The following is a 72,089-nucleotide window of genomic DNA, read 5'->3' as shown; positions in this document are numbered from 1 at the left end:
GATCATATAACTTAACCAAAATAAAACTCCGAAAATAAATAAATAAATAAATAAATAAATATATATATATATATATATATATATATATATATATATATATATAACTGTTTATGGTTTACACATAATGTTCTGTAACCAAGACAAAATTGGTCAAATGACCCAAAACTCAAAAGGCTAGGGGGCACCCTAGTCTAATGATGTTGGTGATAACAACTCACCGCCTGTGCAATCATGCGTAAAAGCCTGGTCCATTGACTTGGCACGCCAGTGGTATGTCGCTGCAACCTCAGAGGCAGCTCGTCAGTCCTCACATCTGGAATACCGAGAGTGAGGCCCTTGACCTGATCCTGTTGTTATCACTGAAAATTCCAATGCCAAAATTTCAAAACCGCTCACATTATTTTGATGCGCATAAAGCCTTTTTGTAGTTTCGCAGCGCAACATGTTTAGGTGGTTTCGTAGCGCATAATTCATATTTTGCACTGGCTACGCTACGAAATTGGGGAAATGAGTTCATTGCCTGATGTTGAGAGGCAAGCTATATTCAGGGAAGCAAAACAACACAACCATAGCCCACCCATATCACCTCTGTCTCCTATGGGTTCTGTGGGAATATCTGACTCGACATGTCACAGTGCTGGATCTTATCATCAATATACAAATAATACTGCTGTGTTTCATTCTCAAGGTTTTTCCTATAATCCCACTACATTGGCAAGATAATGTTCATACAGGGAGATCTTCCAAACAGCTGTTAATTCAATATGCAACTGCAATATCTGAAGGTGGATGCAGCATAGACAGATTCGCGGTTTTGTTTCAAAATAATTTCACCATCAGAACATCATAGGGACTGTGGAGGCAGAGCGTATTTCTGTTGATCATGTTGCACACTTAAAACCCTCAGATGAAGATATAAAGATGGCAGTATGACTTCTGGGAAGAACGGGCTTTTGTCACCTTTTCTTGTTTATAATTTGCAAAAAAGTCTTGAAGAACAGAAAGATATCCTAAGGAGCTTGTTCTTGCTGTTGACATAGAGAATTTAAATCTGTTTGCTAGCCTTGCTGATGGTGTTTAGTGTTTGATTCAAGTTTAATCAATATTATCAGAGGATGCTAAAATTGGGATATTACTTGAATATCTCGAGATTAGTTTTAATGAGATGCTGTAGGTGATGTTTGTTACAGGCATATTTCTCTGTTTTAAGCAGTCAACTTCCAGGAGGTATTTAGCGCAGCTGAAAGAATATTTTCAAAAATTGAAAGAGGTTTCTATTCCTAACATACTGAACTAGAACAACCTCTTTCAGTTTCTTCAAATTGATTATGAGCTGGGAGAAACGAGTGACTAAAGTTGCACTACGAAACTGCTGTAGATGCAGTTTTTAATTTCCTGTTTTACACATCGTTTTGAAGGATCGATTCTGGGCAGCTGGAGTAGTTTTTCAAAAAACCAAAAGAGGTTTTTGTTAAGAACAGATTGGTGCACAAAAACCTCCTTCAGTTTTTCCAAATACGTTTTCTGTGAGAAATTATGAGCTCTGTCCAAGACATATTTTTCAGCCAGAACAGCAGTTTCGTAGCAGCTGAAGCTAAACAATCCAATCTCAGTCACTAGTTTTGAACTACAAGCGGAAATGTTGAAAAGGGACTACATGCTGTAATCAAAGATCAGATTGAAGTTTAGCAAGGAGTGTCTATGGCCGCAAAGCTCATTTCATTCAAAGATAACTGTATGCAGGTCACTAATGAAGCAATAAGCAACATGAAGATTATTAAGTTACAGGCCTAGCATGAATGGGTTCATAGGAAAGTTGATGCTGCTCGTGGTAAAGAACGCATTTGAATAAGGGGGTTTAAAGAATCAAAGGTCCAATCAGAAAATTCCTCAAGGAAAATACACACTGTTTTAGCAAAAAACAGCAGTTTCGTAGCGCGCTACGAAACTGCTGTAGGTGTTGTTTTATGATGAAAATGAGCAGTTTAATGGTGAGGTCAGCAAATTTTTGAAGGAAACGCCTAAGGAACATAAGGGAGACCACTTAAGGCTATCCTAGCTATTCAGAGAATGAAAAGTGTGCCTTTTTGTAAAGGTGAATTTTTTTGTCTCAAGTTAAAACTTTTATAAATGTACTTTATGTCCAAGTTAGGGTTTAGCAGAAATGGCATACGAGGAGTATTGTTTTGGTTCATATACATGGCTATCAATGAAGCTTCCAACGCATCTGAAATATGGTGATGCTCATAAATTTTGGGGTATTAAAGAGCTGGGACATGTTTCTTAACTTTCGAAGGATGGTAGGAGACAGGGACCGGAAAAACAGGGGTTTTGATCCTAGTGATAAATGATCCATCAGCGCCTTCAGGTATCCAAAGTCAGCCTGTTCATTGCACCTTTAGCTCAGTCATCTCAGCCTAACCAAAAGAAGACAACTATCAAAGATCAAGAAAAGAATCATGTTACGAGGAGAATGAAGTTAGAGTTTTAGTTTGATTAGGACTCTTTGTAATTACAGCTCAACACTTAGTGTATTTAATGAGTCTGTTAAAAATAGATAGGGGTAGTTAATGACAGTCATCGAGCTCCCCTCATGCTGGAGGAAGAGGCTCAAAGTAGTTAAGATTGTTTTTCTATATATAGTGGAAACTCTGATGTAATGAGGGTTGGAGATTTATGAAAAAAAACAAAGTTTTTATATTGGCTAATGTAAAAGACTTTTGACAGTAATAGAAAGATTACTTTTTCTTCCCAAGATTCATCTTGTGTTCAAAGGCTCAGAATATATGTGGTTTTGTCTTTATCCTTTCTGTTTTACAGCTCAATAGACATACAATCACTCTGAATTCACCTAGTGCTCAGACTTCCTGTGTATGTTTATGAGTTGAGGTTCTTTTTGAGAAATGTTCTGAGTGTTTAAACATTATATGCCTTGGCTTCCATGATTGAGTAGTTAATAGTTTACTGCAGAGGTGTTTGACTCCATGAGCCCAATGGAAGAAGTGTTATTTTGTTGTTCCAACCAGCTTATTTTCGTGTACTATTTGAAGAGTTAGCCATCTTTTCTTGTTATCAATCCATATCAAAAATCTGTGAGAGAGCCCTCTCTGACTAAGGAGGCTAAGCCTTAGTCTAAAGCCTGGTTTGAAATAGTTGCATGAGATCTTGCTAAGTAGCAGCCCTTAGTACACAATTTTGTGATAACATTTTGGTGCGTCTGCCGGGAGCCTGAAGATTAATCATTCCTGAAATTATGAAGCTGAACTTCTGAAGGTAGCAGGAGCTCAGAAGGTTTTTGAGGCTGCAAATCTACCTTGGTGACTCCATTGTTGAAGAATTCAAAATTCATACATTCATGGTGATTCCACTAGAGTTATGAAGGACCCAGATGCTACCATTCTTATCTCAAGAACGCAAGGAGAGAATGCTGGTTCCTTTCTCTTTCACAATTGAGGAGCTGAACACTGTTGTTGAAGATCAGTTTGCACAACCAGAAAGTTACAAGAATCATCAAACTGATCATGTATTCTGGGATCCTATAGCTGAATACATGGAAGAGTTTTACTCTCCACTGTTTCAGCTTTTCTATGAAGATCAGAGGCAATTTCAATGGCAGTGGTCATCAAAATATCATTGTGACTCTGAACTCCGATGCAGTCAAAGAAATCAAACATCAGATAAGACAAATGATTGGCTACATTGGAAATTTCACATTGATTGAGCTGAAAGAAATTTGAATTGTTAGGGTAGGTAGGTAGGAAATTGCAAATAAGATCAAGGTTCACTGAGCATTTCTTTTTTCAATAAATGTAGATTTCTTTCTCCTACAGTGATCATCAAGCTTAAGCCCGAGGTGAAGGCCCAAGAAGCTTGAAGGGGATGTTTGTCAAGCAAATCCATGTTTGTTATAAAAAGGACAAAGCACTGGACCTACGAGTTCTTAGTGTACCACAAGGGCACACTATCCCAAGTGGAGCCACTGTTATCACTGAAAATTCCAATGCCAAAATTTCAAAACCGCTCACATTATTTTGATGCGCATAAAGCCTTTTTGTAGTTTCGCAGCGCAACATGTTTAGGTGGTTTCGTAGCGCATAATTCATATTTTGCACTGGCTGCGCTACGAAATTGGGGAAATGAGTTCATTGCCTGATGTTGAGAGGCAAGCTATATTCAGGGAAGCAAAACAACACAACCATAGCCCACCCATATCACCTCTGTCTCCTATGGGTTCTGTGGGAATATCTGACTCGACATGTCACAGTGCTGGATCTTATCATCAATATACAAATAATACTACTGTGTTTCATTCTCAAGGTTTTTCCTATAATCCCGCTACATTGGCAAGATAATGTTCATATAGGGAGCTCTTCCAAACAACTGTTAATTCAATATGCAACTGCAATATCTGAAGGTGGATGCAGCATAGACAGATTCACGGTTTTGTTTCAAAATAATTTCACCATCAGAACATCATAGGGACTGTGGAGGTAGAGCGTATTTCTATTGATCATGTTGCACACTTAAAACCCTCAGATGAAAATATAAAGATGGCAGTATGACTTCTGGGAAGAACGGGCTTTTGTCACCTTTTCTTGTTTATAATTTGCAAAAAAGTCTTGAAGAACAGAAAGATATCCTAAGGAGCTTGTTCTTGCTGTTGACATAGAGCATTTAAATCTGTTTACTGGCCTTGCTGATGGTGTTTAGTGTTTGGTTCAAGTTTAATCAATATTATCAGAGGATGCTAAAATTGGGATATTACTTGAATATCTCTAGATTAGTTTTAATGAGATGCTGTAGGTGATGTTTGTTACAGGCATATTTCTCTGTTTTAAGCAGCCAACTTCCAGGAGGTATTTAGCGCAGATGAAAGAATATTTTCGAAAATTGAAAGAGGTTTTTATTCCTAACATACTGAACTAGAAAAACCTCTTTCAGTTTCTTCAAATTGATTATGACCTGGAAGAAACGAGTGACTAAAGTTGCGCTACGAAACTGCTGTAGATGCAGTTTTTAATTTCCTGTTTTACACATCTTTTTCAAGGATCGATTCTGGGCAGCTGGAGTAGTTTTTCAAAAAACCAAAAGAGTTTTTTTTTAAAAACGGATTGGTTCACAAAAACCTCCTTCAGTTTTTCCAAATACGTTTTCTGTGAGAAATTATGAGCTCTGTCCCAAGACATATTTTTCAGCCAGAACAGCAGTTTCGTAGTAGCTGAAGCTAAACAATCCAATCTCAGTCACTAGTTTTGAACTACAAGTGGAAATGTTGAAAAGGGAATACATGCTGTAATCAAAGATCAGATTGAAGTTTAGCAAGGAGTGTCTATGGCCGAAAAGCTCATTTCATTCAAAGATAACTGTATGCAGGTCACTAATGAAGCAATAAGCAACATGAAGATTATTAAGTTACAGGCCTAGCTTGAATGGGTTCATAGGAAAGTTGATGCTGCTCGTGGTAAAGAACGCATTTGAATAAGGGGGTTTAAAGAATCAAAGGTCCAATCAGAAAATTCCTCAAGGAAAATACACATTGTTTTAGCAAAAAACAGCAGTTTCGTAGCGCGCTACGAAACTGCTGTAGGTGCTGTTTTATGATGAAAATGAGCAATTTAATGGTGAGGTCAACAAATTTTTGAAGGAAACGCGTAAGGAACGTAAGGGAGACCACTTAAGGCTATCCTAGCTATTCAGAGAATGACAAGTGTGCCTTTTTGTAAAGGTGAATTTTTTTGTCTCAAGTTAAAACTTTTATAAAGGTACTTTATGTCCAAGTTAGGGTTTAGCAGAAATGGCATACGAGGAGTATTGTTTTGGTTCATACACATGGCTATCAACGAAGCTTCCAACGCATCTGAAATATGGTGATGCTCATAAATTTTGGGGTATTAAAGAGCTGGGACATGTTTCTTAACTTTCGAAGGATGGTAGGAGACAGGGACCGGAAAAACAGGGGTTTTGATCCTAGTGATAAATGATCCATCAGCGCCTTCAGGTATCCAAAGTTAGCCTGTTCATTGCACCTTTAGCTCAGTCATCTCAGCCTAACCAAAAGAAGACAGCTGTCAAAGATCAAGAAAAGAATCATGTTACGAGGAGAATGAAGTTAGAGTTTTAGTTTGATTAGGACTCTTTGTAATTACAGCTCAACACTTAGTGTATTTAATGAGTCTGTTAAAAATAGATAGGGGTAGTTAATGACAGTCATCGAGCTCCCCTCATGCTGGAGGAAGAGGCTCAAAGTAGTTAAGATTGTTTTTCTATATATAGTGGAAACTCTGATGTAATGAGGGTTGGAGATTTATGAAAAAAAACAGAGTTTTTATATTGGCTAATGTAAAAGACTTTTGACAGTAATAGAAAGATTACTTTTTCTTCCCAAGATTCATCTTGTGTTCAAAGGCTCAGAATATATGTGGTTTTGTCTTTATCCTTTCTATTTTACAGCTCAATAGACATGCAATCACTCTGAATTCACCTAGTGCTCAGACTTCCTATGTATGTTTATGAGTTGAGGTTCTTTTTGAGAAATGTTCTGAGTGTTTAAACATTATATGCCTTGGCTTCCATGATTGAGTAGTTAATAGTTTACTGCAGAGGTGTTTGACTCCATGAGCCCAATGGAAGAAGTGTTATTTTGTTGTTCCAACCAGCTTATTTTCGTGTACTATTTGAAGAGTTAGCCATCTTTTCTTGTTATCAATCCATATCAAAAATCTGTGAGAGAGCCCTCTCTGACTAAGGAGACTAAGCCTTAGTCTAAAGCCTGGTTTGAAATAGTTGCATGAGATCTTGCTAAGTAGCAGCCCTTAGTACATGATTTTGTGATAACACCTATAATGCTGAAAGAGTCTCGGCCACATCAAGGTCGCGAAGGATAGCCCTTCCCACAGCCTCTCCTGCTGGAGCGGCGACCGGCACTCTCAGGCGTACTACTGGCTGGACGGGACCAATATCTGCATGAGCACATGAGTTCTGATTAGTCGTGATAGAATAAAGCACAAGGACATTATAAAGAGAAATGATAAACAAAAAAAAATGGTCAAAGAATTTACCAATGGCACCCCACTACTCGCCAGCCAGCAGTACCAAATCTAGGTCACCCCGGAAGTCCATACCAGCATATGGATACTCGGAAAAAACCATCTCCTGACGATCGAACCACCCGAAGAAGGTATCAGAAAAAGAAATCTGAGACTGACCAGCATGTCTGGACATATGGTCGACCCATCTCTTCATCCGTGGTTCAGTCGATGGAGGCAAACCAAGTGAAATATACTGCGGCTGCATCAGTGGGATCTTTTCCAAGGCAAAGGCGGTCAAAATAGAACCATATCCAAAGTTCTTCAATCTTCCATTTTTCACCTTGGTCAACTGTTCTTTCATCACAAGGAGTACTGCATCACACCAGTTGAACACCTTCTGTTCGAGACATTGTAAGGCGTACTACATATAAGACCAGTTGGCCACATGGAGAGCTGCACCACCAACCATCCTACCAAAAGTGAACAGAATGGTCCTCAAAGACTTGTCAATGACATCGCGGATGATGATATTGCCGTCTTTACTCGGCTGAGATCCCTCTCTACAATACCTGCGAACATAATCTCTCACAAATTCACCTCCACGGGCTGAACCTGATAAAGAGATAGGGGCACCCCGCCTTGATAAGCCGTAAAAAATAGATGTCCACGACAGTCAAGGGGATGGATTTGCCCCTAATCAGGAATACCTAGCTGGTAGGGTCCCAAGCATCAACCTCAAGCATAAAATGTCCATAACCAAGGGCTCCTAAGTCCCTAAAGGTGTTGTTCCAGCCCCTAAAAGAACAAGGTCAACTGATTACAACATCTCCTAGAAGTTCTCCATGAAAAACTACTCAGAATTGGTCAAAACTGGACCATTTCACCTGCTCCATAAGCAAAGTGCGTTGCATCCCACCTAAATACACACAGTAGGTGCGTTGCATTTCAAAAAGCCCTTCTATGGGGTGCGATGGGTGAGAAAAGAAAAATGGCAGGGTCAATCCACAAGGTTGAGAAGCATGGAATCTTCCAGAAACTTCTCTTGTGACACTTGCCTATCTGAATTCGACCAGGGATGAGTAAGAGATCATCAATCTCCAAGTGGAATCAATAACTAGCAGAGGGAATACACTAATCAAATCACAAGCCGACTCATCTCCCTTGCAGACATCTATATATGGATTCCTCATCCTAGAGATCCAGAGGCTGGAATTTTGCATCTTGTAAGGAATTGTTGTTGGTTTCTTGAGGCAACATCATAGTGCTGGGTGATCTAAGCTTTTCATGAGGTGAAGAAGGGCTTACTTGCTGAGAGGATGATGCTGGGTCAGAGCAATTGGTTGTAATTCTCTTGGCTCTTTCTTGATTATCAATAAAATTATTCTAGTTTTCCTCCATAGACTTGTGTGATTGATGTTTTATGCATTTTTGTGGTTTATATGCATCTAATCCTCTATTTCTTATTATAATAGATCCATTTTCTCGTATAGTGCTATGCTGCTTTGATTCTACAGGTTCTGTGAAGCTGGGTACGAAAACAAGTAGCAAAGGACTATCAGAAGAGAGAGGAATCGAGCAAGGAACCAAGCGCAAGATAGAGGTTGGTCTCCTTTATTCTTCTCTCATCTATCTTTCATAAAGGAAAACGACAATAGTTTTAGTTTGTTTGTTTCTAAGTTATCTACCAGCCTTAGTGGGATTAGCAGTTCTGCATAGACACTATTCCCGGTAACAGTAATGTCTAGTCAAATTCTTAGGACAATGGTTGTTGTAATGCAGACCATTTGCAGCTTGAAGAAATTCCAACGAAAGTTTTGCAGAGGGTAAAATTCTTTGCTACACTAGATTGCTACTTTTTGCTCTCATGGAAAAGGGAATTGTTATATTATTTTCCAAAATCCTTTTTGAATGTTACATCTCCAATAGAAAAAAATTATATTTCTTAGATTGTAGTATAGTATGCTTTAATTTATAGTAGTTTAATGCTTACAGCAATTGAGAAAAAAGAGGAGGGAGAAAAGGTCAACAGAGTTGATCCAACAGGATGAAGAAAACCGAGTTGAACTTCAAAAATGCAGCAATTAAACTTTCCAAGGAGGTAGATTCTGTTGTCCTGGTAAAATACAACATTTGGAGGCAGGCAAATGAGAACAATAATTCTGACTCCACTGTTAGATTGATGCGAGACCAACTGATCATGGATAGGGTGTATTCAACCATTTACCAAGCTAGGAATAATCTTGATTTATACCATGAATTGATGCTTCGTATTAAAGAATGTCAGCATACATTGGATGAGGCTAATGCAGATTCTGATCTACCTCAAAGGTAATAGTTTTGACATTGGATGGTTCTAAATCAAGAGTAGTAAGTGCTTCCGTTTGCATTTGGTGTTCATATCCTTTGTTTCTTTTAAAGTTGCAGTCTGTGTGTCAATCTTTCTACTTTTCATTCTCTTTTTCATGGCAGATAATTGATACGAATGTTTCAGTGCACCTAAGGAGATCAAGGCTATGGGTGATGTCCTATCCAAGGCTAGAGAACAATTTTATAATAGTGCGACAGTAACAAAGAATTTGCAAGCCATGCTTCAGTTTGCAGATGAGCAAGTAATGACCTTGAAAAAGCAAAGTACATTTTTAAGTCAGCTTGCAGCAAAGACTGTTCCCAAGGGCCTGCACTGTCTGTCCATGCGATTGACCATGGATTGGCTATGGGTGATGTCCTAAACAACAATCCCATCCTCTATGTTAATATCCATAGAGGATGGGATTGTTCACTATTAGTGACATGATGGGATGGTTAGACACATACATTGGTTGGTCATGTGAACAAGATAGAAGACCATGTATCTAGTTTCATCCATAGAGGATGGGATGTCAAAAAGTGCCATGCTTGTTAGATTTTTTATCGTAAAACCAGATTACCACCTGCACCACTGCATCTACTCATTGTTGTTGGCCCATTCGCAAAATGGGGCATTGATTTCATGACATGTAACCCCACCTCGGTTGGGGTCATGGGTATATTATAGTTGTCATTGACTATTTTACTAAATGGCCTGAGGTGATGCCTACATTGAACAACGGTGGCGAAAAAATTGCTCTTTTTTTTTTTCAATCACGTGGTTTCTAGATTCGGTGTACCACAAGCTATAGTCACATATCATGGGTTGCATTTTCGCAATCACATGATGAATGAGTTAACTACCAAATTAGGATTGTCTCATGATAGTTCTACTCCATATTATTCGCAGGCTAACGTACAAGTTGAGGCAATCAATAAAGTCCTTAAATGCATGCTGCAAATAATGATTGGAGTCCATAAACGGAATTGGGGTTTAATCTTGTACTCTGCTTTATCGGCATATCGGACCTCGGTAAGAAATGTGATTGGATTTACACCTTTTTAGTTGTTATATGGTTTGGAAGCAGTCTTACTAATTCAATGTGAAATCTCATCCCTCAAGCTCACAATTGACCTGCTATCGATACTCATGAAGAAGAAGCTTGTTTCTTGGAATTAATCCATCTAGACGAAACCTGTCGTGATGCCGCATTGGCTAACAAAGCACATAAGAAACGCATCAAGGCACAATATGACAAAAATGTTAAGCCTCGTGTCAAGTATTACACTTTTAACTGGAATTTGGGCAAGGGTAACCACTAAATCCTTGATCAATCCTAAAAATACATAATCATATTATGTATCATATAAGAGTTTAGAGCCCATAGCTCTAAATACATTCGACATGCCCATAACATGTTACAAAAATCAAAATCAAAGGGACCCACATGTCCCCATATCTAGTCACTATCCGAAGGATCACGCACTAAATGCTCTACCTCACCTGCACGCAGATCACGTACTACATGACCAGCAATCACCATGCACCGCATGATACCTCACCACTCTAAGGGAAGGTCATTACACTCATATATGTATCGATCATCTAGCTCATGCCATCCATGCTCAGAAACTCTGGTCAAGAGTACCCCACATCTATGGTGTAGATAAATGAGTAGCACACTATCCTCCAAACCCTGACAAGATGACGATGTTCCCCAATCTGCAGCCACAAGTGCTGCAGCTCATCCTGCATTTCTTGCGATTTTTACTGGTGCTATGTCTGCATACCACATATTTTACACTTAGTACCATATACATGTGATAAAAATATGAAATGCACCATAAAAATAGTAACTTAACAATTACCATTTTGTCCCCATGCTTGCCTGAGCGAAAGTGGCAAGTCAGGATCTCCCTGATAGTTCATCCCACTATAAGGATAATCATCAATCTAAAGGGGCATCTGATCCCAATGTGCAAAAAGCGCGGGTTGGAATACTCGTCCGACTCTCTGTCCTCCTCTCTGTAGTAGCTGCCCCTAGTGGCAGATCCTGGGCTCCTGTGGGCCCCCATATCGGATCGATACATGAGGAAGGATGGTGGGTATCTTCTCAAAGACAAATGTTAACAGTATTGTACCAGAAACATAGTCATGGCTCACCTACATAGACTTAACTATCGTTTCATTGACGACAGCATCATCTCTGCCCACCCATAGTAGGTCCTACCCAAAACACTCTCAAACAGCATCATCTGCCCACCAGTGATGTGATGGAACGCATAGCTGCCGAAGGCCCGTAGCACAGCTATGGAAACAACCTATGTCTCTAGCTGGTCTAAATCACCAATCGGGATAGTCGTGCCCTTCACATGCACATCTCCACAAACTTTGTAATGTTCCTCCCAAAAGGAAACACCAGATATATATCCCACACCACTCCGAGGGGAGGGAGTCTGGTGAAGAAATAAATATCCTGTAATGTGAGCTCAATATTATGCACTTGCATGACAAATACCTCATGGTCTAGATCCCAATAGCTCACAATTCTCAATAGCAAGGGCTCACCTGCCCTCATCAATGGGTTCTCTACCAACTTGAGAACCCCATAGCAAGCCAATGCTCGTTGAACCCTATGATCCATCTGAATCTCGGATCGGAGGGTATCCAAGTCTCACTCACACCAGTTAATTTTTAGTTCTGCCATGCCTGCAAAACACCACATGTCTTGTTAGTTGAGAGAAGAAAACACTAGTCTACACTAAACAACCTACAACCCCCACCAAGAGAGCAAACCACCCCTCTTTTCAGCCCCAAATCACAGTTTTATGCCCAGAAAGTGTGAGCTCATATGTTTTCACCTGTTTCCTCTTATCCAAATTACACTTCTAGGCACCAAAAGTGTGATTAGACCATGAAGAGGAGCAAGGGTCTCCCAAGGAGCTGCCAAGAGCGAAAAATCTCGAAATAAATAACTGAAATTGAAGAGATGAGTAAGGCCACCTACCTGAAAGTCGCAGATCATGATTCTGATGGCCGGTTTGTCCACTATGATCTCCACAAGATTTAGGGCCTTTTCCTCCTCTCCAAATTTACCACAACTCACTTAAAAAATGAATTTCGACCGGAGGGAAAATTTCCTTTCATAGAAAAATCCACAATTTTTTTGTCACCTGATTTGACCAAACATTAGCTCAGCTTGATGAACCATCAACATCATTGGAAATCTCTCATCGAGTACTATAATGAGTCTTTCTCAGTTTTGGATGATTTGAAACTTTACTAAGAAGCCATTTTTCCAAGAAGGGTCATTTCGTCGCCTCTCAAAAACAGATTTCCTCATATGCGACACTTATAATTTTGGGACCACCTTCCCTTGGAACTTGTCATCTCACGTGTCAATTTTCATCATGTGTAACCATTATTTACTCATTTTTTCATGGTCCCCACCGGGCCTATTCTGTGTCGCAGCATCATCGCATTACCCTTGCATCCATGGAGTCTGTTTCGTATCCCATTATATCATATCACAGTATTCCATCCATATTTTGATATCATTCATCCCATCTTACCCATTTTGGCCTCCAGTCATACTGCCCGCATCCCATCTGGAGTTGAGTCAGTTACTACCAGGTCAACCATGCACTTTATGCTCTGACAACGGAAGTCGTCTATTTGTCCCTCAATCACTCATTTTCCATTATACCTAGTGTCAATCCACCAGTCACATAACTACTTTCCCTCATTCCTTAATTGAGGATCCTCATTGCCTCACCTATCGTGGGCCTTATTCTATCGACATCAGCTCATTTATTCCATAAGAATGACCTAGAGGGCGGTGTATCTTGGTTCCAAATTCCATTCTTGTTCAGTACTTTGGATCAAGTAGAGGGACTCATTATTGCCCTTTGACTTGGTTGTTTCATGTTCGTGATCCATACACTCGATGGTCCAGCGATGCAGCAAATTATACCAGTCGTTCCTAGGTGTGCGTGAGATGTTTGAGACCTCATGAGGGGGTGGCCCTTCATGTACCCCCCCACATGCTCGGATGCATTCCTATTATGCTACAACCTTAGATGCAGTTATGCAAATATAATGGGTTTGGTTCCTACCAATCACAGTGTTCATAGCATGCACATCTCCTTCAGATGATCCATTTAGTTTTGCAGATCCCTTCCTTGTTCAACAGGGCTTCTTCAGTTTTTCTACCCTCCCTCCAACCCATTTTTTGAGGAAAGGGCCATTATATCTCATGTAATCAGTTCATATTATATTCAATCCTAGCTCATATTTTTCCAGGTGCATTATATATATGGGACACATTGTATTATTTTCTGACTTAGTTATGCCAACATGTCATGTACCATTATGCATGTACTTCATTGCACAGTTTGATGTTTCTCAGCACACCATTATTTTTCTACTAAGTTATCTCAGCGGGTATATATATGCCTCCCCCACCTCATTGACGTCTCGTACCACAACATAAAAGGTGACTTGCATTGGTCTTGCCCCCTCTCTCCCTATCTTCCTGCTTCAGTTGTATTGGTCTCTCTCTCTCTCTCTGTCACTCCACTTTGTTGTGTAGTGATTATGTCTTTACAACACAGTTCGGTCATATGTTTTCCTCCGAACACTCGTACGTTAGGGGGAAATCTGTTATCACCAAAATATTGATCATCTAGCCTAATTTACTAGATGGATCAAACTACACCATGTAAAGCAAATTTTACAATAGTAAAATTTCTTTCAGTGTGAAAAATTACTTAATAAACCACCTTTGTTAAGTAATTTATAATTCTCATGCAGAATAATTAAATAAGTCACTATTTATTTGATTTTCTTCTAGGAATAATTAATTAAACAATTGTTCAATTATTATTCCTTGTCATATTTGACCCAATTATGAAAAATCAACAGATAAATTATTAATTATATTACTTTTCTCTATGAATAATTAATTATTATTCCTTATCAAATTTGAAAAATCCCTTGGGAATAATTAAATAAATCATCATTTCCTTGTTATTCCTTAACCAATTTGTTGAGATGATAAATAAATCATTTATTTATTTCTTATTTCTAAATAAAAGTTTAAATATTTTTTTCCCGCCTAACCAAATACAATAAAATATTCCAAGTGGTTATTCCAAGAATGGGGTTAATAATGTTTTATTATTGTTCATTATTCGAGGACTTTTGCATAGATTTGGACTTTCGCGGGTTTTGTTTCTATCATTTTTTGCAGATCTACAATTTTTAGAAGCCATTTATATTATTGATACCGTTTATCATCCATGGTCTTAAGTGGGTCCTTTTCGTACATCTTTGAGAAGAAAACACTACAAGAGAAAGAATTCTTGAAAATGCGTGGAGCAAGGACCCTTGAAACCCTTAGTCTTTGTAAGAGAAATGTGGCCTCCAAGTGATCAATCTCCAAGTTTGGCTATGGGGTCAACCTCAATCCTAGGATGAGCTTGATTAAACAATTTATAGTCTTCCTTGGGATCAAGTTTAGAAACTTGACCTTCCAACTTTTACAATTTGACCTCTTTTACCTCCAATGAAAGCAATCCACAATTATTTCAACGAGACACTTTAGATCTATGAGTAAGTTAAAAATTGTGTCGAAATCCTGGGTCTCCTCCTTGAAATATAGATTACAAAAATATATTCATACCATTGATCTTGAAATGAAACAGATATAATCCGATATGATACTTGTGCTTAGAATTTAGCCTTTGAACCCATGGTATTTGACCAACTAGAAGGAGATGAACTCTTCGGTTGGATTTCTATAGACCTGTAATCAAATTATAGTCAAGATGGTAGTACTTCCTACAATAAATCTCACAGCCTTGCAATACAATTGAAAAGAGACCCTCAAATCTGATAGGGGTTCGATCACCACCCCATAAACTTGAATGGATAAATATGGTAAAGCACACCCAGGTCCAATCTAAAAATTTGGCAAAGTAATGTTTTCTCTTTTGTTTGCAATAAAATAATATCTTTCAAAATAATGTAGAAAATTCTCCTTCCAATCAACCGAAAAATAGAACCAACTAGGATGATACGAAATACCATCGAAGATGGAAATGTTGGCTAGGGTGAGCATAAATTCCACCAAAGTTCCCTGCATGAAACCTCCAAGTAACCCTGCAAATAATTTAGAATTTTCCAATAAAACCCTCAGGCTGGCATGATGCACAGCTCTGATACCACTGTAATTTCCCAATCATCAAAATTTTAATGAGTTCTGGTACATTATAGGTGTTCTAATAAAATTCTTGGAGTAAAAAAACTGAACGCAATAAAGATCTGAGAATGCAGCATCTTATTTATGTAAATAAATATAAACAAAATTACATGCCCACAGAAGCACTACTAAAGCTCGTGCCTTGGCATGTATGGCTTCCCATCAACAGATAAATTAAAGATGTTGAAGCACAATCTTAGATCCTTGATGGATCCACCAGAGAAATTACTCCCATGGGGTTTTTTTCCTTGTGATCAACTAGAACTTGCCTTGACAAGCTCTCAACAAAAGAAAATAGATAAATTACTCTCGATGATTACATTGTTAGGCTCCTATCCCCTTTTATATTCTTCATTGAATCTCTAGAGACTTTATTTTATTGTTTTCACTCAAAAAATGAAGGCAAATACCATGGGTCAATGCCATGGGCAACTACCATGTTAAATACCATGGGTAGATTCCGTCCACTTTAACCATATCCACAAAAAAAAGAATATTACAAATCAATCACTTCTTATTTAGTCTAAGAAGTTTATGTTTAGGAATTCCCCAAGATCCATAAAAGCAGAAACTTAATATAAATTACTCATCAACACAACAAAGTATGTTATTTTTATTGAGAATATTGAGCACATGGAAAGATGCTTGTTAAAGTGGATGTTAGAGAAATCCCTAATGCATAGGTCTAACAATAACAAGAATTGTGTTACCTTTTGGGTAATTTTCTTAAGAATCCTAACTATGTCTTAAAAATGTAGCTTGAGGCATTAAATCTAAATAATATTCCTTATTGGTTTTGGGATTGGGATGAGAGAGAGATAGGAGATATTGTCTGTTTCAAAAATAAACATCTTTTCACTTGTATCTTTTCCATACGTAATGTCTCTTTTTCATAAATTAAATGGACAACCTTCTTTCCTTAATTCTTCATGAGAAACCATCCTTCTAGGAGGCATTAAGGCCATTTCTAGACAAGTAAGGTCACCTACTAAGTCATAGATTCGAAATCCAACGACTCTACTATGAGCTCACCAAGATTTAGTACCTCTTACTCTTCTCTATATTCTCCAACAAATCAATGTACAAATGAATTGGAACTGTGGGCAAGAATCCCTTTTATAGGAAAAATTCTAGTTTTTTTTTGCCAATAGGAGTAAATGGTAGCTCGGTTTGACAAACCGTTAGCACTGTTGGAATTCTCTCACCAATCTCTACAATGGGTCTCCATGTTTCTCGTATTTTGAAACATCACCACAAAGCCATTTTTTCCATGAGGTCTCACTTTGGCACCTTAAATCAAATATTTTAATATGAGTGACATGTACTCTCGTACCACTTTTCCTTTGAACTTTTAGAATTATGAGTCAAGTTCTGTCATGAGCAATCACTATTTACTCATTCTATTATGGCGCGCTGCGGGCCTTTCCCATGTGGAAGCATCATATAGTCACCTTTCCTCAAAGCATTAGAGATGAGTCACCCCTATATCTACGGAGTCTGTTCAAAGTCCCATTGAGTCCTGTTACAATAAATTACCCATCTATGTGTCGCATTCATCCCATTTTTCTTATATTTGACCTCCATCTATCCTCATGTGCCTTTGAAAATCCTCTGTCTAAGTAATTGACCATCCTTTATGGAATTGTGTCAAGTCACTACGAGGTCAACCTTGCATGTTATGCTCTGACAAGGTAAATCATAACTCCACGAGTCCACATATCTTCCAATTATCATCCCCAGTGTTAGCCATTATTATCCATAATACTATGATCCTTGTGCCTTTGTTGAGGATTCATAATTGCCTAAACTCTTGTGGGTCTGCTTTTGTTAACATCAACACATTTATTCCAAGAGAGTAGTCTAGACGATGATGTACCTTGGTTTAATCTTTCTTCCTTTCTTGGTGCCTCTAATCAAGCAAAGTGAATCATTATTTCCCTTTAACTTGGTTTTTTCTCGCATGCTAAAATTCATGTCATTATCGTACGATCAAGAAACATACCTAGATGTCAGAAAATTATGATCTAGCCTCAAAAGAAGTTACTTATGCTTGAATGGCTTTGTTTCTACCGATTGCATAACTCACAACATGAACCTCTACTTAAAATGGTCCATTGAGATATTAAATACCTCTCCTATTCATTGGGGCTTCTTTGGTTGTGATCTCCCCCCCCCCCCCTTCACCACACCAACGTGGGGGAATTATGTCTCATGTCCTCAAATCAACATACTTAATTGTATCAATCCTAGCTACTATATTCGAGGAAATTATGTATATGGGGATCATTATCTCATTGTATCATTTTTTGCCCCATTGATGTCAGCATATCATATATCATGTACTATGTACCTCAGACCTAGATTTTTAGGCACACCATTATCATTTGTACTTGGTTATCTCATAGGTATGGGTATATCTCCCCCGCCTTATTGAGATCTTGTACTCATCAATAAAGGAAACTTTTATCTCATAGGTAGGTTTCACCCCCTCCAACTTCACTCCTTCCTATTACTTTAGTGATCTCCTCTCTCCCTATGACTTCCCTTTGGTGTTTTGCGAAAGTAAAGCTACAACATATTTCCATCATACAATGTGCTCCTCAAACTCTTATGTTGGGCAACAATCTATTATCACCCAAAAAATGATCACCTAGTCATGTATTACTAGGTTGATCAAAATGCACCATTACTAGGATAGGTTTTTACATATTAAAACCTTCTTTTACCTTAGGCAATAATTTAGTGAACCAATTTCCTAAAGTATGTCATTGCATTGTAGACTACTACATGGACGAGAATTTTAAGACAATTTTTTAAGACAAAATAAATCTTTTGTCTTAAAATTTTCAATTTGATGCGCTAGTTAAAAAAGGTAGGGTTTGTCTTTACGCTATTGATGACTTCTTCGGGAAGTAGAGTGATGGAGGTTGACAACAACTAATGGGATTTAGGGTGATGGAGGCTAAAAACAGAGGTGTGCGTCATCAGAGGAGTGATGGAGACACTTTTGAAGAACGTTAATGGGTGGTAACATAGTTGGAGTACTTTTTAGGGTCTCCATTGATTGTGTTTTAATATGTGTTTTTTTGTTGTTTTTTTTAATTTTGAACACTACTTATATACATTGGTTGTTGTTATTAGCAAATTTTTGTGCTATATTGGCAACATGTATTAGATTCACTTGAAGGATTGTTGAAAAATGTGGCAAGAAATTCTCAATTTGATTTTGCCTTGATTAAATTGAGAAAATTTGAATTTTCACATCAACAGACAACTTGGATGCAATTAGTTTGTATGAGATGGTTTGTGTCACCCATTTTACTCAATCAATTCGAGTTGGAGGAGTTAGAGTTCAATTAAGCACATGTGATTTCTAATTTGTAGCAATGAAAGTCAGTTATCTCAAGTTGTTTTCAATTAAACTAGGTCTAACTGTTGCAGGAACTAGTGGAAGGCTAGTTGTGTAGTGAGACTTCAATCAAATGCAATGATCATCTAGTTAAGTGATCAATCATCCCAAAATTTCTAGTGCATGCAAACAATTCAAGTTCCCTAGCTAGGATGGAGATTCCAAGGTAGTTTAATATTAGTTGTAGACTAGTCTTGAGCGTATAGGTGTTGCATGCAGTCACATGATAAACCTTAGGAATTGTTTAATCCATTCTGGAAAAAACCTAAATAATAGGGGCCTAACTTCTCAAGGAATTGCACAAGGAAATAGGGGCTCAAGCAGAGGTAGGAATTGACAAAGTTTTGGTTTGAGCTTCTTAGTGAGTAGAGGGATAGGTTATTCACTTACAAGTTGTGCACAGTTGAGTAGATCAATTGTAATACATCTATATTCATAGGATTGATGAAAGAAGGCATTGGAGTTATCAGAAGATTGTTTTCCCCATGAAAAATATTGTGTGCATGTATTTTATTTCTTATTGTATGTCTGAATTTTTTGTTTTAAATTGTGAATTAACTTTCACAGAGTAGTAGAGTAGGTCTGTGTCTTATAATTTTGAAAAGACTTCATGATGAGTTGCAAATCTATACCATAATTTCTACATCGTATCATAGCAGGATTCACATTAGAGCATGAATTTCAAATTAGTTTCTCAGGAGGTTCGAATTTGTAGTTCAGTGTAGCAAGAGCTCTTAGGAACTGAAACTATGACCTTCAACGAGCTAAGGCTAGAGTATTCCCTGGAAGGCAACTCTAATTTCATTGACTACAAGGATCGCATGGAGGAGGTATTCGATGACAATGGATCATTAGAATACATCAAGAGAGATGTTACGAAACCAATAGAATCTGATGCCCAAAACCTTTCTCAGTCGAAGAAAGTTGTAGCCAAGATGTGGATAATAATATTGGAGGGAGTACGAGACCACATTGCCAGCAATATCCATGGGAAAGAAAATCCTTATGGAATGTGGTAGGCACTCACAAATCTATTCTAGAATAGTAGTGACCACAAAAAGTTGGTGCTTAAGGATAAACTTTGAAATATCAAGATGTAGAAGAATGAATTTACCCTGCAATATCTGAGGAGGTTCACCCATGTCCATGATGAGCTTGCAAGAGTTGGTGTTCATCTTTCAAAGGATGACTTGGTAAGAATATCCCTTTTGGGCCTTCCCAAGAGTTGGCATACCTATCAAGATTAAGTGAACAGGAGGGAGAAACTATCGAATTGGGAACATTTATGGTACAATTGGGTACAAGAGGAAATAAGGTAGAATAATAGAGATGGGACCTCATCCAAGGGCAAGGATGATGAAAAATTTGCATTCGTTGGAAAGGGAAAGAAGGGAAAAGGGGAATAAATCTCAAACCAAACCAGAATCCAACCAAGGGAGAAAGAAGAAAGATTTGTCAAAAATTAAATCTTTCCATTGTCACAAATATGAGCACTATGCCATGAAGTGCCCATAGAAAGAGGCAAGTGAGAAGACCTTAGGAAGAGCAGTGGGTGAAGCCTTGGATTCATAGAGCATGCATGATGAACATAGTGATGTGGAGCATGTGGTACTAGGACTCAGGTGCATTGTTCCACATGATAGGGTGTAGAGACTTTTCAGTGACTTGGAGGAGAAAGATCTATATATGTACATCAAGCTAGGGGATGACGGAATGTACAACATAAACTGTATTGGTACAGTCAACTTTCAGAGGGAGTCGGGCTCCCCTCTCAGGCTCAAGGATGTCATGTTTGTTGTAGGCCTAAAGAAAAATATCATCTCTGTTGCAGTTTTGGAAGACCGTGGTTATGATGTGATCTTCAACAAAGGAAAAACATTCTTGAGACACATAGCCACGAGATAGGTGAAGAAGATCGAGGTTTGTGTGAAGAATATATATAAGTTAGATGTGTAAGATTGTGTTGCATTAAAAACTAAGGAAGAGAAAGTGAAGGGCCATGATGTAGGTGAACTTTAGCACATAAGCCTTGGCCATTTGCATCATGGCACCTCGAAGAGTATACAACAAATATCCACTAGCCTCCCTAAAGGAGCACTTGAGCAGCAGGATGTATGCAAAGGATGTACCTTGCCGAGGTACATATAATCCGAATTTCATGATCGAGACAAAAAAGCGCATGCAGTCCAAGAAAGGATCCACTTTGATGTTTTTGGACCTTTCTTTATAGCCTCCACTACCCGACACAAATATTTTGTCCTTTTTATTGATGACTTCTCACATAAGTGCTAGATCTCTTTATGCGGAAGAAAGATGGGACATTCTCCAAGTTCATAGAATTCAAGGCACTGTTTGAGAAAGAAACCAACAAGAAGGTGAAGGCTCTCTAGAGAGATAATGGAGGTGAGTATGTGTTGAATGAATTTAAAAATTTATGTGCGAAAGAAGGCATTCGATGACAGTTGACAACACCCCACAACCCACATCAGACTGGGGTGGTTGAGATAAATATCCATAGCATTTTGGGAGCAACAAGGGTGATGTTGCATGACCAAGGCCTACCTCTGCATTTGTAGGTTGAGGCATGCAATACAACAATTTGTTTGCAGAAATGAAGTTCTCATCAGATTCTTGGCATGTTATTACACTGGAGGAGGCTTTCTTGGGAAGAAAGTCGGATGTGTCGCACTTCAAGATTTTTGGAGCCTCTGTTTACTACCATGTCTCCAATGAATCAAGGAAGAAGCTTTAGTCAACAACAAAATTTGTGGTATTTGTGGGTTACACAAAAATTCCCCACAACTAACATGTGTACTTGCCATCACTCATAATGATAGTTATGTGAAGGGATGTAAATTTTGAAGAGGATAAATATATGTGGTGCTCTCCTGAGAGGGAGCTTTAGATGCCACGAAAAGATGAGATTTTAGCTCAAAAAGAGGAACCTCAAGAAGTTATAGAGCAACCACAAATTGTGGAGCGAAGAGTGGAGACATTCACTAAAGCAAAACCTCCAGAGAAGGCAAAAAAAGAACTAAGGAAGTTGAAAGACTTGTGCAGGATGCGAGGGAGAATGTGGGATATCCTTCAAATTTGTGTAAGCAAAGGAGGTCACCTGAGAGGTACACTGGCAACATGGCTTTTATGACTGAGCTTATAGAGATTGAGCCATCCTATTTTGAGGAAGAAATAGAGAAACTTGTATGGGTTGATGCATTGGAAGAGGAATATGAATCCATTGCAAAGAACCATGTTTGGGAAAAGATCCCAAGAACAACATATAAATCAATATTGGGTTTGAGATGGATCTTCAAGGTGAAGCAAGCAACAAATGGAAGAATAGGGAAGTATAAGGCCGGATTTGTGGCCGAGGGGTACTCTCAAGTTGAGGGAATTGACTATGAGGAGACATTTTCTCTTGTAGTAAGGTACTCATCCATTAGATCAATTCTTCGTCTCGCTACATAGATGGGGTGGAATATCCACCATATGGGTGTAAAAACAACATTTCTAAATGGGGTTATTAAGGAGGAGGTGTACATAGAGTAACAAAAGGGTTTTGAGACATTTTATCAAGAGTCTCATGTGTGCAAACTCAAGTGAGCACTATATGATCTCAAGCAAGCACCTCATGCTTGGTACACCAAGATCAATAGTTATCTCACCAGTTTCGGCTTCACCATAAGTGAACCAAATGTAAACCTCATCACGTATGGATAGAAGGTAAATTTCTCATTATTGTATTATATGTTGATAATTTTATTTTAACTAGTGATGAGACGTTGATCATATATTGCGAGGACCTTGCAAGGGAATTTAAAATGAAGGACATGGGTCTCATGCACTACTTTATTGGGTTGGAAGTATGACAAGATGATGCATCATTATTTGTCTCTCAAGGCAAGTATGAAAATGAGATACTGCAGATATTTTTCATGGAGAGTTGTAAACCCATGGAACTCTAACGAACAACTAGAGGAAGGAGGATGCCAGTTCAGGTGAAGTGGATGCTACCATTTATCGACAGCTAGTGGGTCCACTCATGTATCTTATGAACACATGACCAGATATGTGATGTGCAGTCAACGAGCTAAGACATGCTATGGTTATGTCAACTAAACTATTTTCGAAGGAAACTAAGCATGTTTTATGGTACCTCACAGGCACTACCCAGTTTGGGCTATGGTATAGATGAGAAGAGGGAGTGAAGTTGTGTGGCTTCACAGATGCAGGTTGGGCATGAAGTCCATTAGAATGAAAGAGTACATCAAGTGTAACTTTTAGTGTTGTGTTTATAGTTGTTTCTTGGTATGATACGAAGCAAAGATCTGTGGTGCTCAGCTAGACAGAAGCATAATACATGGCTGCAAGTCAAGAAACATGTGAGTCGATATGGATGAGAAAGATACTTGTTGGACTATTTGGTCAGATGATGGATCCAATTGTGATAATCAGAGTTGCATCAATCTCTTTGAGAATCTTATATTTCATGATCAATCCAAGCATATAGATATCCAATATCACCATTTACGAGACTATGTCTAGAGGCAGATGGCGTTGCTACATTCCATTCTGATAGAGGAGTAAGATGTTGACATTTTGACAAAATCTTTGTCAAGAGGAAATTTTGAATTCCTTAGGTGCAGGATAGGGGTAGTTGATAATCCCTTTCTTGCAGAGAGGGAGTCTTAAAAAATGTAGCAAGAAATTCTCAATTTGATTTTTCCTTGATTAAATTGAGAAAAATTGAATTTCCACATCAACAGACAGCTTGGATGCAGTTAACTTGTGTGACATGGCTTGTGTCACCTAGTTTACATAGTAAATTCGCGTTGGAGGAGTTATAGTTCAGTTAAGCATGTATGATTGTTAATTTGTAGAAATCAAAGTCTTTATCTCAAGTTATTTTCAGTTAAACTAATTCCAACTGCCTAAGAAACTAGTGGAAGGCCAATTGTGCAGTGGGACTTCAGTCAAACTCAGTGATCATCCAGTTAACTAATAAATCAACCCAAAATAGCTAATGCATGGAGAATTTGAGTTCCCTAGTTGTGGTGGAGATTCCAAGGTAGTGTAACATCAAATATAGACTAGCCTTGAGTGTATAGGTGTTGCATACAGTGAGATGATCAACCTTGGGAATTTCGCAATCCATTTTGTAAAAATTCCTAAATAATAGGGGCCTAATTTCTCAAGGAATTGCGCAAGGAAATATGGTCTCAAGTAGAGGTAGAAATTTACTAAGTCTGGCTTAGAGCTTCTCAGTGAGCAGAGAGAGAGGTTATTCACTTGTAGGTTGTGCTCAATTGAGAAAATATATTAAAATACATTTCTATTGATCATATTAGTACAAACATACATTGGGGTTTTTAACATACTGTTTTCCTTAGGAAATATTTTGGGTGCATGTCTGTTATTTCTTATTGCACGTATGAAATTTTTGTTCTAAATTGTGAATTAACTTCTAGAGAGTAGTAGAGTAGGCTTGTGTCTTATGATTTTGATTAAAACTTCATGAGTAGTTGCAACTCTACACCATAATTTTTACAAGGATGGTGGAGGCAAATTACAGAATATTCCTTGGTAGACAATATGCCTACTTTAAAATATCTATGACAACTTTTGCGAGAAGAAGACGTTGAGGATAAAAGATTGGATTTTTGAAGAATTAGTCACAAAATTCAAAAGGGTGGTAATTTTGGTTGCAGGTGTGGAGGTAGATGAATTAAATGTAATTTTGGCGGCATGTGTGTAGGTAGACAAGTCACAGTTACTCCTCTGATTTTTGTCGATGATGTGTTACTATTTGGTAGATTGACCTCTTTTGATTGGTCTTTGGACTCCTTATGAATAATATTAAATCTCATATGATTTATTCTTACCCAGATGATGCATTGGTACTAGAGATTTATCATATTTGTGGTGTTATCTCCACTGCAATGGATGCAGATTTTAAATATCTTAGATTTATGCTCCAACCTAATTGTTATGGAATTAAGGGTTGGAGCTGAATTATAGAGAAAACCGATTGTATACTTTTATCGTGGGCACACAAGAGGCTCTCCCTAGGAGGCAAGTTGACTCTAGTTCGAGCAGTCCTTCAGAGCATCTCTATATATTGGCTTCATGTTTTCGCTCTACCTAAGAATATTAGTAAATGTATCTTTTCAGCTTCATCTTGGCATGGGAATATTTGTGTTGTAAAGGATAGAGTGGGCTTGGTTGTTGTTTACTTTGTATGGAGGCGAAGGATGAGTAGAATCCTCTATTTCTTTGATTCTCCATAGTAAAATCAATTTGGAATGGTGTATTTAATATGTTCCATTTACAGGCAGATTAGAACTACTCTTTTCTGTTTTATTGTATTTGGCACTAGATTATTGAATATAAAACATTTGGACCAATATACGTTGGGGGTTTGGCCCAAAGGATGCATTACTGTCCCAAGCTATTTTGTTGTGATACATCCACCTCTGTCCTTGTCAAAAAAGCTAAAGGCCTCCCTGAACTTAGACATAACCTCCATCCCATATTCCTTTAGTAGATAAAACCCTTCTCTCATTTTCTGACCATGCCAATCTACCCTCCATCCTATATTCTCCCATGAGCCCTATGTAAACCACCATTTCGTTCAAGGATGGGGATTTTGATGCCTACTCTAACCATATTTGTTAGATACTTTCCCCCTTTTCTTTCTTATGGTTTCTTGAGTTGGCCTCCTATAGATATTCCCTACTCTCCTTAAATTATTTGAAATGTATCCTTTGGCTACTAACCCCATTTCACCAGAGATCCTTGACATGTCCCTTGAAATTTTGATTCAGCCCCATGAACTATTTTATGCTAGTGAGTCAAAAGATTTAGATTTATTTTTCACATATTCATTCACGACCAAACACTATACCACTAGTTCTAAGAATCTTGTGGTTACTATCACCACAATAAATGTATATTGTATTTTATAGGAGATAAGAATTGTATATTGCCCTTTGGGGCACTCCAAAAATATTTTGAGGCACCCTTTTTGTCTCACACTCTAGTATACTTTATGACCTTAATTCCCATTCCATGTTCATCCATGTGGATGCACTTTATGATGTTCTAGGACAACCTAATGTCCTTGTCAACTCCCTCTCATATTCCTTCTCATGTTTTCTAGGACTTGTGTATCCAACAAGAACTTTGGGAAATGAATGACATCAAGGTAGAAAATCAAGGGTTTTTCAAGTCATTTATTTAAGGTTCCCACTAGCATAGTCCCACAATATGATTCACCCGATCCCTAAATTGGGGTTTAGTGCTATTTCAATTAATTATTAGATGATCATGGTGAGCCATAATTTGAGGTTAAATGTTATGACTCTTCATAGGATATTATTTGAGATACTTTAGGAGACACCTCTTTGGCTAAAGGGTCAAGGAATGATTTTGACTTGAATATCAAACCATCAACCATATCCTCAACATATCGAACCAACAATCAAGAAGACAACTAAGATGAAGCATGGGAATCCTCTCTCACCCACGTTGTTTAGGATATATATCAATCTACGAATGCCTCTAGACTCCCCCAACTATGCATCAATAAAAATTTTGTTTTCCCCTTTGTCCACCAAGATGGATACACATTGTCCCAACATTGTGCCTCTGATTGTCAAAATTGTAAAATTGGGATTTTCCATGTCAAAATTTTAATTCAAGACTGACCATGCATTGTAAGGCCATTAACACAATATTGGGACATAAAAATTGAATAATTGACACAATACCAAATATAATACATACATTTAGTTTTGTCTCACAAGGTATCTAGATGCTAATTGAGCAAGTTCACACAAAGAGAGAAAGGCAATGTCATGATACATTGTTCAATTTGTAATCAAGAGCATTATCTTGGATAAGGGAGAAGTAACATTTAGTTTCTTTCTCATATACAAAGGCAAAATTATGAATCAATGTCAAATGCCTTTTGTGAAGCAATGTTGTTGTAAAGGGTGTTAGAAAGCTTTCATTGTAGGCAAGGGCCTCACACCATACTAGATTGTGTTAACCAAAGCATGTTAACGATGTCCAATGATATCAAATTTCATGAGCATGTTCAATGAGTGACCATAAATGAGGGGTGTCAGAGTGGCTAATAATCATAGCTTATAGTGGATGATTGTCATCGTACATAACATCTGTGGTCCAAGTCATTTGTTTGGTGCCCAATATTGGTGAACCATTGTATTACATCACCGTAGCATATCTTGCCTTTTCTAAAGCAAAAATATAATGAAAATAAATTAAGTTATGTCTCATGCAAATGTTCAATATTGTTGTGTTGTGAGTGGTTTTCATATTATATGTATCATATATCTATAATCACTTATTTCAATCCGACCTTAAGAAATAAACAAAGAGGTGCAAAGCCTTTTCATAATAAGGACTCCCACCAACACCTCTCCTCATAGCAATCTTTCAAACGGTAGCCTATAAATCAAACACATGCCCTTGTTTCTCTAATTTGGAAACCCTTGGATGGATATGACAGTGAACTCCTCCCAACCACTTCCTTAACCATCTATTGAATTCCTTTGATTGGTATTTGTAAATAATTTTGATTGATTCCTGGAGAGGTGTGAAATCTAATTTTTCATTGACATAATACAAACAACAAACTTAACCCGTGGTAGCCAAAATTTCAGCCTTACAAGTCTCTCATCCAATATTAAATACTTCACTAATTAGTCAAGGGGTAATCTCCTTAACAATATATTAAATATTAGAAGCATTCATATTAATTGAAAAAATAAGAATATTATTTAATATTAAGTTATAATGCAGGTAGCTGCCAAGTTGACATATGAGACCCCCTTGTTTGTGAGACAAGGGATACCCTCCATTAAATGCTTTAACTATTTAATCTATGGATGTGTACATACCTTAATTTCCATTGGATCGAATCCTGTGACCTTTAAAGAGGAAACAATTTAACACAAATCGAACATGTAAATACAAAATTAATTTGTATATGTATCAAAGTTACTTTGTGAGTTGCATGGAATGCTTAATTTTGTATAGAAGAAAGGGAAAACTTGAAGAGTTGATCACAACAAACATGTATGGTCAATTATGATTATCATAGGTATATTAGTTTGGTTTTCCCAATCGAAAACTTGCACACTTTGTTACTACTGTTAAAGGCATGTCATGATGGTTTACTGGTGTAACATCATGTACATTTAGTTGTGTCTATTAAAGGCATGTTAGTTCAATGACAAAACCAATGGTTTGTCAAATTGGTCACCTTAGTGAGCTATGTGTTAATCATCTCAATGAACAACATATAAGGTCAATTAGCTTAGCCATTGACATGCACATTCCATCGTCACTATTAGTGTCATGTTAGGTTGGATATTAATATGTATTTTTGATTAACATTATCTAGGAGATTAACCGAATCAACATCCATGTTTGACTACAATTGTGGGAGATATGTTAGATAGGTCAACCCCATCAACAACGTTTATGTTCAATTGCACATGTTAGGGGCATGACACAATGGTCAATTGATTAGTAACATGTACATTTTGGTTATCACTATTAAAGTTGTGTTAGGTTGGTTAGCTTGTTCAATGACTTGTATGTTTGGTTACAATTATTAAAGCCTAAATTGATTGTTTAATGCAGTAAATGGAGTGTAATTATAGTTACCATTGTCGAAGGCATGTTTTGTTGGTTAAATGAGTTAACATCATATACATTCAACTATGATTGTTAGAGCCATCCAAGGGTATTAAACCCATTTAAAGTAGTGCATAACATCGATGGGGGCTTTCTTATTGCGTTGTGTGTGAGTATAGTGTTATTATTTTTTTTGTAAGTCGAAGATTTTTCATTAATCAAAAAGAATGTACAAGGGCATCAAAATGCATGGCTTACAATTATTTATATATTTAATGTAATATGTCTTTCATTAAGAAGAGAAAACAGACTTTGGGGGATAGGGGAAATGGCGTTGTCTAGGGGAAACATCGATCTCATCTATCTCATCTTCACTCTCCCTTCCCTATCATTAGCATCCCTCTCCTTTTTTTCTTTATCCACCAACACCAATAATAGACTTTTTGTGAAGAAGTAACATTGGATGACACAGGATGAGGGGTAGAGCTCATATGTTTATCTTGGTTTTATCCTTGGGAATTCTGAGCTTACGTATCTTGCTTTAAATTCTTCTTAAATATCCCAACATTATACTTTCCCATCTCTTGTTCATGAAACTTCAGCTTGCGAGCACAATATTCATCCTAAATTTCCTTTGAATATTCATGTAGCCATTTTGCACTGAGGCCTATTCCCGGGGGGAAGATTGGGAGGATCTACATTTTTCAACAGACCTTTTTATTGTTGCCCCATGCCGCCCCAAACTTTATAGCCAATGTTTATAGCCAAGATATACCCTCTTCCATATGTAAACTATTTATCAGATTGATAAAAAGAGAAGACTGAGCTCTTCCATGAGCTTTTATTTGAAGATGAGAATGACAGTGAAATGTTCATTTTTAAGTTTACACCTAAACAAGCTTAGAGACCCTTCCACCTCACTGGCTTAGAACTCAAACCATCGTAGAATGTGACATTTTGAAGTGTGTCACTCTAGTCCCTTTAACAAGGAGTGACATGACACCTTTTGTGAAAGAGCAACAAGAGACTGTCGCCTCTTGCCCCTTTGAAAGTGGTGAAACATTTTAGAAAAATGGTAAATGTCTAAAAACATCATGGAAAAAGGTTTCCAAAAATTTAAGAATGATTCCATTTTATTCAATCACTACTACAAGAGACTATCACCTCTTCCCCCTTTGAAAAAGGTGAAACTGTCTAGAAAAAAAATATATCTGAAAACATCGTGAAAAAAAGTTTCCAAAGCATTTAAAAATGATTCCATTCCATTGAATCACTACTACATGAATTCATCTTAAAATTTCATTTTATTTATTAAATTTATTATAATCAAAATTCCCGATGGAAGACATTGAGAGGCATTAAAAGATATATATATAGATATATATATATATCTATATATATATCTATATATATATATATATATATATATATATATATATATATATATATATATATATATATATATATATATATATATATATATATATATATATATATATATATATATATATATATATATATATATATATATATATATATATATATATATATATATATATATATATATATATATATATCTATATATATAGATAGATATATATATATATATATATATATATATATAGATATATATATATATATATATATATATATATATATTTCATAAGTGCTTGAGAAAACATACCATGGCAATTTAATAACTTTATTTAAGACATTTTGTCTCCTTTCTACCAGTCACCAAATAGAATTTTGAGGTGGGTGATGCCACTTTTCTTCAAACCCTAAAGGAGCACCCTCAAGGAGCTTCCAAGAATGGAAGAAGAACAATGGGCGACGCAATTTTGTTCATACCCTAGATTTTTGAATTCTGGAAAAGGTTTTAGCAATTTTTTTCAAACCATGAATTTTTGAATTTTGGAAGGGGTTTCAGCAATGGAGACCAACGTTTTGCTACGAGTATCCTATTTTTCCCTTCTAGTTTAATAGAGGCAAGGGATTTTTGGGGTTTTGTGTAGGGAACAAGACACCTAACTGGAACTTGTGCAGCTCCTTGATTTCGTTATAGAACCCAAAACCCACATAAGGTTCAAACAAGGCTTTTCCTTTCCACTATCACCCAAAAAATGCCCCTCTCTCTATAGGTTTTCGCCTCCTCCTCCAAGGCAGTGAAAGAGGTTGATAGACCTATTCTAGAAATTCTGGACTTGAGTAACTGATGAAAAAGCTTCGGTTGTTGGACATCCCCTTCGGAATCATACATTTTCCCTAGCACAAGCAACAAAAACCCCTCTGAGGCTGTTGTAGCAAAGGCCATTAATAAATCTGGGGAGGTGGGAAAAAAGATAAATGGAGCCTGTCGACTCGCCAAGCCTTGGGAAAGAACTTTCAACTGTATTCATTTCTCGCAATAGTAATTCTCTATCTGACTCCAGTTCTATTATTGAATTTCTATCTTTGGAAGATTTGATGGTTATCGAAACAAGAGTAAATTAAAGGAAAGGAAAAACCATAGTAAATTAAATTCGGTTTGAATCCATCAAATAAAATAGACTTCTTTGACTAAGACTAATTCTATCCTAGCTTTAACTGATGGAATGCAAATTTTGCAGCTATGAAAAATAATGTGCAGCATGCACCAAGCATGGTACTAGAAATTACTAATTAGAGTATATAAAGGTTTTTTAAACCCAACATGTAAAAATCATATAAAAAGTGATGGCTCTAGGATAAACCCACGTGTGTGTCCTGATTGCCTCAATGAGTTGATATGAAAAGAAATGTTGAGGTGCATTTGGCTTAGACATCAATAAAAGTCATACCTATTTAAATGAGATTTAAGAACATTGTGCTTCAGATTTCAAGATCCTTGAAATGATCTTTAGTTGTCATGAACCCCATTTCCTTTGATATCAGAATCTCAGAGAGGCAAAAAGGTTGATCATTTACCTTGAATAAGCATCTACCCAATGGAAAACCACAAACACTATTTTTCAAACCCTCTTGATTGATGTACAAGGGCCGAGGATACTTCACCTTTTGTAGCATTTTATACTTCTCTATGAGATAGACAAAGCCCTAATACAAGGTTGAAGGCATGTTAATGAGCTCAAGAATAATATTATATATATGAGCTTAGATGCTAGGAACTTTATAGCTTCATATATGATTTTATATAAACCTTCAACAGAGAAGGAATTCCAAGTGAGACACTATCTCCAAACCAAATTCAATTCAAGGGTGATTTCATAATAGAATATTTGACCCTAAAGCAGCCAAAGCTTCATGGCTGTAGTCATGACAAAAGGCCTTAGATATAGATCATTTGACCAACAATTTGATAGAGAGCTCTATCCTAGAGATGCTTGATTGATGAGGCTTTGATCTCATTTCCTTTCTGGGATCTGCAACCTAGAATTTTGCAGTAGGAGTTTCAGTGCTTCATGACGACTGATCTTTGAAGGGGAAGGAGGTCAGTGTTGTCAAAAAAATTCTTTTTATTTCTTTCTTCCTTGCTTCGGCTTGCCCTCACTTTAGCTCTGATACCTTGCCCTCACCTTAACTTTGATACCATTTTGGCGGGGCAAGCTAAACATGACAACAATAGAGGTAAGAAGTTGTAGACTCCTATGTTCCCTGTCTTTTATCTTCTAGAACATCATATGTTTTATTGCCAATTTCTGCTAAATTTAAAATTGACACATTGATCTGAGAAGAGGGTTACTTTGCAATGCTAATAACCTCTTCTTCAGTCAATGTTGGCACACTCAAGTCTTGTTAAAGGAACAACTATTTCTTGTGCGATATTCGAAGCAGATGACAACATACAACATGTTTTCTGAGAATCAAAACAACTTCTAGAAGTGCTATGACATTAATCCAACACTATGTTTATAAACTGGTTCATACTAATGGACAGAGGATGTGTAAAATGTATTCTTTAACAAAAATTTTCTCTGTTGGCTGGTTTAAATCTTACAGCCTTACTCATATCTTGAAGAAAGGGTACTTGCTTCCCTTTCACTTCATAGGTATATAAAAACCCAATTTTGTAAGCACTCATAACCATGAATATTATACCAACTCCCTATGGTTAGTGCATCAATAATGTAAGTGTAACACTCATCCATGTGGCAGTCATAAGGCATTTAGGTAATTTTTTACTAACACAGGCATCCCAGACTATTAAGATCTATCCATGGCCTCAAAATGATGTATTTCCTTTACTCAATAGAATACTCATCATTTCTCTCCCCAAATCATCAAATTTTTTCTCTTCATTCTAAATGAGAAATCAATCAACAAGTCACCATTTCAAATGTTAGATCACAATATGTTTAGCTTCTATCTTTTGCTTACACTCTAGTATTTTCGCAGCTTTAGAATTGCGAATCTTAAACACAGTCTCATGATGTGCATTCAGGGAGGCATAATTCACCCTTACTTTGCATCAAATTACCCCCCGAGCATTAACTTTACCTTTACATGCCTCAATGCAAGGCATGCCAAGTCGGTACCGGCTCAGTTAAATTAGTAAGTTGAGGGGCGTCATATATACCCAATGCTGCCTACTTGTTCTTCCTCTTCCTATGTTGTAGTGTATGAACATTCAGCCAGACCGGTGAGTACTCCCATTAATAATAACATCTATGTTAACATCTGAATCAGAATGACATGTTTCCCTTAATTATATGTTTTGTTTTTTCAACCAAAAAGGCTAACAGAGATAGAGACCCTCAAATCTATCTACTTCCGGCCCCTATGCCCATTTTCATCTAGGTTTTTACCATGTCAGTGTCCCTTTCTTTCTCAAAACTGCATGAAATCAGTTGATCTATCCATTTCGTAATCCCTTTGGTAAATTTTTCTATCAAATGTTCTAAAGTATATATGAGATCTAAGGGTTTTTTTGGTTGTTGTTGACTTCATATATTTCTGCTAACTGCTATAGACATTTTTGGGCACTACAACCCCAAGCATAGAATGTCCATAAACCAAGGGCTCCTAAGTCCCTAAAAGTGTTGTTCCAAACCCTAAAGGAACAAGGTCAACTGATTACAACTTCTCCCAGAAGTTCTCCATGAAAAACTACTCAGAACTGGTCAAAACAGGATCATTTCACTTGCTCCATAGGCAAAGTGCGTTGCATCTCACCTAAGTACACTCAGTGGGTGCGTTGCATTTCAAAAAGCCCTTCTATCAGGTGCGATGGGTGAGAAGAGACAAATGGCAGTGTCAATCCGCGAGGTGGAGAAGCATGGAATCTTCCAGAAACTTCTCCTGTGACACTTGCCTCTCTGAATTCGACCAAGGATGAGTAAGAGATCATCAATCTCCAAGTGGAAGCAAGAACTATCAGATGGAAGATACTAATCAAATCACAAGTTGACTCATGTCCCTTACAGACATCTATATATGGATCCCTCATCCCAGAGATCCATAGGCTGGAATTTTGCATCTTGTAAGGAATTGTTGTTGGTTTCTTGAGCCAACATCATAGTGTTGGGTGATCGAAGCTTTGCATGAGGTGAAGAAGGGCTTACTTGCTGAGAGGATGATGCTGGGTCAGAACAAATGGTTGTAACTCTCTTGGCTCTTTCTTGATTATCAATAAAGCTATTCAAGTTTTCCTCCATACTCTTGTGTAATCTATGTTTTGTGCATTTGTATGGTCAATTTACATCTGATCCTACATTGTTTATGATAATAGATCCATGTTCTCGTATAGTGTTATGCTGCTTTGATTCTATAGGTACTCTGTAAAGCTGGGTATACAAGGAAGCAAGTAGCAAAGGACTATCAGAAGAGAGAGGAATCGAGCAAGGACCAAGCGCAAGACAGAGGTTGGTCTCCTTTATTCTTCTCTCATCTATATTTCATAAATGAAAACGAAAGTAGTTTTACTTTGCTTGTTTCTAAGGCAGCTACCTGCCTTAGTGGGATTAGTAGTTCTGTATAGACACTTTTCCCTGTAACAAAATGGTGACTCCGCTGGGGAGCGACTAGGTTGTTTGTCTATCTACATTTGTTTAATTTATAAACTTACAGACGGACCCTGAAGTCGAGCTAGGTAGCTTTCGAACTGCATTTGCTATGCAAATGAAAAGTAGATAAATGTCGCTTCAGTCAATCTCCGGGTTTTATTTATGAATTAAACAACTGATTTACAAACTCTCTAATTGCCCTTGTGGTGGCTCTAGTAACCTCCTTAGATCTACCCCTGTTGTTGATTTACTGATTACCACTTTCTCGGCCAAAATCCCCGAACTGAACTGCAAACTGTCACCCGGAACCCAATCAAAGTCTCATTTCTGGCCCAGCGCACTGTCTATTCTGAGAATCTCAAATTCAACACACTTCCCGAGTGTAGTAGGTGCGCTGCATTTCAAATTCACTGTGTTATAGGTGCGCTGATCAGACTAGGCATTGTTCCTCAAATTTTGGTTTCTGTGCTCACTCTTTTCAGATCTATTCAAGAATTTTGTTGCCTGTAATCAGTACACCTCTGTTTGAAACCCCTTCCCTTGTTTTTATTCCAACTCCATTGTGCAAAGAACTATAAATTTTTTTGTGTATTTGTTGAGTCATTTTCAGTTCTCCTTTACAAAAATGTAACGTAATTGTACTGTCGTTTCTTGATTCGAATGTGTCGCAAGTTTCGTTTTCAGTCATAGAAGAGAGTCTGACTGGTCTTGATAGTCGATTACCCTGTTACTATTGTATTTGATCTGAATTAGTAGTTTTTCTAGTGTCAAAAGCAAGTTTTCATTTCCAAATCGCAAAGTGTCATCATTGTCTTCATTTTGATTTTGAAAAGAAACTTGTTAGTAATTGTCGCTTTGAAAAGTAATTCAGATTTGCGCATTAGCTTTCTTTTTATCATTCACATATTAAGAAGGCTGAAAACAAATACATGCATGTGCATTTGCATTTAGACTATTTGATTGGTGTGATTTAGGACAGTGCATATAGTGTGTGCTCTATGCTCTTTGCTGAAAGAATACTGTCTCTCTTTCCTTAGTAGCTAGGATTTTCATTGCACAAAGAAGGTAAAACAATTGTTTATCATCTTAGATTGCATTGTAGGAATTGTACCTCTACATCACGCGGTGAACCTGAAACACAAATTTCTTAAGCAAGATCAACTATAAAATAAATTTAATGAATCTAACAATGCTTTGGAACCTAACGCACAACATCTAGAAGTCTAGGCTAGAGACGTATTCCACATCGTAAAGCCTGGTAACTGTTGTTTTCACTGTTGGTTGGGTGATTCCTCCACTTTGAGACGATAAGTGCCAGTACAGACTTGTGCTCCCACGTACCGTCGAGTATATTTTGGGAGACCACAATAGCCTTAATCCTTTATCCATAGGAAGCCGTGTCTGTCGCCCTATCGATCGCAATGCACTGAACACAACATTCGGGAAGATTGACTGCTGTACCGTAAAAAGTATTATGCAGTTTTGCGATTGGTTTGGTAATCCCTCTACCTAGATTTCGAAAGAGGTCCCTTTCCTTCCTTTTCAGACTCCTTAACGGAAAAGGTCCATCTGAGCACTTGTCACTTCAGGCTCATTAAAAATCGAAGGAGACTAGAGTCATCTTTTGTTTTTTCTCGACTCTTAAAAATTGAAAAAACAAGTTGTGTCAAAGCGTCTAAAATTTATTTTAAACGGAATAATCACCACCTTTCCTACATTTGTCTTAGGTTGAGAGAATGGAGTCCACCAACCAAGGAGTTCCCCTTGGAGGAAATCCTAGTCCCTTCTCCTCTTGGGGAGATGTTGGTGCACCCCACATGGCCACATTGTCACTTCCAGGATTGACGATTGGTTTGCTCGTATGTCTTTTCTCAACCTCCGTCGTTCAGAACACCGCAATTCCTGAACAATCAAGTCAGCAACTAGACAATTCCAGAGTTACCCCCCAACCCTCTACTTTGTCGAATTCTTCCTCTCCTCCTTCCTCTTCGCTTGATGAGGCTGGTAAAGCCAAAAATCAAGTACCTGAGAAGAAGAAGGAAAATAAGGAGAAAGAGAAGAAGAAGAAGGAGCCAAATGCAAAAAGGGGCAACCAAGCGTCGTCTAGCAGAAACCCACACACTGCACCGACCAGGCCTAAATCGCCATGTGTCATTTGCAAAGGAGACCACTATCACAGAGATTGTCCCTGCATCCCTTGGATCTTAAGGGACTGGTCCCCTCGTTTGCACAACCCGGTGTCGTCAACCCCTGATGATCATGTTGAAAGCACACCGTCGACTAGTGAAAGTGAAGCCCCTGGACAAAAAGGAAAGTGCAAATTTCCTTGTAAACTATGTGAAGGCGATCACGTCGTCCACCATTGTCCCTTCTTAGACAAGGCTAAAAGAGTTTTGGACGATCGTCCGGTTTCACCGTTACGACTTCCTCCTGGATATAAGAAACTCTTGCCGAGTCTGTCACTAGTTGAAAATCCAGATGACCCGCCCAGGTGGTCAGCCGAACTGTCTATCATTGAAGATAAACCATCTGAACCCATACCAGACACAGGTCAAAAGGTCGAGGTGACAGTTGACCCGGTCTTGCCTTCAGAGGTTCCATCTTCAGATGATACACTCACCGAAGAGAACAAAGATGACACCGTCCAAATTCTTTTCGTAAACACAGACTCCAATGAACATGGGGGCAATTTACCCATTCCTTTACCGTAGGAAGGAAGTTTGTCAGAGTCGTACCCGGCCGTCTATTCGGTCCCACCTCCAAGCAACCTAGTTGTTTCCTTCGACTGGAATCAGCTAGGCAGACCCCATTTACCGGCTAGTATACCATTCTGAATCATTGCTCAAGTATATAGAATGGATATGGCCGGTACCATCATAGATGGAGGGGCTTCTGTGAGTATCAATTCCTCGACTGCTTGGAAAGTGCTTGGTTCGCCATCGCTTTTGCCTGAGATGAGAAATATAATAGGCTTTCACAAAGGAACCAGTCGACCATTAGGGATCCTTCCCAATGTGTCGATAACATTGAGAGGGGAAACCGTTCACATGAACGTAATGGTAGTCCAAGGACCCCTGGATTATAATCTACTCCTTGGACGAGATAATATTTATTGCATGGGAGCCATTGTCTCATCACTCTTTAGAGTAATGTGTTTTCTGCATGAAGGAAGAGTGGTCAAGCTTGTAGACCAGCTTTCATTCCCCGGTTCATGCATAGCAAATAGTCATATACCATCCCTGAATGGTCTTTTCACACAAGGAATGTCTCATCAATCTCCAGTCCGTCCACCCGATGAGCGCGAGTAATTCGGGGGACACGACTGAAACCCAGGGGGCATGCACCCTGGTCTGCTTCGGCAGGAAAACTTCAGGTATAGCATAGGTTTCCGCGGGAGGTATATGACTAGTCTGACACTCCCGTCCGAAATTGGAAAAAGGGGTTGGACTGGAACAAGATTCCCTTGTCAAATTTATGTGAGTGGAGGCGTCTGCGCCATTCACCTTTGTCTATTTCGGTAGACATCGCCGAGGAAGTGTTTTGTTTGTGGTACAAATAGAACAATCTTTGGTAACCTGAAAGAGGTAGGCCTTTTTGGCAAAACAAATGTTTTGTCTGCGAAATTGCGTGGTAACCTTGAAACTCTATGTCTCTATAACTGGGGGCATGCAAACCTTTTGGCTTGCAACCAAAGAGCGACCATTTATTTTTTTAAATTTGTAGGTCCTCTAACCCTTTAAACTCGTAGGATTGGTCATTTCCTAACTTGCATAAAGAAAGGATGTGGGGCAAAGATTTGAAAAATTGTCGTTTTTATATATGAGACATCCTTATTATACGACTGGATATATCGAGTAGTTTTAATGCGGATTTCAAGCTCGTTAAAAAATAAACATAAGAATTGAGCAAATGTTTCCCCCAGCGTTTAAGCTCAATAAAAAATGAACCATTTTCTGGTAAATAACCATCGTGAATGCAGTACTTCATCCTTTAAAGCCTTGGTCGTGTTCTCATAATCACCTCCACTCTGTATTGGCCGATCATTCACATCCATTTGATCGTTTACCCCTTTTGAGGAACAGCTATGAAGAGTGATCCTGTTAGCCATCCTTGTAACACTGCCGTGATTGGGAAATTCCAAACCTTACCTGGAATCAGCTGCTACCCAAATTTATCACTCGTTCCTCAAAGACGAGTCTCCTTTAAGCTCTTTTCAACTGACTCGTAAAATATGAAAAGATTGCCGAGCTATTGGCCTCTCCAGATCGTTAAAGGGACCGGAAGTGCCATCCCTCCTTTAGATTTTAATCTTTTTGGACCTAAGGGATTATTACACAAAAAGATCAAGCGCTTGTTTTATTCGGCTCATTAAAAGTATCGAAAATTCATCCCTTCTGTATTGTTTTATGCTTTTTCGGACTTAAGGGATTAGATGATGAAAAAGGATTTTTGGAGTTTCCTTTACGTCCCTTTTTAGACTCTCTAAAATTGAAAAGGACCGAGTTATCTTTGTCGTTAAACTCGTTAAAACCTAATAGAGACAAACTTGTCCATAGCAGACAAGAACAAGTTTGACTATCGCTAGGCTCGTTAAAATGTAGCGATGGGTTTGCTTGAAGGGAAAATTATAGAATAAGCATATGTTATCCTCCTCAATCTTGACAAAAATAAAAAGGTACTGGTCAGCAATGACTGGTGAAAAATTGGGAAGAAAACTTGAAGAAACTTTATCGGTAGCAAGTCGCTCTTGAACATGACACTTTCACTCCGCATCCAAGTCGGGTTGGGTTGTTTCATTCACCGGTCACATCACCATGGTCACATCACACCATCCACATTTGGGGTTAATCCTACCAATCCATCATGTCAGTGTCGCCGGTATGTTCAAGAGAAGTCGCTCAGAGAATTCAGCTGTGTATCACCCACTACAATACATTTACACTCCATTCATTCATGACCGCCACCCTAAACCTTATATCACCAGACCATTTTCATCTCCATTAAAATAATTTGCTCTGTTTCGTGTCATTGATGTTGGATTCATTAAGGCCCTCCTATGACGGATCGCTTCTTGTCGACATTAGCTCATTATCCAAGAAGTCGATCTAGGGACACCGCTTTCAGTACTTTGAAGCTTGCATGCCTCAATGGCAAGTTTCTCACTTCCGGCAACAGGTTTACATCAATTACCTTCGACCGAAAGATTTTGCGTGGTGTTCGATGCCAAGTCCTTTATTCACACCACGTGAATTGTACTGCAGTACCTTGAGGGTCATTATCATTCTCGGTGATTCCTTTTGCACCTGTTAACAGCTTACATCATTGGTTGGTAATCAGGAGATGTCTTTCCATGTTCGACTCCAGAACGTCTCTCAAATGGATCGACTTGTACTTTGAGTGCAGATCGAACGAGACTGAAGACCCCGGATCTAGTTTCATCCATCCAGGCTGCGATATATATTCAGGAAAATAAAGACATCAAATGTACATCATTGCTGCACAGATAATCATCCAATCAAAGGGATGATGGCTCTACCAGAATCATCAGTCTACACTCAGACGATTGTCTGTCCTATGTACATGAAAATGAATTTATAAAGCTAAGCATGGGAATGCCTGCCTTAGCTAGATCATGAAAATATTATGAAGATAATGTATTGTATTGTATCTTATTATAGGTCTCCTTCCAGCTTGAAAGAACTTCAGATCCTCGTGATAAAGCATTTCACCCGACATCAAAAATATTAACGACCTCATGCTTTAGGGGGCAACTGTTATAGACATTTTTGGGCACTACAACCCCAAGCATAAAATGTCCATAAACCAAGGGCTCCTAAGTCCCTAAAAGTGTTGTTCCAACCCCTAAAGGAATAAGGTCAACTGATTACAGCTTCTCCCAGAAGTTCTCCATTAAAAACTACTCAGAACTGGTCAAAACATGATCATTTCACCTGCTCCATAGGCAAAGTTCATTGCATCTCACCTAAGTACACTTAGTGGGTGCATTGCATTTCAAAAAGCCCTTCTATGGGGTGTGATGGGCGAGAAGAGACAAATGGCAGTGTCAATCTGCGAGGTGGAGAAGCATGGAATCTTCCAGAAACTTCTCCTGTGACACTTGCCTCTTTGAATTCGACCAAGGATGAGTAAGAGATCATCAATCTCCAAGTGGAAGAAAGAACTATCAGGGGGAAGACACTAATCAAATCACAAGCTAACTCATCTCCCTTACAGACATCTATATATGGGTCCCTCATCCTAGAGATCCAGAAGCTGGAATTTTGCATCTTGTAAGGAATTGTTGTTGGTTTCTTGAGGCAACATCATAGTGTTGGGTGATCTAAGCTTTGAATGAGGTGAAGAAGGGCTTACTTGCTGAGAGAATGATGTTAGTTCAAAACAACTGGTTGTAACTCTCTTGGCTCTTTCTTGATTATCAATAAAGCTATTCAATTTTTCCTCCATACTCTTGTGTAATCTATGTTTTGTGCATTTGTATGGTCAATTTACATCTGATCCTAGATTGTTTATGATAATAGATCCATGTTCTCGTATAGTGTTATGCTGCTTTCATTCTACAGGTACTCTGTAAAGCTGGTTATACAAGGAAGCAAGTAGCAAAGGACTATCAGAAGAGAGAGCAATCGAGCAAGGAACCAAGTGCAAGACAGAGGTTGGTCTCCTTTATTCTTCTCTCATCTATCTTTCATAAAAGAAAATGAAAGTAGTTTTACTTTGTTTGTTTCCAAGGCACCTACCTGCCTTAGTGGGATTAGCAGTTCTGTATAGACACTTTTCCTTGTAACAAAATGGTGACTCCGCTGGGGAGCGACTAGGTTGTTTGTCTATCTACATTTGTTTACTTTATGAACTTACAGACGGAGCCTGAAGTCGAGCCAAGTAGCTTTCGAACTGCATTTTCTATGCAAATGCAAAGTAGATAAATTTCGCTTCAATCAATCTCCGGGTTTTGTTTATGAATTAAACAACTGATTTACAAACTCTCTAATTGCCCTTGTGGTGGCTCTAGTAACCTCCTTAGATCTACCCCTGTTGTTGATTTACTGATTACCACTAGCTCGGCCAAAATCCCCGAAATGAACTGCAAACTGTGACCCGAAACCCAATCAAAGTCTCGTTTCTGGTCCAGCACACTCTCTGTTCTGAGAATCTCAAATTCAGCGCACTTCTCGAGTGTAGCAGGCGTGCTGCATTTCAAATTCACTGTGTTATAGGTGCGCTGATCAGACTAGGCATTGTTCCTAAAATTTTGGTTTCTCTGTTCACTCTTTTCAGATCTATTCAAGAATTTTGCTACTTGTAATCAGTACACCTCTGTTTGAAACCCCTTTCCTTGTTGTTATTCTGCCTCCATTGTGCAAAGAACTGTAAATTTTTTTGTGTATTTGTTGAGTCATTTTCAATTCTCCTTTGCAAAAAAGTAACGTAATTGTACTGTCGTTTCTTGATTTGAAAGTGTCGCAAGTGTTGTTTTCAGTCATAGAAGAGAGTCTGATTGGTCTTGATAGTCGATTACCCTATTACTATTGTATTTGATCTGAATTAGTAGTTTTTCTAGTGTCGAAAGCAAGTTTCCATTTCCAAATCGCAAAGTGTCATCATTGTCTTCATTTTGATTTTGAAAAGAAACTTGTTAGTAATTGTCGCTTTGAAAAGTAATTCAGATTTGCGCATTAGCTTTCTTTTTATCATTCACATAATAAGAAGGCTAAAAAAAATAAATGCATGTGCATTTGCATTTAGATTGTTTGATTGGTGTGATTTAGGATAGTGCATATAGTGTGTGCTCTATGCTCTTTGCTGAAAGAATACTGTCTCTCTTTCCTTAGTAGCTAGGATTTTCATAGCACAAAGAAGATAAAACAACTGTTTCTCATCTTAGATTGCATTTTAGGAATTGTACCTCTACATCACGCGGTGAACCTGAAAGGAAAATTTCTTAAGCAAGTTCAACTATAAAATAAATTTAATGAATCTAACAACGCTTTGGATCCTAATGCACAACATCTAGAAGTCTAGGCTCGAGACGTATTCCGCCGTCGTAAAGCCTGGTAACTGTTGTTTTCACTGTTGGTTGGGTGATTCCTCCACTTTGAGATGATAAGTGCCAGTACGGACTTGTGCTCCCACGTACCATCGAGTATATTTTGGGAGACCACAATAGGGTTAATCCTTTATCCATAGGAAGCCGTGTTTGCCGCCCTATCAATCGCAATGCACTGAACACAACATTCAGGAAGATTGACTGCTGTATCGTAAAAAGTATTCTACAGTTTTGTGATTGGTTTGGTAATCCCTCTGCCTAGATTTCAATAGCAGTCCCTTTCATTCCTTTTCAGACTCCTTAACGGAAAAAGTCCATCTGAGCACTTGTCACTTCAGGCTCATTAAAAATCGAAGGCGACTAGAGTCATCTTTTGTTTTTTCTCGACTCTTAAAAATTGAAAAAAAAAGTTGCGTCAAAGCATCTAAAATTTATTTTAAACGGAATAATCACCACCTTTCCTACATTGGTCTTAGGTTGAGAGAATGGAGTCCACCAACCAAGGAGTTCCCCTTGGAGGAAATCCTAGTCCCTTCTTCTCTTGGGGAGATGTTGGTGCACCCCACATGGCCACATTGTCACTTCCAGGATTGACAATTGGTTTGCCCATATGGCTTTTCTCAACCTTCGTCGTTCAGAACACCGCAATTCCTGAACAATCGAGTCAGCAACTAGACAATTCCAGAGTTACCCCCCAACCCTCTACTTCGTCCAATTCTTCCTCTCCTCCTTCCTCTTCGCTTGATGAGGCTGGTAAAGCCAAAAATCAAGTACTTGAGAAGAAGAAGGAAAAGAAGGAGAAAGAGAAGAAGAAGAAGGAGCCAAAGGCGAAAAGGAGCAACCAAGCATCGTCTAGCAAAAACCCACACACTGCACCGACCAGGCCTAAATCGCCATGTGTCATTTGCAAAGGAGACCACTATCACAGAGATTGTCCCTGCATCCCTCGGATCTTAAGGGACTAGTCCCCTCGTTTGCACAACCCGATGTCGTCAACCCATGATGATCATGTTGAAAGCACACCGTCGACTAGTGAAAGTGAAGCCCTTAGACAAAAAGGAAAGTGCAAATTTCCTTGTAAACTCTGTGAAGGCGATCACGCCATCCATCGTTGTCCCTTCTTAGACAATGCTAAAAGAGTTTTGGACGATCGTCCGGTTTCAGCGTTAGGACTTCCTCCTGGATATAAGAAACTCTTGCTGAGTCTGTCACTAGTTGAAAATCCGGATGACCTGCCCAGGTGGTCGGCCGAAGCGTCTATCATTGAAGATAAAGCATCTAAACCCATACCAGACGAAAGTCAAAAGGTCGAGGCAGCAGTTGACCCGGTCTTGCCTTCAGAGGTTCCATCTTTAGATGATACACTCACCGAAGAGAACAAAGATGATACCGTCCAAATTCTTTTCGTAAACACAGACTCCGATGAACATGGGGGAAATTTACCCATTCCTTTACTGCAGGAAGGAAGTTCATCAGAGTCGTACCCGGCCGTCTATTCGGTCCCACCTCCAAGAAACCTAGTTGTTTCCTTCGACTGGAATCAGCTAGGCAGACCCCGTTTACCGGCTAGTGTACCATTCCGAATCATTGCTCAAGTATATAGAATGGTTATGGCCGGTACCATCATAGATGAAGGGGCTTCTGTGAGTATCCTTTCCTCGACTGCTTGGAAAGCGCTTGGTTCGCCATCGCTTTTGCCTGAGATGAGAAATCTAACAGGCTTTGACAAAGGAACCAGTCAACCGTTAGGGATCCTTCCCAATGTGCCCATAACATTGACAGGGGAAACCGTTCACATGAATGTAATGGTAGTCCAAGGACCCCTGGATTATAATCTACTCCTTGGACGAGACTATATTTATTGCATGGGAGCCATTGTCTCATCACTCTTTAGAGTAATGTGTTTTCCGCACAAAGGAAGAGTGGTCAAGCTCGTATACCAACTTTCATTCCCCAGTTCACGCATAGAAAATAGTCATATACCATCCCTGAATTGTCTTTTCACGCAAGGAATGTCTCATCATTCTCCAGTCCGTTCACCCGATGAGCGCGAGTAATTCGGGGGACACGACTGAAACCCAGGGGGCATGCAACCTGGTTTGCTTCGGCAGGAAAACTTCAGGTATAGCATAGGTTTCCGCGAGAGGTATATGACTAGTCTGACACTCCCGTCCGAAATTGGAAAAGGGGGTTGGACTAGAACAAGATTCCCTTGTCAAAGTTATGTGAGTGGAGGCGTCTGCGCCATTCACCTTTGTCTATTTCGGTAGACATCGCCGAGGAAGTGTTTTGTTTGTGGTACAAATAGAACAATCTTTGGTAACCTGAAAGAGGTAGGCCTTTTTGACAAAACAAATGTTTTGTCTGCGAAATTCCGGGGTAACCTTGAAACACTATGTCTCTATACCTGGGGGCATGCAAACCTTTTGGCGTGCAAGCAAAGAGAAACCATTTATTTTTTTAAATTTGTAGGTCCTCTAACCCTTTAAACTCGTAGGATTGGTCATTTCCTAACTTGCATAAAGAAAGGATGTGGGGCAAAGATTTGAAAAATTGTCGTTTTTATATATGAGACATCCTTATTATACGACTGGATATATCGAGCAGTTTTAACACAGATTTCATACTCGTTAAAAAAATAAACATAATCATTGAGAAAATGTTTCCCCCAACATTTAAGCTCAATAAAAAATGAACCAATTTCTGGTAAATAACCGTCATGAATGTAGTACTTCAGCCTTTAAGGCCTTGGTCATGTTCTCATCATCACCTCCACTCTGTATTGGTCGATCATTCACCTCCATTTGATTGTTTACCCCTTTTGAGGAACAGCTGCAAAGAGTGATCATGTTAGCCATCCTTGTAACACTCATGATTGGGAAATTCCAAACCTTACCTGGAATCAGCTGCTACCCAAATTTATCACTCGTTCCTCAAAGAGGAGTCTCCTTTAATCTCTTTTCAACTGACTCGTAAAATATGAAAATGTTTCCGAGCTATTGGCCTCTCCAGCTCGTTAAAGGGATCGGCAGTGCCATCCCTCCTTTATATTTTAATCTTTTTGGACCTGAGGGATTATTACACAAAAAGATCGAGCGCTTGTTTTATTCGGCTCGTTAAAAGTATCAGAAATTCATCCCTTCTGTATTGTTTTATACTTTTTCGGACTTAAGGGACTAGAAGATAAAAAAGGATTTTTGGAGTTTCCTTTACGTCCGTTTTCAGACTCTCTAAAATTGAAAAGGACCGAGTTATCTTTGTTGTTAAACTCGTTAAAACCTAATAGAGACAAACTTGTCCATAGCAGACAAGAATGAGTTTCACTATCGCTAGGCTCATTAGAACATAGCGATGGGTTTGCCCGAAGGGAAAATTATAGAACAAGCATATGTTATCCTCCTCAAGCTTGACAAGAATAAAGAGGTACTGGTCAGCAATGACTAGGGAAAAATTGGGAAGAAAACTTGAAGAAACTTTGTCGGTAGCAAGTCGCTCTTGAACATGACACTTTCACTCTGCATCCAAGTCGGGTTGGGTTGTTTCATTCACCGGTCACATCACACCATCCACATTTGGGGTTAATGCTACCAATCCACTATGTCAGTGTCGCCGGTATGTTCAAGAGAAGTCACTCAGAGAATTCACCTGTGTGTCACCCACTGCAATACATTTACACTCCATTCTTTCATGACTGCCACCCTAAACCTTATATCACCAGACCGTTTTCATCTCCATCAAAATAATTTGCTCCGTTCTGTGTCATTGATGTGGGATTCATTAAGGCCCTCCTATGATGGATCGCTTCTTGTTGACATCAGCTCATTATCCAAGAAGTCGATCTAGGGACACCCCTTTCAGTACTTTGAAGCTTGCATGCCTCAATGGAAAGTTTCTCACTTCCGGCAACAGCTTTACATCAATTACCTTCGACCGAAAGATTTTGCGTGGTGTTCGGTGCCAAGTCATTTATTCACACCACGTTAATTGTACTGAAGTACCTTGAGGGTCATTATCATTATCGGTGATTCCTCTCGCGCCTGTTAACAGCTTACATCATTGGTTGGTAATCAGGTGATGTCTTTCCATGTTCGACTCCAGAATGTCTCTCACGTGGATCAACTTGTACTTTGAGTGAAGATCGAACGAGACTGAAGACCCCGGATCTAGTTTCATCCATCCGGGCTGCGATATATATTCAGTAAAATAAAGACATCAAATGTACATCATTGCTGCACAGATAATCATCCAATCAAAGGGATGATGGCTCTACCAGAATCATCAGTCTACACTCAGACGATTGCCTGTCCTATGTACATGAAAATGAATTTATAAAGCTGAGCATGGGAATGCTTGCCTCAGCTAGATCATGAAAATATTATGAAGATAATGTATTGTATTGTATCTTATTATAGGTCTCCTTCCGTCTTGAAAGAACTTTGGATCCTCATGATAAAGCATTTCACCCGACATCAAAAAGATTAACGACCTCATGCTTTAGGGGCAACTGTTATAGACATTTTTGGGCACTACAACCCCAAGCATAAAATGTCCATAAACCAAGGGCTCCTAAGTCCCTAAAAGTGTTGTTCCAACCCCTAAAGGAATAAGGTCAACTGATTACAGCTTCTCCCAGAAGTTCTCCATGAAAAACTACTCAGAACTGGTCAAAACAGGATCATTTCACATGCTCCATAGGAAAAGTGCGTTGCATCTCACCTAAGTACACTTAGTGGGTTTGTTGCATTTCAAAAATCCCTTCTATGGGGTGCGATGGGCGAGAAGAGACAAATGGCAGTGTCAATCTGTGAGGTGGAGAAGCATGGGATCTTCCAGAAACTTCTACTGTGGCACTCTCCTCTCTGAATTCGACCAAGGATGAGTAAGAGATCATCAATCTCCAAGTGGAAGCAAGAACTATCAGAGGGAAGACACTAATCAAATCACAAACTGACTCATCTCCCTTACAGACATCTATATATGGGTCCCTCATCCCAGAGATACAGAGGCTGGAATTTTGCATCTTGTAAGGAATTGTTGTTGGTTTCTTGAGGCAACATCATAGTGTTAGGTGATCTAAGCTTTACATGAGGTGAAGAAGGGCTTACTTGCTGAGAGGATGATGCTGGGTCAGAACAACTGGTTGTAACTCTCTTGGCTCTTTCTTGATTATCAATAAAGCTATTCTAGTTTTCCTCCATACTCTTGTGTAATCTATGTTTTGTGCATTTGTATGGTCAATTTACATCTGATCCTAGATTGTTTATGATAATAGATCCATGTTCTCATATGGTGTTATGCTACTTTGACTCTACAGGTACTCTGTAAAGCTGGGTATACAAGGAAGCAAGTAGCAAAGGACTATCAGAAGAGAGAGGAATCGAGCAAGGAACCAAGCGCAAGACAGAGGTTGGTCTCCTTTATTCTTCTCTCATCTATCTTTCGTAAAGGAAAACGAAAGTAGTTTTACTTTGTTTGTTTCTAAGGCAGCTACCCACCTTAGTGGGATTAACAGTTCTGTATAGACACTTTTCCTTGTAACACTAACCATGATATGGGTTTGATGTAGAGGATTATGATTGAGTAACAGTTGCATTGCTCGATATCTGTTTAGGAGGAGGAGAAGGAGAAAAGTGGTGTTATGGTTGAGAGTTAAAGATGCCTGTGGAAGGAGGAGGTGTGTGGAATGGAGGGTGGCAGGGCTACCAGCGTGGTAGAAATGGAGGATGGGGAGGTCGAGGTTTTCATCATCGAATAGCTGTGGTGGGCTTCCTTGTTATCTTTGTGGTGATGCCATTGGTTTTTTTGGCAGCTAAGTTTCTTCACTCTGCATCTACATCTGCAACTGGTAAGATTCTTCCCTCCCTCCTCCCTCACTTCTAAGCTTCTTCCTGCCCTCCTCCCTCATTAGGTTGCTTCTGTCTCTTTTTTTGGGGTGGGTCAGCATTTAATTTATCTTTATTGGCAAGCATGCCCTTTCTTATTACAATGAAGTGTAGGCTTCTTACAACATTCAAGTAATATCTCCATTACAATGAACTGTAGTCATATTATACTACTTTAGAAAGATCCCTTTCATTGAGAACCCATTGAACAATGTATTTATGTGATTTGAGCCTTAGCAGGGAATTACCATTGCTCCTAGTTAACCATTGAACCAAGACCCCATGGACCTGCTTCAAAATTTGATTTGCCTTCACCACCCTCAATTAACCATTGAACCAAAACCCCATGGAGCTACTTTGGAATTTGATTTTCCTTTTAGCTTTTTCGCAGGATCTAAAGGCGTAGATGTTATCAAATTTACTTTCCTCGCTTATTGTCAAAAGTTTAGTACCTCTAGCATTTTTCCAAAAATTTTGTGAGCTTTCTTTATAGGTTTCCTTTCATTTGACCTATGTGAAGCTGTGAACTCCATCTTTGCATTAACATGGTACAATACCTACCAGGAGAAAGATTCAACATTTGTACCTCTCTCATGCAAGAGCAAAGGTTTTACCAACTGTCCCTAGGGTAATTTCCTTTGCCAAAGATAATGAAACCATTCATCCTGATATCAAGAAATAACAATGCTCTTCCCATTTTTTAACAAAGGGAAATGCATATGACTGGTAAATTCGTTGGGCAATTGCTCGGTGAATTCACTGGGCACTCCTCATTTTGAGTAGGATGGTACTAAGTGTGCACTGGATTATGCATAAGAAGGATGGGTATTATAAAAATATATATGTTAAGGGTTCAGTTCAACATCTTACTCATGGGAATTGAATATTGTGGGAATTGAATCTGGGTGGGAAGGGTAACAATCATTCTTCCCATCTACTCATTATCCAAGCCAGACCCACTTTTCATTCATAAAGGTAAATCCACTTCTCATTAGTCAAGCTAAAACCAAATCTGATCCACCCAACCTAGACCCAATTCACAACTACAATCTTGTTCACCAGCTACTTTCTACTATACATATCATTTTCACACTGTTCCCATAGTGTTCAGAGCACATTGTCCAAAACAAACGATAGATATTATACACACCATTTTATTATTGATGTGTTATGAAATATTGATCTTAGCATATGCATGATAGCAAAGCAACCCCCTTTTTAGCGTTTCAGTATTTTTATAGATATTCTTCTCCATCAAGTCTTTCTACCTGACCTTTATTGCATTTTTTATCATTTAAAATAGCAGGGGACAACTTCTTAGGAGATGGATCTGTTAGAATGGTATTCTCTTTCCACGTCTTGAAAACCAATTCTATTTTTCTATGGCCATTTTGTTCTTTTTCAGGATCTCGACAATGCACTTGCACTTACGTTATTCTAATCCCAGAAAATAAATAATGTCCCTAAACTGAAATTTAATCGACCTGAATGGATTAAAATAGAGAGGAATTATTGAGGATACTGGAGCTCTATCATATTTTTAAAATCACTCTTATCTATTTATCTGTGGGGTTCATAGGAACAAGTAGATGACTGGAGAAAGCAGAGTTTAACAAAGAGCATTGAGTCTCTCTTCCCAAAGGAGGCAAGTATAAGAAACCTGTTGCATTTGGATATCTTAAATTTCATTTCTCCCCTATTGAGCACAGAATTGAAAATAAAATTTATTTACTGGGTAAGTGATTGATGTCATAACAGCTATCACAAAGGACTCGGGAACCCTAAACTTAAATACTTTTGGACAGAATGACTTATCTTCCTCATAGGTATGAGAAAAGCCCTCTAAAGTAAACCAAAGGGATATTACCAACTCTGAGGTACTATTGGTGAAGATTTTGGTTATTTTCTCTATTGAACATGTAAGGAAACCTATGTGATGATGATCTATGTAGTTGAGTAGGGTCGTATTAAACACGAAGTGAAAACTGACATTGGCAGGGGTGCTTCTCTATTTCTAACAGTGTACATCAAGCAGAGGCAAATGACTTTTGGAGACAGCTCAGAAAAGTTACATTCACAACAAGAGGTTGTGATCTTCAATGAAGAAGGCAAGGAAAATCCTGAGGGGTTTAAAATGAATGACGAGGTGCAGAGAAAAACTTCCAATGATGAAGAACTTCTTACGAGGTTTCAAGAGGATGACACAGGAAGTGAACATCGAGACTTCAAAGAGAATGCTCTTGATGGTAAGTTTTGATTTTCCCTGGTTAATTAATCTATGATGTTGGTAGCCTACTGTAAGGTAATGTCTAGTCAAACTCCTCAGACAATGGTTGTTGTAATGTAGACCATTTTCAGCTTGAAGAAAGTTCAACAAAGTTTCACAGAGGGTAAAATTCTTTCCTGCACTAGATCACTACTTTTTGTTCTCATGGAAAAGGGAATTGTTATATTATTTTCCAAAATCCTTTTTGAATGTTACTTCTCCGATAGAAAAATTTTAAATTTCTTAGGTTTTAGCATAGAATGCTTTAATTTATAGTAGTTTAATTCTTACAACAATTGAGACAAAAGAGGAGGGAGAAAAGGTCCACAGAGCTGATTCAACAAGATGAAGAAAAATGAGTTGAGCTTGAAAATGCAATAATCAAACATTCCAAGGAGGTAGATTCTGTTGTCCTAGGAAAATACAACATTTGGAGGCGAGAGAATGAGAACAAGAATTTTGAATCCACTGTTACATTGATGTGAGACCAACTGATCATGGCTAGGGTGTATTCAAGCATTTCCTAGGCTAGGAATAATCTTGATTTATACCATGAATTGATGCTTCGTATTAAAGAATGTCAACGTACATTGGGTCAGGCTAATGCAAATTCTGATCTACCTCAAAGGTAATAGTTTTAGCATTGGCTGCTTCTAAATCAAGAGTAGCAAGTGCTTCCATTTGCATTTGGTGCTCATATCCTTTGTTTCTTTTAAAGTTTCAGTCTGTGTGTCAATCATTCTACTTTTCATTCTCTTTTTCATAGCCGATAATTGATATGAATGTTTCAGTGCACCTGAGAAGATCAAGGCTATGGGTCATGTCCTATCCAAGGCTAGAGAACAATTTTATGACTGTGGGATAGTAACAAAGAAGTTGTGAGCCATGCTTTAGTCTGCAGACAAGCAAGTAAGGACCTTGAAAAAGCAAAGTAAATTTTTAAGTCAGCTGGCAGCAAAGACTGTTCCCAAGGGCCTGCACTATCTGTCCATGTGATTGACCATGGATTATTACTTACTTGCCCTTGAAAAGCGAAATTTCCTAAAAAGGACAAGCTGGAGGATCCAACTCTTTATCACTATGCATTATTTTCTGACAATGTATTGGTTGCATCTCTGGTTGTGAATTAGACTGTCATGAATGCTAAAGTGAAGTGTTACTAATTTAAATTACTCTAAAGTTTGAGAGTCCAACAATTTTGCTGCATTTTACATTTAATATTTGGATCTCATTGTAGGTGATTTGCATGTGTTTGTAGGAATCTGAGAAACATGTATTTCATCTCATCATAGACAAGTTAAATTTTGGGGCCATGAAAATGTGGTTTTTACTTAATCCCCCAGGGAAAGCTGCGATACATGTAGAAAATGTAGATGATTTTAAATGGCTCAATTCGTCCTATTGCCCTGTGCTTCGCCAAATTGAATCCATAGCTATGAAAGAGTATTATTTCAAGGCAGATCACTCGACTACACTCTCAGTACATTCATCCAATTTGAAATATATAAATCCAAAATATTTATCAATGCTAAATCATCTTCATTTCTATCTTCCACAAGTTTATCCCAAAATGGACAAGATCCTTTTCTTGGATGATGATATTGTGGTGCAGAGAGATTTGACACCCTTGTGGTCAGTAGATCTTCATGGAAAGGTTAATGGTTCAGTGGAAAATTGTGGAGAAGGCTTTCACCGGTTTGACAAATACCTTCATTTTTCCAATCCGCACATAGCCAGGCACATTGATCCTAATGCTTGTGGTTGGGCATATGGGATGAATGTATTTGATCTCAAAGAATGGGAGAAACAAGATATAACTGGAATATATCACAGGTGGTAGAACATGGTAATTGTGTAGTGTGGTTTATTTATGTTAATTCCTGTGATGCTTACTTTAAAGTATTTGAAGTAAATCTGAAGTAATTGGCTAGAAAACTTAATGGGTTTTTCTTTGTTCGATTTCTAAGTTTTTCTTTCATTGTATGTCAGAGTGAGGATAGAGTGTTGTGGAAGCTTGCAACACTACCCCCTGGATTGAATGTTTTTTCACTTGACCCATCCTTTGGACAAGCCTTGGCATGTGTTGGGTTTAGGATATAATCCTAGTTTGGACCGTTGAGAGATTGACAATGCAGCTGTTGTTCATTACACTAGGAACATGAAACCTTGGTTAGAGCTGTAAATGACGAAGTGCAGGCCTTACTAGACAAAATATATAAAATATGATCATCCTTTCTTACAACAGTGCAATATAAATGAATAGCTGTGACGTCAATATTCATATTGCAATAGATTGTCAAATGTAAAGTGTAAAGGCCCTTGATTTTGGTTGATAATTCATTCTAATTCATTTGTTTTTTGAGTTCTGCAGAAGGTTTCTAGTTTATGGCTTAATGAGTCAGGTTTTTGGAGGTACAGTGGCCTAGCCAAGTTTAAGATTTACAAATTTTATGTCCTCATTGTATTCCTTGATAGTTGGAAGTAAACTCCTATATAAGTATTCTTTTCTTTGTTAGTTAATATTTCTATTTCATCAACTAATTACACAAATTGTTCTTCCAAGAACACAAAGAAGTAAGAGACACAAAGATTTAGGCTTTCAAGGCAGGGAAAAAACTCTCAATAGGGGAAAACCCAACAATCCTCCTCTTAATGAATTTATTCAAAATGATATATCCAACATAAGACCAAAGGGTCCCTCCAAGTCAGCCCTCCTCTTTACATCAAGGTCAATAGTTGAGTCTCTGCCTAGTCAATGTCAGAAGCAGCTTCTAAATTTCTGTCCTATTGTAGGTTTAGTCTCTTATTATAATACAATGACTTCCAATTACAGACTCTTTTCCTTCTGTTATTGATCTTTGGCTACTACAACAAACCCTTGACTCTTTACCACAAATATTTATATCCTGCTACAAATAGATAGCGTTAGATTGAGATTCAACTTAGTCACAGATTTCGGTTTCTTCAAGTGTTGTAGAATTCTTTTTATCCTCAGTTTTTCTTCTCCCGTTGGATTACAAACTTTGAGCTTTTTCACTTTCTTGGTTGCTAGCCAAAAGAGGTCAAATATAGGCTAAAACGCCTGGATATCATTCTCCATGAGCTTTGACTTAACTAAACAAAGAGTGACTATGCATGGATTGTTCCCTTTGTAATGTTGAAATGTCCTGCAATCTTTGCATGTGACAAGATGCAATAGTCCTAATTGGACAACACTGAAACTAGCTCAATTCAATGTTTAACTGCCATGATGAATTCCTTCATTTTCCCATAGAAACTATGCTGCAATATTCTCACATGGAGCGAGGGTTAATTTGCACATGGACATCTCTCTTTTGACAATAAAGGAAATGTGCTAGGCTCTCATCTAATTTATGTTCCTAGGATATAATAAACTTATGGTGTATGAGTTATCATCATTCATACTCCTTAGTTATATTATATGTGCTCCCTGTCTTTGTGCTCATGGCTGAAATAAATAAATCTCCATTGAATTTCTATTAGCATCATTCAGAAACTCTTGATTGATTGATGCTCTATGAAACACATCAGCTCTAAGTTACTCATAATCCACTCTCTTGTTGAGTTAGAGATCAATTGCCACGGTTCTGGAGCTATTGCATTTCCTAAAGGAGTTGCTAATTTGGTTTATGTACGACTGTTAAGAATTTCTCTCTCCTTACCTGGAGTGTTCTTAAGCATTTTTGGGTGGATTTCTTCTTACTAGAGTCATTTCCCTCTCCCCTGAGCATTATTTTCGTTTGCTGGGGTGAGTTTGAGCTCAATCTTGGTTGTCTAAGAGGCCATAGGTACTAGACAAGGCCATACATAACTATAGAAGATCATTGGCTTTCCAATTTCCCTTCATTCCCATAAATCCATCGAATACATGGGTGCTGAAATCTACAAGGCAAAGCATTCTTAATGTGTATTTATGGTAGAATGTAATTATATTATACTGCTGTTAAATTTAGATTCATTACTTGAGTGATTCAAATTATATGTTGTTCCATTGGTATTGGGAATCATTACATGAGAACCCATTAACTACAATTATTCACCAATAATATCCAGAGGTTGTTTTGTACTAGAATGATGATTATCCAGTATGATGTATAATGAGGATAAGGTTGAAGAAATGAATGAGGAGAAATCACATTCAAGGGGCAGTGTGGATGAAAGTTGTACTATAGAAAAAGAAAATACAACAATATGGAAAAAGATGGACAAATTCTGATGAAGAACATGCAACATCAGCCAACTTCGATGAAAACACAAAGTGTGAACAGTGTGAGCTATCCGATTTCGCACTTATTGCATATTCAACTGGTGGATCTGTATCTTCTTGTATTGGTAATATGGAAGATCAAGATTACATACAACAATGTATACACACTTTTACCTTAAGGCAAAGTGTTGGGCAAAAGACCCTCAAGGAAAACTCCCGTGGGTGATTTTTGGATGCCCTCACAAGAACTAAAGATTGCATCCCACTATCCAAAGGATCTTCTCTCAACTAAAAAGGGTATGCTAATAAATGCTTATGGGAAAAAGGCACAACACATTTAACTTTGGTTGGGAGCTTATCCATATTTCCCATGATGTAAATAATTATAATGTAATGTTGAGTAGATTTTTGGCACACATTAAGAAGGTATCATTATCGAATGGGGGCTAGAAATCTAAAATGCTATCCATTGAATTAGATATAGGATTATATTTGTCTAGATGGGAAGGTTGATATAGTTTGAGCTTGTAGGAATTAATTATTGGAGAATACCCTATTGCAGAGGAAGCTTTGGGTTGAATGAAATTTGATGAACCTACTCTAGAATATGTGAGCTAAATTTTTTATTTTTAATATATTTTTTCCTTATACTATTTCTTATGACGGATGGCATATGATATGTAGGAATCTTTTCACTCTATAGAAGATATTCATGTCCTTGTGTATGGTCAAGAAGATTCCTAAACCTCAAATGACGACAATCTGCTATTCAAAGTTAACAAAGATATTTTGGATATTAGAAAGTCATTTGTATCATGCTTATGCATGGTACAAGCTCTATATCCTCCAGAAAAGCTACAATAAATACTTAGCATAGAATGGTTTGTAGTTGATGGCATCATCTGGATTGTTGGCTACCATTGTGAAATGGGATGAGGCAAATGTGTAGAAAAATCATATTCTAGAAACCATTTATCTTTGGTTGGTAGTTTACCCATATTTCCCATGATGTAAATAGTTATAATGTCATGTTGAGTAGATTTTTAGCACACCTTTAAGAAGCTATCACTATCGAATGGGGGCCATAAATCTAAAATTTTATCTATTGAATTAGATATAGGATTATATTTTTCTAGATGGGAAGGTTGATATAGTTTGATCTTGTAGGAATTAATTATTGGAGAATACCCTATTACAGAGGAAGCTTTGGGTTGAATGGAATTTCATGAACCTACTATAGAATCTGTGAGCTAAATTATTTTTATTTTTAATATATTTTTTCCTTATACTATTTCTTATGATAGATGGCATATGATATGTAGGCAGCCTTTCACTCTATAGAAGATATTCATGGCCTTGTGTATGGTCAAGAATATTCCTGAACCTCAAATGACGACAATCTACTATTCAAAGTTAACAAAGATATTTTAGATATTAGAAAGTCATTTATATCATGCTTGTCCATGGTACAAGCTCTATATCCTCCAGAAAAGCTACAATAAATACTTAGCATAGAAGGATTTGCAACTGATGGCATCATCTGGATTGTTGGATGCCATTTCTATTATTCCCTATGATCACAATCATGGGGCTCACCATTTTGAGCTGGAGAATGAGAATGAAAGAAGTTCAAGAATGGCTACTCTTCTAAGTTTTGGGATTTAGTTTGGATTCTAAAATGGATACTAGAGAAGTGGTAAGTTATTTCAATGAAAAGGCTTAAGTTCATCTATTACTGTTTGATATGTTTGCATTTGTATAGGTTTTTCTAGTATAAGTATTATATTTTATGCTTAGTTCAAGGATTTTTATTCCAATATGTTTAATAATAATATGTTTTTTGGGCAGTTGTCATGCTCAACACTTCTACTTGAAGTGGTAAGTAATAGGTACAAAGATCATTAAAGAGTTTATTTTTGAAATTAAGTCTTTCCTTGATGTTGCTGAGAAGTCAGGGCACACATATATTCTTCTAAGCACTTTTTATGCTTGTACAGGTTACCTCCCGTATGTCTTTCCATATGTACCTTGTACCTTGTTACCTCCCAATGTACCTTGTTACCTCGAAACTTGCAAGTAAATTGTTACCTTCCATATGAAGAATTATCAGCCACTGAGACAGAAATCAATGTTTCACCTCCCAAAGGTCCCAATGTTCAATCAAAAGTAGTACCCATAGCAGCAACTCCACCTCCTGTCCTAGATCTTCTTGGTTATTTGATAGGTTTAGGCAATGCACTTGTTCCTAGAGATTAGTGAGCAGTAAGCTCTGGGTGGGTATTAGATAGTCAATTCCATTTCATTTTGTAAATAAAAAATGGAAAAAATTGGCTTTATTGTTGTTAGATGTGAATTGTATTTACTATGATAAGTGTTAACCTGATTAAAGTAACTTATGATATTTGGTTAATGCTTTGTTCAGGCCTCCTTGCCTATTTTACTTGCAACATCAGTATGTCAAGGCCTTCAAATCAATGGGAAACTTATATGGCGTGATGGTAAATTTTTTTATAACTTGAAGCATTATAATAACTCTTTTCGTCTTGCAGCTGCTGGACCTCTATAGGTACAGTTCATAAAATGTGAAAATAGTTGAGATATTAGTTCTATTTACTGTAAATATTGCTAGTTTAATAGGATGTAGATGCACATCTATTCTGAGTCATTTTCCTAAGTTTCGCTCCTGGTAAATTAGGTGCCACCATTGCAGCCTGGTAGCTCAGCACACACACATATCTCCTAGACTGGCAAACGCTCTTTTGTAGGTGGAAGTAAAAAATAATCAACAACCTGTTTGGTATTTTAATGATAATATTTCTTTGAAGTTTTCTTCACTGAGGATGGCAGGATGGAGCGTGAAACATTTCTGGACGTAATAATGAATGGTAGGATCTAAATTTTAAGCTTTGGAATTTTTCTTCATTGAGGATGGCAAGATGGAGTGTGCAACCTTTCTGGAGGTAATAATGAATGCTAGGACCATTCCCTCTCCACCACTTTGCTTGCGCCTTCGACTCTGTTGTATTTTTAGGACTTTTGGGTCAGAAGGACTAGGCAAGATGGAAAAGTCCAAGAGATCGAAAGGGGAAGAGGAAGATCACATAGACGGTGAGCTTGTTCTCTCCATTGAAAAGTTGCAGGAAATCCAAGATGAGCTTGAGAGGGTAAGTTCTCATGCACTCTGAAAACTTCTTTTTGGGTATATTTTATTTTATTTATTTATTTTTAAATTGGTTTTTTTCTTATCTTTTTTTAAAACATTTTACCCATTCCTTTCACTATGTATTATGTTTTTCATTTATTGGTGCATCTGTGGATTGATTGAATTTTTGCCTGTCCATGGGCTACTTGAGAATGATTTTTTACAACCCTTAAGAGAGGGTTTGAGGAAAAGAGTGGTTTTTCATTAAACCCACACTTCATCTTCATATTCTTTCACTCTTTTGGATATGGACATTTTGATTGGTTTACATATATTGTTTTTCCAATAGTGTCGGGCAAATTATTTCAAGGAAAAATTGAAACTAGAACATCCTCAAATTAGTTATTTCAATTTTTTTTCCATATCCATTTATTTTTTAGGCATGAGTTGGTAAAGATCGGGATTCAACAAATGAAATATTTTATGCGACAATTCTTCATTAGTTACAGTCTACCTGTTTACAATTAGGTTCATAATGACCTAGTGACCTGAGGCTCTCTCAATTAGTATGCCGCACTCCTAAATCCCTTTTGGTCTCAATTACATCCTGCACGTTTATGATAAGGTCATAGTGGCCCAGTCACTTGGGGTACTCTTGGCCTAGTCACTGCCCCCAAAGGATCTAACAGGGTTGCTAGGCTTAATGGCAAAAGCTCACAATTCTATTGGACACCTACACTTAGGGAAGGGTAGACCTGCCTTACCTATATGGTTGTTGACAGTTGGCTTATTCTTACATTCATATTTTTATTAGTTGCTGGAAAGCTTTCTTGGAGGAATTATTGGATAGAGTTTAAGTTGGATTCTGGATGATAATAAGAGTATTCCTACATTACATATTTGTAATTTCATAGTTTCATTCAATTGAGGAAGAACCAGATTCATTGTACCACTTTTTTTTTCCCTTTCCCCACTTATATGGCGATGTTGCAGCTTTGGATTTTATTTTTTCCTTCTACTTGTTCTCTCTAACATTGAATCTAAAGTTTTTAGTACCTAGCAGAGCCTTTTTCTCTTCTATCATAAGATGCATATGTGTGTAAACCTATGTAGTTGATGAAATAAGTTTGGAGTGGATTGAAACAGTGAGATTTTGCTATGGCGGTGGTGATGAATCATTTTTTCAATTGAGCATAACATGTCTATATGATATAATGGAGAAAAATGGAAAACAAAGTGAAATTTTTAAAGGGTGCGTTGAGTTTCTCTCTTTTGGCTATTCATCTCGAGTTATGTTGAATGTTAGAAATGGGGGCCAATTTCAATTGTTTTTTTTCTTTCATGAGACTGCAGAAATCATCTCCAAATGAATTGAAAATGTCATAGTGCACTCTGGGTTGTTCTATCACTAGTCTTACATGGGATGTTTGTATTCAAGTCATTCAGGTTATTATTTTTTTTAGTTATTATATGATGTCCAACTATGTGGGGCCTTCTACATGGGTAAATTGCACTTGGGTATTATGGACAATTGAGTCCTCAATTATTTTTTGTGCTTTTCCTTTCACTATAGGGTCTTTAACATTCATTACTGTTTGATACACTAAGCATTAAATATCATCTGCCCTTCTTTGTGCTTTGCCTTTCACTGCAGGGTCTTTAACATTCAATATTGTTTGATATGCTGAGCATTAAATATAGTCTGCCCTTCACCATAAACCATAAAAAAAATAAATCTTTCTTTATATATAATTTATTTGAATGAAGAAAAAGGGAGAGAGCTGTTGTTTCAATTTCTCTAGCATGGCATAGACCAAACTGTGAAACACATAGTTTCTATTTTAATAGAATAAGCATGCAGTTCATCGAATTAAAAATTGAATTATATAAAATCTACAAATCAGAACACCCATTTTTAAAAATCCCCCTATCAAGGAATAACATGGAAATCTACTTATTTCCATTAGAATTGAGTGTCAAGGCTATGATACACAGCTTAATGTTATGAACATTGTAGCCTATTTACATGACATCACCATTGTGAACTAATGGCATTCTAGGAAGGGGTGTCTTCCTTGTGTACAATCTGAGACAAGTTCTTCGTTAGATATATCAAATTTTCCGATAATACAACATTCAATAATCATGTGATTCTGGATCCTATGAATAGTAATAATGGGATACATAGGACTGAGAATTGACCATGGTTGACAATGTCTAATCTCAATAATTAGGCAGGGAAGACTGCAACTGAAGAAGGTGATGATAGCAATCTGTAGCAGAAGGCCTCTGATCTGGGTCTTGTTCCAAGCATCTATTTTGTAAATTCCTCAACAGCACAGACACATTCAGCCCTAATAAGGTGTCCAGTACTCCACACATCAACTTTAACCCCATGAACACCCCTAGACGTCTCAGGAGCATGGTTCAAGCCACTAAGATTATGAGGGTAAATCTGAGGTGTACCAATGGAATCCTCAAAATCTATTATAAACCACTCATCTGATTCAGTGCTCTTCATCACGTTATCCCACCTGAGATCCCTGTGCATAAACAAAAGGGTGTGCAAAGACACCAGTGCCTTGGTCACAAATTTTAGAACTTCCACAAGCTGTTTGGATTTGTTCGTAGTTTTTAATTCTTAACTTTTTTCTTTAATTTAAAATCAACAACTATAAATGTAATTCTAAGGATTGCCATAACTCTTCACTTGGTTTGGTGTTTGGGTTTATTCGTAGTTTTTAATTATTATCTTTTAACTTTTTTCTTTAATTTAAAATCAATGACTATAAATGTAATTTTAAGGATTGGCATAACTCTTCACATAATTTTTTAAAGTGTGCTAGCTCAATGGAAAGCATCTGCTTTAGGAGGTAACATTAATTAATCAATGATTTTGTAGTTCTTTTTTAATTAAATGTTTTTTATATCGATTTATTTCAATGGTCAGATATTTTTGGATTCATTGTTTTATATTGTCTCTAAAGAGACAAAAGTGATCTTTAAATAATTTTTTTATTGTCTCTAGAGAGACAATAGCTAGTATTAAAGACATATTGTCTCTAATCCAAGTGTTTTCTTTAGAGAGACAAAAATGAAATTGTCTCCTAAGAGACAATAATGGTTGTGTTATACACTCTCTTTTTAGAGACAATATTTTTTAAGACAATAATCTTTAAAACAATATACTTTAAGACAATATTTTTTAAGGCAATAATATTTAAGACACTATTTTTTAAGACAATAATCTTTAAGACAATAATGTTTGAGACACTTGCTTAAAGACAATACATAATTTTTTTGTCTTAGGTTAAGACAATTTACCCAAAAATTGTCTCAAATATTGTCTTAAAACCCTCCTTTATGTAGTAGTGTAAACTAACTATATAGCAACACATAGTCAGTCCTAGATAAACCGATAATCTTGCACTGCATTAATTCTTTCCCATACCTGCCATGCAATAATAATGTACTTAACCAAAACCAAAATAAAAGAAATCGATGACACCTTTGTGTAGACCAAAAAGAAAGCGAAATCATGAACCATGACATATTTGTGGATATACTACATTGAAGAAATATGAAGCAAGATATCACATAAAACTATAAATATGTAACAATAGGTACACTTAAATTTAATTAGATACATTTAAATGAATATATACATTACATTTAATTTTGATTCATAATTTTTTTATTTAATTTGTTTATTTAATTAATTATTCAATTAACTACTTATTAGGAGATATCACGACCTGACCATAAAATCATTAAAACAAAGTAACCAACCAGGTAGGTTTTGCTCATACATAAGTTAGAATTACAATATACCAGCGTCCATCTTCTTCTATTTATAAGTAAATAGAGTATTTGGCTCTAAACAAACTACATATCAACACATAGTCAGTCTTAGATAAACAGATAATCTTCAACTGCATTTATTCTTTCCCATACCTGGCGTGCAATAATAATGTACTTAACCAAAACCTTGAATTGATATGGGAATGCCTTATAAGTAGACTATTTGGCTCTAAACTAACTATATATCAACACATAGTCAGTCTTAGATAAACATATAATCTTCGACTGCATTTATGCTTTCCCATAACTGCCATGCAATGAAAATGTAATTAAACCCTAAGGAAAAGAAATTCATGACATATTTAATGCCAAAATTATTAACGATGACATATTTGTGCATATAGTGCAGTAGTGAATCAAAAGCAAAGCATAAATTTCAGAGAGTAAAGCAAAAACCACTTAGTAGAAGTTGGTATAGTTAAGTTGCCATTACCTGGTGTCATAAGTTGCTCTACAATTTTTTGGTGGAATTTTACCATGTGAATTTACATATCACATGTCGCTTTATACTCCGGAAGGAAAATCTAGTGTGGCTATATGAAAATCTAGTCTATGTGGTATACTTTTTAATTATTATTATTAGTAATAAGGTAATCTTGCATGAATTTAGGTATCACATGTAGCTCTATACTCCGAAGGAAATATATGTGTGGTATATTTTTTAATTATTATTAATAATGATGTTTTTTTATGTAAGATAGGTTTTGGTAGTCTTGTCCATAAATGTTTTTTTTTTTACTTTTTGAGAATTTATTTCAATAGAATCACTCGATTCATTATTTTCCTAGAAATGTATTTTTGTGGTTAATATTATTAAAAATGTATATAGTTTTTGATACGCATGGTTAATATTATTAAAAATGTATATAGTTTTATCTAGTATCAAGTGCTTTCATGTAATAATATTAGTTGGATTCATAATAAGATTACTATTATAGATATTTGGTGGTTATTGAAGATATATTTAAGGAAAAATAATTGAGTTCAAAATTGGAGGATTTACCTCTCAAATCATTTGTGATGAATCTCTCATACTACTTTATAAACCATTCATTTGAACTTAAGTTGGGGTGGTGGAGAACCTATGGCCTGCCTCCTTATATTTTGTTTCAAGTTGAAAAGAGGTTTCATAAAGCCTTTCCTTTGACCCCTACGATTTCATTTTTTAGGAAGGAGTTTGAGATTGTAAGTGTTGTGGTCATTTTTAAAATTTCAGGAATAAAGCTAGCCTTGATGATCTCATCCACAAATTAAGGCATTGTGTTATGTAAGCATATCTATGATTTGTAATTATTAGCACAAGACACCATTAAAATCATGTCAATAGTTGGCATCTTCAATATACAAGTCTCAATAAAATTTATTCACATGTTGGAAGTAAATCTAAGGATTATAGAAAGACAAATGTGATGGGATGGATGATCAAATTCATATATACTTTACAAAGAAAAGGTTGCAAGATATTTCAAAGATTAACAAGGTCTCACAATCATAAAATAACCTTGCACTTGTTGAACCACACATGGTATGCTAAAGGAGAATGGTAGTTTTAAAAACAATTGGAAAAGCCTCCATGTACCACTCATAAATTGTTATGCTCTTGACCTGCGAGAAATTCCAGAATACCAAATATGCAAAGGAATACAATCCAGAACATAGAACAAAATGAGAAAAAAAACAAGTATTTTATTATTAAGAGATGAAAGCAATGTTCACTTGCCTCTTCGAGGGGGCAATCTCCAACATAGCAGAGCTCAATTACAAAATAAGACTCAATACATATTAATGGGTAGTCTCTATCCTTTATATAGGATTCATAAATACAATACCATGGGTCATTACCATGGTTCTCTCAATACCATCTATCTAATACCATGGCCCGTTTGCAACTAACTATGGTCCCTTTCTTAAATGCAGGTCAATCACTTACAATTATTAATACGAGCTTTATTGACTCTTTGACTAACTATAACTATGACTCGACCCTATTACATAAATAAAGGGGTTAGGGTTGGACCCTAACATAAAAACCATTTCACACAACCCTAAAGATGAGAGCCTAATTCACCATGGACTATATATTTTCCTATAACTACTACATTTATGTATCAAATGTCAATACTATATAAGAATGTTGCACACTTGGACAATGAAAATCCTTCATCACAATATTTAAAACCATAAAAAAAAAAAAAAAAATATATATATATATATATATATATATATAAATATAAATAAATAAAAAATTCAAGTAAAACACCTATTGCCTCATTGCCTCTGAAAAGGAGTCCCTCGTCTTGAAATTATCTTTCCTTTCCAAATCCTTCTAGAGAAGCAATTTTGGTGATTTCTCTCATACTAGAATATGATGATGATGATACTGTAGATGAAGCTACCTTGGGAATGACGGAAAATATTTTTTGCTAACTCCCTAATTAAAAACACACTATGAGAAGCATAAATACCATGCTTATATACATGTTATGGATTTATTTAGTAGATAAATATACTGCATAAACACTACCTCTTGGATTTATATCTTGAGCATATCATATTATCCTTAATAGTGGAAGTAATGTTTCTTGAATATTTTACTTAAAAAATGAAATTGCAATGGACACTAATGGTGAGAATTCTATCAAAACATTATAGAGTATCTTAAGAAATCCTACTTGGCTTATAGGGCTCTACTAACATGTAAATATTTTATGATTGAATCATTTCTTTCTATTTCATCTAAGAAGTTTATGATTAAGAGCTTTCTAAGATCTATAAAACCACAAAGTTAAAATAAACTACTCATGAAGATCACAAAGTATGCTACCCTAATTGAGAATATAGATTGTTCACTTTATCTCTTAGCAAATGCAAGGATGTATGTTAATCTGGTTGCTAGAGACAAATCCCTAATTCATAGATCTAATTATAACTAGAATTGTGATACCTTTTCCATAAATTTCTAAAGAAGCTTAACTATGCCTTAAATATGTATCTCCAAGCATTAATGTTGTACAAGATATTACTTATTGATTTTGGGCTTGGGATGAGAGAGATAAAAGAGAGATTGACCATTCTCAAAGTAGACACTCACTTTTCCATACATAATGTTCCTTTTTTACCTGGCACCATGTACCAATTTTTTCTAATAATATTACAAAGCTTGTCATGTGCATAAATAGGGCATACATCAAAAGGTATAATGGACCAATGAGTTAGGAAAGCTTCCATAGTGCATATCTTGGAAAGTATAGAAAATCAATGGATAAAAGTTTTACCTCATGTAACATGAATATCTTACTTTTATCTCCTCAAATTTTCACTGTCTAAAACATCACAAAATGGAAAAAATGACTCATTCACTTCCTAAACCAGATTTTTGCTCCACTTTTAAAATGTAAATAGTATTCCCTAGGTTCTTTTGCACACTTTGAATCTCTTTGAGCTTAGATGTTTTTCAATTATACTCAAGTCACCCCTACCTGTAAAATTGTGTGAGCTAACTCATACTACATGGTTTAGTCAACTTGACATAATCTTATTTCATATGTCCTCATTGTATTGGAGTTAGCACGAGCAACATATATCAACATATACCATTGGAAATGTCCAAGAATAATCATTTGATCCATATATCCTATGCTCCCATTTAAACTAGGTATTTAGAGTAAAAATGAATTCAAAGATAAGATATCCAATCTAGTCATCAAAAGCCCAACAATAATATTTCCAACAATCTTCATCTTACAATCCTTATCTTCAACATCTATAGTCTTCCCATATCTTTCACATTAATTAAAATAATATTTCTAGCAATCTTTGTTGGATAAATGAAACGAACCCACGATTTCCACAATTTCTATCTTGAGGACCAGGATTAAATGGATATCAGGCACATTAATGTCAACTAAAGAGTGACCCCTAAACATGAAATACTTTAGGATAGTTTTTTTTGGATTTTTACCCATAACATTAGGAATTGCCCATGGTAAATGTAGGTTGTTTGTTTGAGTTGAGCCTAATGTAAAACTATAAATAAGTATGTAATGTTCTATGATAGGTATGGCTAATAAATGGACCATGCAAAACAAACATTCCTGTAGATTAACTCTTTTTGTCAATTTACAACAAGTGCACCAAAGGCCTGGTTTTGTGAAGGCTTCTAAGGTTAACAGTATTGGCGCCATTGGGCCTAATAAAGTATTACAGGTGCTTGACATTGAGTTCATGATTTAGGCCTTATGCCTTGTCCTCAAGCCTTTGGGAGTTAACAAAAGCACTATAAGAACTATTAAAAATGGTGCTTGAATGTCTTAGTAATCGTTTCTAGCATTGAAGCCATAATAAGTGAATTTCACCAAATTGGTCACCCAACTAAAACTGGAACCTCAACTAAAACCTATGAATGCCATATTTACGTCAGGAAATGATTTCAAAGCGATAATAAGGGCGCAATATTATAACTCTCATGTAATGGAATTAAGGATGATGGCCCGATGTTTTATTGATGCATATATCATCATTAATGGAGTAGGTAGACTGCATTACTCCTCTAATGGGCTTCCTGATATGCCTGTAAAATTGATAATGGATATAAGTCCTATTTAATGTGCACAAACTTGAAGTAAATCCATTTACATAGAGAATTAAATAAATGAAATATTCCAAATAGTTCATATAGGCTTATTCCAATTTATGATTAGCTAGAGGATTAATTCATAAGCAATGGGAGCCATACTGAGAGATTTAACGCTATTGATATCATCCAATGAATCACATTATGTAAAAAATTTCATTGATTTTGTGTTACATAGTTTTCTCCTTTGTAAGCTATAATTCATTTAATGGTGTTCACAAATTCTGAGATAGAATTATAGGATACTTTCTATATAGTGTAACAATGTCAAAGGAGTGATTGCTCATTCTCTACAAATTTATTAGTTATGAAGGTAGGTATGAAACTATTTTTTTCTACCATATTAGGATTTTGATGCATTTTCTAAAGGGGAAGGAGATAATTTTAGCCTCCTAGTTTATCAGTAGCCCTAAAATAATGGCATTTAATATCTCGAAGAATTCTAGGAATCTTGAAAAAGCCTTATATTAGTTTGGGTTAATCAAAATTCTTGTTGAGGAAAAAAAAATTAAGAAGTGACAATTGGGAACCTTGTTTAGTAATAAATTATTTTATTGAGGCATTAGAAGAAAAAAATATTTGTCCAAAGAGAAATGAAAGAAGAGGTAGGATTTTTTCAAACCCTCACCCTAAAGAAGAAAATAAAGAAGCCAAAGAAACTCTAGTAGAGAGAGGACGCTCAAATCATAGAGACAAAAGAAATTTTAAGACTAGAGTCTATGATGATATTGGAAGACGAAGATGCTACTGAAATAGAAGATACCATAAAATCAATGCTACTTCAGAAAGGATAATTGTTGAAAATAAGATATGAAAGGAAGAAGAATAAAAAGGATTATGCTAGGACCAAAAAGAAAGGTGACAAAAGCAATTACGAAGAATCCACAGGAAACTACAAAAACAACCATTGTGATATCTGAACTGAAGTAAAAGAGCATTAAAAGGAAGATTTTGTAAGGAATTAAGACACAAGAAGAAAAAACAAATGTAGAAGCATCACATGAAGCATGAAAAAAGTAGACAATGTTGTTTCATTTGAGAATTTGAAAGTTGCACAGCTAAAAGAATTGGAAAGATTAGCGACAAATCCTGAAAGAAAAGGTTCAAAGGTCTATGAAACTTAGCAACATATCTATTATTATTATTTTGATAGTCTGGATCAAGAAGCACAAAGAGAAGAGGTAAAGGACCCCTCTCCTAAAGTCTAGCGGTCAATGGAATTTAGAAACATATCTATTTTTTTTATTGTTTTGATGAAGAAGCACAAAAATAAAAAGTGAAGGATCCCTCTGCTACTCTTGAGTGTACTTTCAATAGTGATATTCCAACACCTACCATTCACAATCCTATACATAATAATGATTTAACTTTTTCTAGGGATAAAGATAATATTATAAAAATGAAAGAAGAAATAACTCAATTAGAAATCCTAGAGAAACATGTGAAAGGGGAAAATGAGAATCTCAAAGAAAATAATCATAAGATACTAAAGTGAATGTATTCTTGGTATCACAAAAACTCTAGGCTAAAGAAGACAAATAAAGTACTCGAACAAAAAAACAAGGGTTTAAAGACAAAGATGTTAATGAAGAATCCAACATGGTCCATTTCCATGATAAAGAAAGGAGCCATAAGTAAGTTGGATATTTTGATCCAAGCTGCTAAAACTATTTTCTGAATTGCAATATTATCCAAAATTTTAAAAACTTTCTAACTTGCATGTGGGCTTGCAACAACCTAAGAACCCGAAAATGTTGGAAAATTTTGATAGAAAAAAAATGACCTTAGCAACATCAAGGAGCGATCCAGGTGGCTCGAGAGACACACAGGACAAAGAGGGCTTATGAACGCTCGAAAATCAAAGTGCTCAGAATGACTTCGACCTAGGACCAGAGTGTAGATCTTATCATCCTGATCGCGGAGGTGTGAACGGTTCATCAATCTGAGTTTGTATGAGAGAGAACGGGCCAGTCAAAGTTTTAGTCAAAGTTGGGGTGTGGACGAGGTTTAAGTGTCCTACAATTTGATTGACCCCGAGGCATAAACGTAGCTCCCGAAATCGGTCGAAATTCTGGTCTCGTTAATTTTCCCAATGACCCTTATTTTCCAAAAATTTAAAAACAACGGCTTCAATATAAATATCAAAAAAAATATATATCATAAATGAGGTGGCGGGCCACCACCGCCGCCACCCCAAAATTCCATAACAAAAATATTTTAAAAATAACATTAAATTATATATTAATTATTTAAATATAGTCTCAGCTATCTTATGTACCGAATTAGTGTTTATATTAATAAAATATATTCTAAAACTAAAATAGAAGGATAAAAATTTATATATTAATAATTTATTTTAATACTAATGTTAAAGATAAAAGTGCAATAATTATCATTCTATATAAATTTTCAAATTGAAGTATATAAATTTCTAATATTAAAAATCGTGTAGTATAACAAGGCGGAGGAGTTGCGCGGAAAGTTATGGAAATTTCGATTATATTTAGAGAAAATCGGGCAAGGATTTTTGTAAATCCAAATTATAATTGTTAAACTTCAAAATATTAGGTGTCCTAGACGTTTTTGATGGTGCTGAATCCATTTCCACCATCAAAAACACGATTCAAATACACCCTCTACAAGATTTTTTGAATTTTTTGGGCAGATTCCGGCCACTTTTGGCTACCCGGGCAATTCCTCTACCTCATTAGACAACTCCATTAAAAATTCTAAAATATGTTGATAAATTATAACTACTAACTTGTATTTTTTAAAATATCTATTAATAGTTTATGGGATTTTAGATAAACAGTTATGGATGTATATGACAATAATATAGTCTCACCATTTCCAAACTCACAAAAAAAAAAAAACATATAATAGTAAATTAATAAATAATTTTATGAAAATTACTTTAAAAACTTAAATTATATTATCTTAATATTAATATTTTACAGTATATTAATATTAATTAATTGAAAAGAAAAAATTGTATTTTACTCAATTAAATTCCTAAAATAATTTAAATAAAATATACAAGACAAAATCTTAAAATTTATTAATCATTTAATAAATAATTATTTTCTTTTAATATAAAATTTAAAAAATATATATATATATATATATATTATTATTTAATTTCTATCTAAACTATATGAATATATATTTATATATTATTTAATTTTTATCTAAAATAACGCAGAATAACAATTATATAGTACGTGAAAAGATAAAAATAATTAATTAAATCTATGAAATTAAAAATAAAATAATGAAACTTGCCTACTGCAAATTTAAACTTATAGTGTGAGTTCTCATCCCTGGAGTAACCGTTAACGAAAAGGATCACATCCATTCATTTAACCATAATGTGCATTCCTCAAATAATATTCGTCCATCACTATCATAAAAAATAATAAAAAAAAAAAAAAAAATAGAATTTAATAAAATAACATTTGGGGTCACGTACAATAAAAATTTGTTGAAGCTTAACTTTCATGCAGGCCTGGAATTTGACGTTCCACAGAACGTTTTTTCCATTTTTAAACGTATTTGACGGCATAATTTTTTTGTCAAACGTATAAAATGACGGTTAAAAAAAAATCTCAAACCGTAAATTTGACGTTCAGGTATCTCAATTGCCCGTCATAAATTTTAGGGGGGGAATGAGGGAGTACAGGGTCAGTCAACCTCACCTAGGTGGCTCCGTAGATTATTCCAGATGGAGAAGAAAGGACGGATTTGGTGTAATGATTTTTTTTGTAAAATTAAATAATGGTCGGTAATTCAAATTTAAGGGCAAGGCACAGATTTCTTATTTTCTAGGGCGATACATATTTTTTTAGCAGAGGAAGAACTGCCTAAGCAGAGGACTATTTTGCCCCATTTTTTTGATTTGCAGACTCAATCTCCTCCTCTCCTCTGATCTTCGAAAACAGTGTCCTCCTCTCCTGATCTTCGAAAACGGCAGAGGTGAGTTTTTTGTTGTTTTTATCGTTAGTTTTACTTTTGAATCTTGCGAAGTGTGGGTATGAATTTAATTTGCAACTCTTTGAAATGTGTGGATTAAGATTTAATTTAAACGTTAGCAAAGTGTGGATTTAAATTAATTTTATAATTTGGTAAAATTTTTATTTAAATTTAATTTAAAGTTTCATAGGCTGGATTTTGTTTCATGTCTGCCTATGTGGCATTTAAGTAGGAACACTTGCATTTAAATTTACATTTTCATTGTATTTTTTAGTCTTTTTGGCAATGTATTTGAATTGAATCATTTGCTGTCTTTTAGTTTTCAAATGATACAGTACACAAACTTTCTACTTTTAAATGTGTTTACATTGTTCACTTTCCTGTCTTTAGAGATGTACAAAGGCCATGTTCAGCTTCATGTGGGAGTTATTTATGGGAGGAACTTGATTTCACGAGTCAGATGATATGAATTGTCTCTGGTTTGAAGCTTGTGTTTCTGCATAAATCGATTTCCACTGTAATCTAAGATTTTGATTCCTGCTGTTTTCCAGCGAAAATTGTGGCTTCGATATAGGACAATCCTTAGTACTGTCCCTTCGGCCCATCCCATTATTGTGCCATCTCAACATATTGAAGAAGAAATAGAAATTAAGTGTGCTCTTGCCACTAGATCCAGTGAGTGATATTTACTGACTATCCTATTTGTGGTATAAGGAGATTTTGACTCACCATCCTATTTGTGGTATAAGGAGATTTAGAGTATTTGAAAGAGAGTTTCCCTATAAGAGGAAGTTGACACTCACAAATTTACATAGAACGTATAATGAAAGGCATGAAAAATATAAAAACGTCATTAAATTTTCATTTGACAAGCAAAGGAGATTTGAAATTCCAGGCCTGCTTTCATGTTTTCATGTTTTCATTGAACCCATGTGTTACATTTGATACGGGACCGGCCGCCCACGCCCGCCGCCCCCAAACAAGATGTATGTCAGTACACCGCGTGGGATTACGGGGGCGGGCCGCCCAACGCGGACCCGAGCCCCACTCATATATTTTTTTGCCCTTGTTCACGAGTTGAAATGTTTGGCTTTGCATGAACGTCTTCAAAATAGGCTCCCCCACATTGTTTTCTCACGGATCAATGTAACTGCTCAGATTTATTCGCACAGCTGGGCAGATGAGTTATTCTTCTTCTTGGATTTCTTAATATTTGTTCTCATTAAAGTGAAAAATTAAATATTTTTAGTTTTTAAAAATAAGGTATATTCTTAACTTTTTGTGATTATTGTTTAGAAAATTATGACTCGGATCATCCAGAGTATTATATTTATTTCATGATTAAAAGTA

At 36.8% G+C, this 72,089-nt stretch overlaps 1 pseudogene; it reads left to right on the top strand.

Annotated features, from left to right (window-relative positions):
- Positions 1-13,826: 13,826 nt before the first annotated feature.
- Positions 13,827-53,169, top strand: LOC149213150 (polygalacturonate 4-alpha-galacturonosyltransferase-like; annotated as a pseudogene).
- The last annotated feature ends 18,920 nt before the right edge of the window (positions 53,170-72,089 follow it).

This window comes from Pinus tabuliformis, chromosome 1_1 (assembly GCF_031772625.1).
Source record: "Pinus tabuliformis cultivar Carrire ecotype Pingquan chromosome 1_1, CPIR1, whole genome shotgun sequence".
NCBI lineage: Eukaryota > Viridiplantae > Streptophyta > Pinopsida > Pinales > Pinaceae > Pinus > Pinus tabuliformis.
Note: the sequence above shows the minus strand (reverse complement) of the source record. Positions and strands in the feature narration are given on the sequence as shown.